The sequence below is a fragment of the Miscanthus floridulus genome, chromosome 14 (genome assembly GCF_019320115.1).
Source record: "Miscanthus floridulus cultivar M001 chromosome 14, ASM1932011v1, whole genome shotgun sequence".
Lineage (NCBI taxonomy): Eukaryota > Viridiplantae > Streptophyta > Magnoliopsida > Poales > Poaceae > Miscanthus > Miscanthus floridulus.
This window is the reverse complement of record NC_089593.1, coordinates 96,836,631-96,908,719: the sequence shown is the minus strand read 5'-3', so window position 1 is coordinate 96,908,719 and position 72,089 is coordinate 96,836,631. Positions and strand designations below refer to the sequence as shown.

At 48.2% G+C, this 72,089-nt stretch overlaps 2 protein-coding genes, 1 long non-coding RNA gene and 3 pseudogenes across 3 annotated transcripts; 4 read left to right on the top strand and 2 right to left on the bottom strand.

The window, feature by feature from the left end:
• Positions 1-21,141: 21,141 nt before the first annotated feature.
• LOC136505368 (uncharacterized) lies at positions 21,142-22,142 on the bottom strand. The gene is made up of 3 exons (XR_010771180.1): positions 21,757-22,142; positions 21,468-21,645; positions 21,142-21,275 (listed from the first exon to the last, which is right to left on the bottom strand). It is a non-coding gene; the product is annotated as an uncharacterized lncRNA (long non-coding RNA).
• A 5,310-nt stretch (positions 22,143-27,452) lies between these two features.
• On the top strand, positions 27,453-27,953 carry LOC136504073 (uncharacterized mitochondrial protein AtMg00810-like). Its single transcript, XM_066498949.1, has one exon. The coding sequence runs from the start codon at positions 27,453-27,455 to the stop codon at positions 27,951-27,953; it is 501 nt and encodes a 166-aa protein (XP_066355046.1).
• A 4,150-nt stretch (positions 27,954-32,103) lies between these two features.
• Positions 32,104-36,450, bottom strand: LOC136504072 (cis-zeatin O-glucosyltransferase 1-like; annotated as a pseudogene).
• Positions 36,451-42,681: 6,231 nt separating this feature from the next.
• LOC136504070 (uncharacterized) lies at positions 42,682-45,895 on the top strand. Its single transcript, XM_066498948.1, has 2 exons — positions 42,682-43,077; positions 45,794-45,895. The coding sequence occupies exons 1-2, from the start codon at positions 42,682-42,684 to the stop codon at positions 45,893-45,895; spliced, it is 498 nt and encodes a 165-aa protein (XP_066355045.1).
• A 1,678-nt stretch (positions 45,896-47,573) lies between these two features.
• Positions 47,574-50,218, top strand: LOC136505367 (uncharacterized; annotated as a pseudogene).
• Positions 50,219-56,548: 6,330 nt separating this feature from the next.
• LOC136504808 (suppressor protein SRP40-like) lies at positions 56,549-60,034 on the top strand (annotated as a pseudogene).
• Positions 60,035-72,089: the final 12,055 nt, after the last annotated feature.

Here is a 72,089-nt window from a genome sequence, read left to right as displayed (position 1 = left end):
GATGCATTTCTGCAGTATCCCTTCCTCGGCACTTTTCCTCATCAAGTTACCATCTACCAGCACGTAAAGCTTGCTTTGGCGAATTAGGCGTTCGGTTTCGGTCTTGTCGGCCGGTACTTCGGCGCTGGTGAGGTACTTGATGAATTGCTCCCTCCAGTCGACGACCGGCAAAGGTACCGCAAGTACCAACTGCTCGGTAGGGGGAATCTCTTCAACTTCCTTTTCCTGTTTAATGGATTGCACCAAGAGGTCTTGAACAAAGACCCCCGGCGGAACCACTGTGCGAGAAGAACATATCTTTGAGAGCTAGTCGGCCAGCTGATTGTGATCTCGCACCACATGGTGGTACTCAACACCGTTAAACTTCCCTTCAAGCTTCCTAATTTTGGCGCAATATGCATCCATCGTCTCATTGGAACATGACCAATCTTTGTTGAGCTGGTTAATAACCAACATAGAGTCCCCGTACACCATGAGACGTTTGACGTCGAGCTCGACTTCTATACGGAGACCGTGGAGACATGCTTCATATTCTGCGGTGTTGTTAGAGGCTGAAAAGTGTATCCAGAGAATATAGCATAGCTTATCCTTGGTCGACGTAATAAATAGAATTCCTGCACCAGCACCGTTAATGTTAAGGGCGCTATCGAAGTACATCACCCAGTGCTCGGGGCAAGTGGTGGCAATGGGTTCTTAGATCTTGGTCCACTCAGCGATGAAATCAGCAAGTGCTTGTGACTTAATGGTAGGTCTGCTTCTAAATTCGATGGAGTAAGTGCCGAGCTCAACAGCCCACTTAATGATGTAGCCATTGGCCTCTTTGTTCCAAAGAATGTCCCCTAGAGGGAACTCAGTGACCACAGCGATCTTGTAGTATTCGAAGTAGTGTCGGAGCTTGAGCGAGGTAATTAGAATGGCATATAACAGCTTTTGTACCTGAGGATAACGAGTTTTGGGCTCATTAAGTACCTCGCTGATGAAGTAGACCGGACGTTGCACCTTGTAGGCATGCTCGGCTTCCTCGTGTTCGATGACGATTGTAGTGCTGACAATGCGAGAAGTAGCGACGATGTAGATCAGCAGAGTTTCATTTGGTCGTGGCACCGTCGTGATTGGAGGCTTCGTTAGGAACAATTTAAGCTACTCGAAAGCTGTGTCTGCCTCCTCCGACCAAGAAAAACGCTCGGAGGCCTTGAGGAGTTTGAAGAAAGGTAGCCCTTTTTCGCCGAGGCACGATATGAAGCGGCTTAAAGCAGCCATGCAGCCTATAAGCTTCTGTATATCCTTGACGCATGTTGGCCATTTCATGTTGGTGATGGCGGAGACCTTATCAGGGTTAGGTTTGATGCCTCGAGCACTGACAATGTAGCCCAGCAGTATACCGGATGGAACTCCAAAGATGCACTTTGAAGGGTTCAACTTCCATCGGTACTTGTTTAGGTTGGCGAAAGTTTCCTCAAGGTCGGCGATAAGGTTATCGGCGGTCTTGGTCTTGACGACCACATCGTCGATGTAGGCTTTGACATTGCAGCCGATCTGTTGGTCGAGGCACATCTAGATGGCCCTTTGGTAGGTCGCCCCGACGTTCTTGAGTCCAAAGGACATAGTTGTGTAACAGTAACCACCGAAAGGTGTGATGAATGATGTCTTGATCTGATCTTCCTTCAAAGAAATCTGGTGATAGCCGGAGTAACAGTCAAGGAAGGAGAGCAGTTCACAGCCAGCGGTGGAGTCTACGACCTCGTCTATCCAAGGTAGGCCAAAGGGGTCTTTAGGGCAGTGTTTGTTAAGATCAGTATAATCAACACACATTCTCCATTCTTTATTCTTTTTTCGAACAAGAATAGGGTTTGCTAACCAATTTGGATGATACACTTCTTTTATGAATCTGGCAACTAAGAGTCATTTTATTTCTACCCTAATAGCCTCCTTCTTGTCTGGCTCGAATTGGTGGAGTTTCTGCTTGATTGGTCTGGCGGTCGGCGAGACATTCAAGGAGTGCTCGATCTTCTCCCGTGGTACCCCCGGCATGTCTGTAGGCTTCCAAGCAAACACATCTGCATTGGCACGTAGGAAGGAGATGAGCGCGCTTTCCTATTTGGGGTCAAGGTGAGCCCCAATCTTCACGGTCTTGGAGGGGTCGTCGAGGCTGAGGCCGACCTCCTTGACTTCCTTTGACTTGGCGGAGGAGCGAGGAGGCTCCAAGTCTAGGATCTCCATGTCTTTGGTAGGCACCGTCTTGGCTTCGGTGACCACGCTAGCCATCTAGATGGAGAGGTCGGTAGCTTCGGCAAGGGTGAGACTCTCTATCTCATAGGCGTAGGCGATGGAGAGGTTGGCTCATAGGGCCAAGACTCCAGCAGGCGAAGGCATCTTCAGCACCAGATAGGCGTAGTGCGGTATGGCCATGAACTTGGCTAGAGCTGGCCGACCAAGTATGGTGTGGTAGGCGGTGTCGAAGTCGGCGGCGTAGAAGTTGATATGCTCGACGCGATAGTTGCTTGCCGTGCCAAACTAGACTGGTAGGGTGATCTCTCCAAGTGGGTTGGATGCCCTACCAGGTACCACACCCCAAAAGGAGGAGTCCGAGGGTGTGAGATCTTTTATCCTAAGGCCTAACTCCTTTAGGGCCCCGGCGAAGAGTAGATTCAAAACGCTCCCACCGTCGACGAGCACTTTTCTAAAAAGCACCTTCTAGACGGTTGCGTCAAGGACAAGGGAGAAATGCCCTATGTATGGTATATCTACCCATTGGTTGGCCCTGCTGAAGGTGATTGGGACATCGGACCATGGGCGATAGCTGAGGTTGGCGGTGGTTTCCTCTAAAGTGACGGCGAGCACTCGTCGGGCGGTGAGCTTCCATTCTCTTCTGCTCTCGGTGGAGATGAGGCCTCCGAAGATGGTGGTGACCACCTTGTCATGGTCCTAGAAGGCGTTGTCATTGCCCCCAGGTGGTTGGTGACCTCCGTTACCACCGTTGGCGTCGTTGTCTAGTTTTTTGTTCCAGAACTCCTTGCCTAAACCGAGGCAGTCCTTCATTTTATGCTTGGCGTTCTTCTGGAGGGGGCACGTGCCATCGAGGATCTTCTTGTACTGCTCGTCGTAGTTGTGTTTGGCACGAGGTTCATTGACGACAGTGATGATGTAGTCTGGCCGGCGACGGCAATTTTGACCGGGCTTGGATCCTTCTGGCCGATCATGGCCACTGTCCCGATGGAAACTGCGGTCGTCGTAGCGGCGGTCGTTGTGGCGTTGGTCATTGGGGCGGTCGTCGTAGCGGCGAGGCAGGCGATGAGTGCCCATATCTTCGTCGAAGCGCACCTCGACTTCCTCGGCATCAGTGTATTGGTTGGCGATCGTGATCATCTCGCCGATGCCTGTAGGTGGCTTACGATTGAACTTGGAACGAAGCTCACGGTGATGAAGTCCTCGGATGAAGGCGGTGATAACCTCGGCTTCTGTGATGTTAGGAATAGAATTCTTCATCTCAGAAAAGCGTCTGATGTAGCTATGGAGGAGCTCGGATGGCTTCTGGGTGATGCGGTTGAGATCATGCTTGGTGCCCGGCCGTGTACACGTAGCCATATAGTTGTCGGTGAAGACTTTCTTCAGCTCTTCCCAGGACCCGATGGAGTCTGGGGCAAGGCTTGCGAACTAGCTCATGGTGGCTACAGTGAGCATGATGGGGAGATAGTTCGCCATGATGCTGGTGTCTCCTCTGGCGGCGTAGATAGCAGTGGCATAAGCCTATAGCCACTATGTTGGATTCATCCTTCCCTCATAGGGCTCGACCCTAGTGATTTTGAAACCGTGAGGCCATAGAAGTGTTTGGAGCGCCCTCATAAACGCTGGGGGCCCTTCAGGGTTGTGGTCGGCGTCGACTGCAGCGTTGTCGGCGTCGATCGGCTCAAGAGCTGAGTCTAGGTTTCTATATTCCTGCTTGTACTCCTGGCGGCGGCGTACTTCGTCTTCATAGCGACCGAAGCGACGCTGCTTGATACACTGTTGTGCGTCCCAGAGGTTGCTGAGGTGCACTCGAGCATCCTGTTCAACCTCCTGGTCGAGTTGCCAAAGGTGTTCGGCGTGGTGGCCCCCAGCTCCCCCTGGAGAGGCAATGACTGGTCAGCAAAATGGCTTTGACTGGGGTGGCGATTGGATCTTGGCACAGCTGATCGGCGAATCGTGCTCGTGGAGCACAAAGGTCTCTGATCCTCGCGGATCTTGTTGACTTGACAGTGTGCCGCTTTAAGCATGGCGGCGACCTTGGTGAGCTCAAGCATCTATGGGAGGCGGGCGAGCTCGTTGGCGGCTACTGCTAGATTGGCACTCGGGGTCTTGAAGACGTCGTGTCCATCGACGCGGAGGAACTCTTCATCGAGGTTGCGATGGAGTGGCCTTCCTTGCGAGTCGAACTGGTTGTTGCGAGCAGCCTCGGCCACCGCAATGGCGTGCTCATTTGCATGGTGCTATGCATGGTTGACGTTGCAGTTCTCATGAGCGACACGTTCCTCATCGGTCTCGCTGTTCCGAGGGGGGCTGTCGATGCTGACGTTGAAGATCGTGTCACCCCAAAAAGGCGGGAGAGGGGGTTGCTCGATGAAGGTTTCGGCGAGGGTCTCTGTAGAGCCCTAGGACTCGGAGTCTGGATTTTCCTCTAGGATGGTCTAGAGGGATGCTCCGGGACATCGGCTGGTGTGCAACATGTTGACCATCAGTGGAAGTTGGTCGGCGAATTGATCGGCGAGAGGACGGATATCCCCCACCTGGTCGGCGAATTTGCCCCTCAGGGCGTCTTGGTAGGTAGCAGAGGCATTGGTGAGCCTGAAGGGTAGGGCCGTATCCCCTGGAGTTTGTCGAGCAGCCTCCGATAGATCCAGATCAGAGGGTGGTCGGCGCTGAACGAGAGTGTCCAGAGCTGATTCGGCGATGGAGAGACAATCGGCGAGCTTCAGACCGACCTAGTCGATAGATTTGACCAGATCGTCATTGTTGATCTGCCTCCTCTGGTAGCAAGGAAGCGGGCAACGAGTTGTTGATGAAGGCAACCTTGGAAGTGGTTCCAAGATCGGATCTGCAGCTGCAGATGCGGGGGTGATTGGCGCAGAAACGATCTGCACCGGATCGAGGAGCTCTCCGACTCCGTCAGCGTTGATGACCCACAAGATGGATCCGATTGTGAAGATCTAGCCGGGCTGCAGAAGGGACGAAGAGCCTATGGAAAAAGTCATCTTGTTCGACAAGAAAACAGCACGCACACCCCTACCTGTTGCGCCAACTGTCGATAGAATATCATCGGCAGTCCTCCGAGGGGTATCCCACGAAGGTAGATTGATCAGTAGAGGAGCGCGAGACCGAGAACAAGAAGGCAATAGAGACACACGAGTTAGACAGGTTTAGGCCGTTAGTACGACGTAATACCCTACTCCTGTGGTCTGTTGGTTTGTATTAGCTATCGTATGATTTTTCGTGTCCTTGGAGGGGGTCCCTGCCCGCCTTATATAGTCCGAGGAGCAGGGTTACAAGTCGGTTAGATCTGAGAGATAACCGGAAAGTAATAACTGATTACAAGAATCTTGGGATCATACATATCCTAACAGATCTCGTAGTATCTTCAGGATATCCTCCAGATGTCTTGCGGAAGGCGCCGACCAGAGTCGCGCCTTGCAAGGCTTTGTCTTATGGGCTGGGCCACCCCTGGGGGTGCAGCCCACATGGTCTGCCGTGCGTATCCGGGGTCGTACCCCCTTGTCGACAGAATATGTTCTGCAGTCCACTAAGGGGTATCCCGCGATGGTAGATTTGTCGGTGGGGATGCGCGTAATCAGGAACCGGATGGTGACACAAGGCGCAGAGACAGCGATTTAGACAGGTTCGGGCCATCTAATCGACGTAATACCCTACGTCCTGCGTCTTTGGTGTATTGAATTGATCTGGACGACCAAGTAGCCTGATGTAGCCTATCCGCTAGGGGACCCCTGCCTCTCCTTATATAGTCTGGAGAGATAGGATTACAAGTAAAGTATCATATTTGGTACTATACAATGTTTTGTGGTGCACGCCAAACAGTGCCGTGCACGCCTTAATCTTGTGGGCTGGGCCACATCCGATGGTGCGGCCCATGTCTTGGGGGCCATACCCCCACACCCCCACAATCACATCTATAGAATTTACCCATGGTTGCACGGGCTAGCAACTAGCACGTTCAACAAACAGAAGGGAAGCATAAGTGTAACGTGTGAGCCAGGAGTTCACGTGCTTGGCATGCAATCTTTTTTGGGCTTTTACCGAGTATAAATATGGAGGTAGGCAAAAAAAGGAAGAAGAAGACGCATCAACCAATGCTCGAACCCAGCACCTGCTGGACAGAAACGAGAAGCTTATGTACAAGTATTATTGTTTTCCCCTTTTTTGAATGTACGACAATGGTGTCGACCAGGACAATTGGGCGCTGGATAGCCGACCAGGCCTTTCGGTCGCTCAATAGCCGACAGGTTACTCGGCTTGCAAATGCAATTCCCCGCTGACAGATGGGGCAAAAAAATTATAAACGTGGTTGTTCGCTCGCCGTGACATTAGGGCTTCCAATCCAATCCTCTAGGGCGGCCACCCATGGAGCGGCGGTGGCAATAGCGCAAGACCAAGAAGGCAGCGATGGCGTCGGGGGAGGAGCCGAGCTATGCCGTCATCCATGACGTCCCGGACGACCTGCTCAGGCTGATCCTCCTCCGCCTCGACTCCCCGATCTGGCTCCTCCGCGCGGCATTCGCCTGCAAGCGGTGGCGCCGCATCGTCACCGGCAGCACCAACGCCGGCCGTGCCTTCCTCCGTCTGGCCAGCTCGCTACACGAGTCTGTTATCTTCAGCCACTATCACAACTATGACAGCCGCTGGTTCTTGCCCACATCGCCACCGACGGTGACCATTGACGACAGCTGCTTCTCCTTTGACTTTCTCCCCAACGATGCCTTGAACTGGGACAACTCGGACTAGAATGTCGCCGATTGCCACGGCGGCCTCGTCCTCCTCCGCGACACGGAGACATCAGACCTTATCATCTGTGACCCATTTGCACGTCGATACCAGGGGATCTACAGTCCGCCGGTGTCCCAGACCAGTAGGCGGCTCACTGTGCTTACGACTGCTGCTTCCCCGACATCTTTCTGCTTGACAGCGCCGACGGCCGCATCTCGGCATCAAATTTCAGGGTGCTTTACTGGTCTGACGACGATGTCAACCAACGTTCCGGGGCCTATGTCTTTCCAACAACCGACAGTGGCGGGGATTGGACCTTGCTGAGGCAGTCAGAGCTCGACTACTCCTACCGCTACGACAAAGCAGGGCGTGTCGCCGGCTGCGTCGACGGATCTCCCTACCTGAGCGTGCACTAGTAGAGAACAGACATTTGATTCATGGGCCAAACCAGGCTCTAGTCCCGGGAAATATTGCGCCCAGGACTAGAGAGACCTTTAGTCCTGGTTGGTGGCTTCAACCGGGACTAAAGGTCCCTGCCCAACGGCTCCTGCGCCAGGCCGTTGTGGCAGGGGACCTTTAGTCCCGGTTGGAGCCACCAATCGGGACTAAAGGTCGACCTTTACTCCTGGTTGGTGGCTCCAACCGGGAGTAAAGCTCTTGTCTCGGCTAGTGGCGTGGCCCGGGACTAGAAAGTGACCTTTAGTCCCGGTTGGATCCACCAACCGGGACTAAAGGCCCCCCCTATAAATCCTGCTGGCCGTCTTCTTCCCTCCGAGCCCGCCCGAGAGCTTCAGTTCAAATTTAAGCAGTGTTCTTGCTCTTTCTCCATTCATTCTTCGATTTCTCCATCGATTTCTTCGATTCCTCCATCGATTCTTCGGTTCTAAAGGTTACCAACTTCATACTCCCATGTTTCACCATTGTCTTATCTCATTTTGTTCACTATATATATATGGTTCTTTATTGTGGTTTTTTTCATTTGTAAGCAATTTGAGCTCAAAATCACTTCAAGCTTGCATATTTACATGAAGAAAGGTTAAAGTAGCTATTAAAAACTAGTATTCACCGTTCATTTGTAGCATGCATAACACACTTCATTGTTTAGAGATATAGAGGATTTTAGAGTTTTTTTAATTTTATTTGTTTATAAAATGAGAAATTTATAGTGTATTAAAAAATGAGTATAGAGAGTAGATGGCAACTGCTTCTAGGTCCTCGGCCTCTCATGAGTTTTCAAAGCGACTTAGTCCGGGCCTCCCACTCATTGCATGCGGCAAGTGTTGTGATGAGACGAAGATTGTGATGGAGTACCGAGTGAAGAAGGAGGGCCCCAACAAGGGTCGCATTTTCTACAAGTGTCCGGATCCCAATGTGAGTTATTTTATCGTATTTAATGACTATGGTTAGTTTATACCTATTTTCATGTTGGTTGTGATTAAAGTTCTAATTTTCTATTTTAATTTCAGTGGGATGGCATTGGATGTTCAGGCTTCTATTGGGAGGAAGAGTATGTTGAACTCGTGCAAAAATATCTTGCACAATAGGCAGATATGGCGGCTAATGAGGCAGTTGTCTAGTCGAAGAAGCCCAAAGATGTTGAACAAACGGGGGATCTGTCTGTTTTAGTTGGGATTGGTCGCGAAATCCTTGTGCTGCTGAAGTGAATTTTAGCTTTAGTGTTTTTAGTGGTAGTTGGGATTGTCTACATTGTAGCGAGGCTTTCTTAAATTTATAGCTTTTGTGGTGGTATGCATGTTGTATAATTAACTAATTATGTTCTAGGTTTTAATACGGTATTTATGTCATGTAATGCAGACGAGTCGGCATTGGATGTACAATGCTGATCGTCGCTTCCAAGAGTTCGTGGACGGCGTGCATTCTTTGTTACGTGCGGCCGAGGCAAACAAACGCGATGGTTTCATATGCTGCCCATGTGCCGTATGTAAAAATACGATGGAATATGCTAACTCAAAGACTCTTCATTCACACTTGTTCAAGTCGAGTTTCATGCCAAACTATATTTGTTGGACGAAGCACGAAGAAACCAGAGTTGTAATGGAAGAAGGTGAAGAAGAACAATGGGGCGATGATGACATTTTTGCTGAATATGGTGCCTTCAATGATACTGCAATGGGGGAAGCTGAAGAAGAGGTGGGGCAAAGGAGAAGCCCGCTGAAGAAGAGGTGGGGGCAGAGGAGAAGCCCGCTGAAGAATAGGTAGGGGCAGAGGAGGAGCCCGCTGACGATCTTGGTCAGGCCATTCGTGACGCACAAAGAGAATGCGAAAGTGAAAAGGAGAAGATCAAGTTCGACCGCATGCTAGAGGATCACAAGAAATTGCTATACCCAACTTGTGATGCGGGGCAGAAAAAGTTAGGTACCACATTGGAATTGCTGCAATGGAAGGCAAAGAATGGTGTATCTGACAAGGGATTCGCGGAGTTACTAAAAATCCAAAAGAAGATGCTTCCGAAGGATAATGAATTGCCCAGCACTACGTACGAAGCAAAACAGGTAGTCTGCCCTTTAGGATTAGAAATCCAAAAGATACATGCATATCCTAATGACTGCATCCTCTACCGTGGCACGGAGTACGAGAAGTTGGATGCATGCCCTGTATGTCATGCGTCGCGGTATAAGATCAGGCGAGATGACCCTGGTGATGTTGAGGGCAAACATCCCAAGAAGAAAATCCCTGCCAAGGTTATGTGGTATGCTCCTATAATACCATGCTTGAAACGACTTTTTAGAAACAGAGACCATGCAAAGTTATTGCGATGGCACAAAGAAGACCATAAGGTAGACAATATGTTGAGACACCCAGCTGATGGGTCCCAGTGGAGAGCAATCGATAAAGAATTCCTCGAGTTTGCAAGTGATGCAAGAAACTTAAGGTTTGCTTTAAGCACGGATGGTATGAATCCTTTTGGGGAGCAAAGCAGTAGTCACAGCACTTGGCCTATTACTCTATGTATCTACAACCTTCCTCCCTGGTTATGCATGAAGCGTAAGTTTATTATGATGCCGGTGCTCATCCAAGGCCCAAAGCAACCTGACAATGACATCGATGTGTACCTGAGGCCACTAGTTGAAGAATTTCTACTTTTGTGGAACAAGCCAGGTGTACGTGTGTGGGATGAGCACAAGCAGGAGCACTTTGACCTGCGAGCATTGTTGTTCGTAACAATCAATGATTGGCCAGCTGTAAGTAATCTTTCAGGACAATCAAACAAGGGATATAATGCATGCACACACTGTTTCGGTGACATGAAAGGTATATTCTTGAAAAAGTGTCGCAAGGTCGTGTACCTTGGGCATCGACGATTTCTTCCTGCAAATCACCCCGTAAGAAAGAAAGGCAAGCATTTTAAAGGTAAGGCAGACCACCAGACCAAGCCTCGCAACCGAACTGGAGAGGACGTCCTCGATATGGTCAATGATGTGAAAGTAATATTTGGAAAGGGACCTGGTAGCCAACCTGTTTTGAAGGACGCCAACGGTCACGCACCCATGTGGAAGAAGAAGTCCATATTTTGGGAGCTACCCTATTGGCAAGTCCTAGAGGTCCACAGCGCGATCGACATGATGCACCTGACGAATAATCTTTGTGTGAACCTGCTAGGCTTCATGGGCGTGTATGGGAAGCCTAAGGACACAATTGAAGCACAATAGGACCTGCAGTGTTTGAAAGAACGAGACAACCTGCATCCATAGAAGATAGATGATGGACGCCAGTACTTAAGTCCTGCCAGCTACACTCTTAGCAAAGAAGAGAAGGACAGCTTGTTTGAATGCCTAGATAGCATTACGGTACTGTCTAGATTCTCCTCGAATATAAAGGGTATAATAAATGTGCCAGAGAAGAAATTTGGACACTTAAAGTCCCATGACTGCCACGTGCTCATGACTCAATTGCTTCCAGTTAAATTAAGAGGAATTCTACCGCCAAATGTACTCTAGCCACCGTGAAGCTATGTGCATTCCTCAATGCAATTTCTCAGAAGGCAATCGATCCAACGGATCTAGCAAAACTACAAAATGATGTGGTTCAATGTCTTATCAGCTTTGAGTTGGTGTTCCCTCCTTCCTTCTTTGGTATCATGACACACCTCCTAGTTCATCTGGTCAAGGAGAGTATTATTCTCAGTCCTGTGTTCCTACACAACATGTTCCCCTTTGAGAGGTTTATGGGAATCCTAAAGAAATATATTCACAACCATGCTCGGCCAGAAGGAAGCATCGCCAAGGGCTACAGAACAGAGGAGGTCATTGAGTTCTGTGTTGACTTCATTCCCAATATTAACCCGATTGGTGTTCCTGAATCGCGACACGAGGGGAGACTAAGTGGAAAGGGGACACTAGGGAAGAAAACATATATTGGTAAGGGTGATGATTATTTCAATAAAGCACACTATACAGTTCTACAGAACTCCTCCTTGGTAGATCTGTATATCGAGACACACAAGAACCTCCTCCGATCTGAGTTCACAGGGAAGTCTGAAGCATGGATTACGCGTCAACACATGGAAACTTTCAGCGACTGGTTGCGAAAAGAATGTCAGGGTGATGAGAGTATTGTTGAGGAGCTGTATTTGTTGGCTAGGCAGCCATCGTGGCATATCCTCACATACAAAGGGTACGAGATAAATGGGAATACATTTTACACAGTAGCACAAGATAAAAGGAGCACCAACCAGAACAGTGGTGTCCGCATAGATGCCACCGACCCTAGTGGGAACAAGCAAACATACTATGGCCGCATAGAGGAGATATGGGAACTAGACTATACATCTCATTTTAAGGTACCTTTGTTCAAGTGCCAGTGGGTAAAGACGACTGGAGGCGGCGTAGCAGTCGACAACCAGTATGGAATGACAACAGTGGACCTCAACAATATTGGGTATAAAGGCGAACCGTTTGTCCTTGCGAAGGATGTGACTCAGGTGTTCTATGTCAAGGACATGTCTACAAAACCGAAGAGAGGGAAAAACGACAACCACCCAATCAATGATGAGCCAAAGCGCCACATAGTTCTTTCAGGAAAAAGAAACATTGTCGAAATCGAAGACAAGTCAGACATGTCAGAAGATTATGAAAAGGATGACCGAATTTCACCCTTCACAGTGAACAGAGACCCTAGCATCCAGCTAAACGATGAGGGCACTCCATGGTTACGGCGCGATCATAACCAAGGGACATACGTCAAGAAGAAGTTCATTACTGTGCCCGCTTGATATATATATTGATGTTCAATAGTGTGTATTAGAGATATTATGTAATAATTGTGAATTTATGTTTGATGTTGAATTATGTCACGTTGAAATGATGTGAAAACAAATTTTTGTTTGATGTTGGGATTATGTCACATTGAAATGATGTGAAAATAAATTTATGTTTGATGGTGGGATTATGTCACGTTCAAATGATGTGAAAACAAATTTCCAGTCGAAACACAAGAGTTTTTCTGAATTTAATTAAACACTATATTTTTGCATTATCAAAATAGTAATTTAAACACTATATTGTGTTTTAAAACTTGTTAAAAAAATTAAAACTTTAGGTCACATAATTTTCCTGTGTGCAATAAAGCAAAATAGAATCTATATATTTTTTAAAATATTTTTGTCTTTTATTTAATTTTCTGTGCAATTAACTATCCTTTTATCATTTGTGTAAAAAGAAATATATTAAAATCCTAATGAATTGGCGGGCAGCGAAACTGCAGTTTGGCTGCCCGCCAAAAACCTTTAGTCCCGGGCGCCACCACCAGCCGGGACTAAAGGGACTAAAGGTTACCTTTAGTCCCGGGCGCCACCACCAGCTGAGACTAAAGGTGTGACCTTTAGTCCCGGGCGTTAACAGGGCCCGGGACTAAAGGGCCTTTAGTCCCGACTGGTGGTGGCGCCTAGGACTAAAGGTCCTCTCCCTTATATAGCCTCTGCGCCCACCCCGGCCCCTCTTCTTCCTCCTCCCCACTATCGAATCGAGCCCTAACAGACCCGTCGCCGCTCGTCCGATCCGCCTTCGACGCCGCACCTCACGAGCGCCCGCACGCACACCGCCGCCGCACCACCTCGATGTCGTACACCCCGACTAAGCGCGCTCGCCGACGCGCCGCCCCCGACCACCCCAGCCCGGCACCCCGACGCCCCACCGCCCCGACGCTCGGCCCCGACACCACACTACGGCCCGGCCCGACGCCACGCCGCCCCTGACGCCACGCCATGCCCCTGACGCCACCCCTGACGCACGCCGTCCCTGATGCCCGACGCCACACCGCCCCTGACGCCACGCCGCCCCTGGCGCCCGACGCCACTGACGCCGCGCGCGCGGCCCTGACGACTCCACCCCAACCCGGCCGGCCACGATGCTCGCGCCGCCACCGATGCCACCCGGCCCAGCCACCGACACCGCACTCGTCATCACCGCCTCCGGACGCCCATCACCGCCGACCCCTACGTACGTTGATCATCACCGCCGACCCCTACGTACGTCGATATGTGTTTGTATGTGATATATGCAGAGGAACGCCTCATTGTGTTGTATGCGGAGCAACGTCGTCGTTGTGTTGTATGCGGAGCAACGCCGCTTCGTTGTGTTGTATGCGGAGCAACGCCGCCTCGTTGTGTTGTATGCGGAGCAACGCCGCCTGTTGTGTTGTATGCGGAGCAACGTCGCCCCGTTGTTGTATACCCTAGCGAGAACGACGATTCGCCCTAGCGAGAACGACGATTCGCCCTAGCGAGAACGATGAATTCGCCCTAGCGAGAACGACGAATGCGAATTGTTGTTCTCGCTAGAGCGAATTGTCGTTCTCGCTAGGGCGAATTCGTCGTTCTCGCTAGGGCGAATTCGTCGTTTATATGACTTGTTTACATATATGACTTGTTTATATATATGACTTGTTTATATGACATGTTTACATATATGACTTGTTTACATATATGACTTGTTGACATATATGATTGTTTACATATATGAATTGTTTATATATATGACTTGTTTATATGACTTGTTTATATATGTGACTTAGATTTATTTTGTATATGACTTATTGTACATATATGACTTGTTTATATGAATTGTTTATATGACTTGTTTATATATGTGACTTAGATTTATTTTGTTTATGACTTATTGTACATATATGACTTGTTTACATATATGACTTGTTTATATATATGTGACTTAGATAAATTTGTATATGACTTATTGTATATATATGACTTGTTTATATATGTGACTTAAATTTTGTTAAATTTGTTAGATATGGCTACCCCAGGAGACAACATGGAGGAAGAAATGATGAATATTATTGCCAATACTGGTGAGCAGGATGTTGATGACGAAAGTCAATACCTAGCTCTTGAAAATGAGCAAGAAAATGTTTTGTAAGAAAATACAGGCGAGATATATATACTAAATATATATTATATGTGAATATTGTATATATTTCTGTGTACAAAAGATATTTATTTATTATTTTTTTATATGTAGCCCTCTGGATCGGCGACCACAACGGTGAAGAGCAAAAATGTTCGAGGACCGAAGAAACCACTGGAGGGCCGGTACATAATATCAGAATTCAACATCGAGACAGGCGAACCACTTGGTCCACATAAAAGGAAATTCGTGGAACACTGTGGGTACCTTGTAAGGGACAGAATTCCGATCAGTATCCGTGAATGGAAGAAAAAGATCAACGAGCCTGATGTTAGTTTTGTCTCTGATGTTGACAAGAATTTGCTCTGGAATGATATCCTTGCCCATTTCACGTTGCAAGCGGATGATTATGATGATATCAACGATGATGAATTGAAAGAGCTAGTTCGATCGTGGGCTATGAAGAAGATGACCACACAATTCCAGACTTGAAAGAAACACCTATACAACACATACATCAAGAAGAACGAAACGCCGAATTTCAATACTGCTACGGGCCTGATCTCGAAACAAAGGCCCTATTGGAATGATTTCGTAGAGTACAAGACATCAGCAGAGGGTGAGGCACGGGTGAGAAGGAACCAAGAGAATGCCCGAAAAAAGGTATACCACCATGACATGGGATCAGGTGGCTACGATACTGCCATTTCGAAGTGGCAAAAAATGGAAGTGAACATTATTGCCAAGGGGATCGAACCAGAATCAGCCAAGTGGCCCCCACACTCGAAGAATTGGTTTTTTGGTCATGGGGGAAGACTCGACCCACAGACCGGTCTGGCAGTGTATGGGCAAAAACTCGAAACAACAGCACGCTGATTGGCTTTTGCTATAGAAGCTAAAGAGATTGGTGTGTTCAAGCCCAATAGAGAGAAGGATGAGCTGGCGTATGCCATCGGGACTGCTGAACACACTGGCCGAACCAGAGGCTTAGGACGCAACACTCCATGGGTTCATGGTTTCCCTAATGACAGGGAAACCTACCAAAGCCGCCAGAGAAGCAAGGAGGAGCAAGCAGCGCGGGTGACAATGTTGGAGGAAATGGTGCTTGAAGCAAAGGAGCGAGAAAAAGCAATGGAAGCAAGAATGCAGGAAGAAATCAGAAAGCAAATGCAGATAGCAATGAGTGCCCAGAGGCAGGCATCAGAGCTAGAAATGAATGTTAATATTAGCCCCCTGGTCAGTTGAAAAGCAGCTGCGCTTCCACTGAGCTGCCAAAGCAAGATGATGCAGCGCTGTGCTTCCCCGTGGATGATGTCACTACTCCAATGACATCAATTGAGCTACATGTTCCAAGGGGGAATGACACAATCAAGGTCGTTATCGGTGTTTTTACTCCTCTAGACCCTACCATGACACCAAGAATCCATGGGGCACCAATACAACCTGGATATGCTAGGGTCGCAGTGGATAAAGTGAGCAAAGGTTATGAGGATCTAGCTCTTGACATTCCTGGAGGTGATGGAGATAAGACTCTAGGAGAAGCAGAGAAGGCATATATACTATGGCGCAAGCGCTACATCATTATCCTTGGGGCGTCTGCTCCACCACCAGCAGACATTAGGTGTGGACAAAAGTTAACAAAACAATTTTTTGATAATTTTCTATGGGCATGACTAATAATAAGCATTTACTTATATCTCATTATTTTTTGTACTCACAAAGCAGGGCCTCCGCCAACCAAAGTCCAGTTGTTGCTTCTCCCGACCATCATAGTGCTCAGGGCAATGATGACGCCTTCGAAGGCACTGCTGCATCCCCACCATCTCCAACTCCTCCGCCGCCTCCAAGGAAGTCCACAACTCCTCCGCCGAGGTCTCCAACGCCTCCGCCGCCTCCAAAGTCTGCACTGCCTCCAAGGCAGTCTCCAACGCCTCCCCCGCCTCCAAGGAAGCCAGCCCCTAAGAGGTCCGCCCCGCAAATGAAGCCGTTGCCCTACCCGCCGGCAAAGAAGCAGAAAGCAAATACTCATCCAGTTATTCCCCAAAAACTATCTTATGAGAAAAGTGAACAGGAATTAAAGGATGCAGTACAAAAAGAAGTGACAGATTTCTTTGAAGGTGCAAAACAGGCACGGCGAGTGAGGGAGAACCCGGAGCCATCATACTTCTTCCTACCTCCAGATCAGCTAAGAAAGAAGTTGGAACAAAAAAAACAGGATTCTCTTAAGAGCGCCGTGAAACAACCGATATCGGACTATGACCGCTCTCTCACCAAGTCATATGAGGCGGCGCAAAAAAAGAAGAGAGTAGGGAAAGGTGTTGCACAACTCGGACAACAATCGCAACAATCAATCCCCCCTTGTCGTTCCTAACGAATATGGTTCAAACTTAAACTTAGTGGAGGAGGTAGTCGGCTATGAGTCATTTCTTCGGTTTTATGAGGACACTGGTTTGAACCATGCCGAAGTGCTCGCTGAAGGACCATCTGCTCCGGAAGTGGATCCTTACAAGAAATTTGTACCAGGCCAGAGTCTATACAACCAGAGAAATTAGGTGAACTGGGTACGCAAATGTACCTGCTAAACGGGTGGTACATGTCGACGTCTGATGCGGGACAAATCTATCTTTCTGTCAGAATTAGAAACCACCATTACTTCTGTGGCAATGACATTATCTATGTCGAGCTTCCAGAATTACATCAACTATTCCACCTGGACTCTCTCGACAAAAGTCTCATTAGCTGCTATTGTCTATAAGTGTGATTATTTTCTACTATATTCACAATTTCTTTATTATATATTCACAATATATATATTCACAATTTTCATGTATGCAGATATGAGATGACAGAACTTAGAAAGAGAAAGGATAATGATATTGGGTTCGTTGATCCGTATGTCGTATACAAACACCCTAACCCCCCGAAGGATTATAAGCCTCAACCTGAGAGAAATCTCATGAATTTCTTAGTGAACCAACGCGACAAGAAGGAGATACTCTTCCCCTACAACTTCAAGTGAGTGTTATTATAAGTAATTAATGTCGATCATATATATGGGACATCAATATTTCCTTACTAGCTAGTTACCTCTCTCTCTCTCTCTCTCTCTCTCACACACACACACACACACACACACACACACACACATATATATATATATATATATATATATATATATATATATATATATATATATATATATATATATGCAGCAATCACTGGATATTGATGGTCATCGATATGGCCAATAGTAGATTGGAAATCTTAGACTAGTTGAGAAAACCGCAAACGGAGTATCAAGACATGATAGATATTATACAAGGGTAATTAATTTAGTTTCTCTATAACAATATATATATATATATATATATATATAATGGCGTCGATCTCTCAACAATTATTAAAGGTTAAATTATTTTTTTATTTTATTGGGAGCAGGGTTTGAAAAAGGTTCATTGAGGAACAAAAAATAAAACATTGCAAAGCGTCACTGGGTGTAATCGCACACAAAGTAAGTACTATAACAACATATTTATATTCAATTAACACCATATGATGATTTCAATTCACCCTAATTGATTTTTTTGTCGTAAAAGTGGGTTCTAAGGCAGGAGCAGGGTAACAACTACTGCGGATACTATGTTTGCGAGTTCATCATGGCGTACTCAAAGAGAACTCCTGAAGAGCAACTCAAAGTACGTATATAAATACTTTTTCCTTTATATTATTTCGATCGTATATTTATAATTTCTTTATTGCTCTCATTTGTATAAGTAATTACATGAGCAATACACATACATATATATATATATATTAATACTTTTTCCTTTAACTTTTATTGAAGACTGAATGGTTGAGGGAAAGAGTCATACGACTTGACCAACTTAAAGCAATTCGAGAGACTATAGCAGGATTTCTAAATGACCAGGTCATCAACCCCAACGGCGAGTTCTACAATGACGACCCGAACGAAACGTGGATGCCAAATCTGGAGGAGTGAATTGCTAAGGACATAAACAATTTATATATCAAACCTTTGTAATATATATATATATATATATATATATATATATATATATATATATATATATATATATATATATGTATGCACATATTATATGTACATAAAATAACGTGTGTATATATATGATCATCATATATATATGCATGTACGCGTATATTCGTTTGTTATTTATGTACAAAGTTTGAACAAAAACTTACACGTGCGAAGTACACATATATATTACTATTAGCAGCATATTCGAAAATGTATTTTAATATCAAAACTAATCATTAAATAAAAAAAGAAATAAAAAATAGAAACCAGAAAAAGGAAAAAAAAAGAGAGACATTTAGTCCCGGTTGGTAACACCAACCGGGACTCAATGTCCTGCCCCGTGGCGGTCCCTGGCCGGGCCTGGAGGCCCCCTTTACTCCTTGTTGGTGTTTTTAACCGAGACTAAAGGTCCCTTTAGTCCCGGGCGTCAAGCCGGGACTAAAGGAGGGTACCTTTAGTCCCGGATTGATGCTCCCGGTTGGAAAACCGGGACTAAAGGGGTTTCCCAACCGGGAGAAAAAAAAAAAGCCTTGCTGCACCAGTGGTGGCGACAGGCAGCGTGATAGCCCTCGACAGCGCTAGCTTGGAGTTCTCCAAGGTCGATCTGCCCATCCGCTTGAAGAAGAACTGAAGAAGTCACTTTCAATCAAGAAACAACACTCGACATTCGCCGTCGTCCATGGCAGCGCCGGCCCTGATTTCGCCTCGCCGAGAACGACAGCGTGCATCATCCACGTGTGCGGCGACGAGCTGGAGTTGTTCCGACGGGTCCGTGGCAGCATCGAGTGGATGCTGGAGCACAGCATCCCCTCCCTGCGGTTTGCGTCTGGCAGGCTACCTGGCTACTCCGACAATAGCTGGTGGATGGCGGTGGACGTTACCCTCGGCGACACCGGGTTCGCCGTCCTGAAAGTATGCTTCAGTAGTATAATGAGGTGGCGCTTTGCCATGGACGTGAACACGACGGAGCTGCAGGTGCTGCCAGATCGTGGTTGCCCATCGTCCTGAGCTCCATACGAGGGAGACTTTCAACTACACGTTGCCATGGCCTCAGTTCTTCCGTGCTTGTGCTTGTGCTTGTCCTAGCTAGGCCACGACGAGTGTCCCAGAAGAGTAGGGCCAAATTTACTTAGAACCAGCATCCATCTACTTATTTATCACATCCATCTACTTAGAACCAGCACAGCAGGGCCAAGTTGTTCCTATGAAGGAACAGGCGGGGCTTCAGATGTATGCAAATTTTATTTGCCTGAGTGAACTTAGCTTGCCTCCGAACCAGCATCCATATTCTTATTTATGAATTTATCATATTATATCGACAAATATATCTATAAATTCATTCAAATTTGTGTTTGATTGATTCCTCGATGTACGAGATGTACTTTTACTTTGAGATATAATATCTTCTATAACTAAATAGGAAATCCCCGCTACAAGATTTTCCTAGCTTCTCACGCTGGCATGTCATCATGGGCCCGACTAGTGTAATCTCCATCAGGAAAATCTTCGCGGCTAGACATTACTTCGCATCCACTGATTTAAAGCAGTTCCACGGAGGCTAGGCCTATCGGCCTCTAGATAGCCGACATGTCACTGGGAGTGCTGCCACGCCCCGTCGGCTTCCCAACGGCGGACTGAATGCTATATCTACACTTCTACATTTACAATTAATCATTACAAAAATATTATTTTAAAAAAAATCAACCATATGGACCGGTAGGCGTGTATATGGGGAGCAGCCCAGCCCATGTGAGCAACTAGCAGACCGGCACCGGAGTGAGAAATGATAATATTTTGAAGTCCTAGTATTTTGAAACTCAAATTTATAACTTTTCTACAGGATCACATCTATAGAATTTACCCATGGTTGCATGGGCTAGCAACTAGCACGTTCAACAAACAGAAGGGGAACATAAGTGTAACGTGCGAGCCAGGAGTTCACGTGCTTGGCATGCTATCTTTTTTGGGCTTTTACCGAGTATAAATCTGGAGGTAGGCAAAAAAAGAAGAAGAAGAAGACGCATCAACCAATGCTCGAACCCAGCACCTGCTGGACAGAAACGAGAAGCTTATGTACAAGTATTATTGTTTTCCCCCTTTTGAATGTGCGACAAAGGCGTCGACCAGGACAATTGGGTGCTGGGCCTATCGGCCTCTAGATAGCCGACGGGTTACTCGGCATGCAAATGCAATTCCACGTTGACAGATGGAGCCAAAAATTTATAAACGTGTTTGCTCGCTCGCCGTGACATTAGCGCTTCCAATCCAATCCACTAGGGCGCCCACCCATGGAGCGGCGGCGGCAACAGCGCAAGACCAAGAAGGCAGCGGTGGCGTCGGGGGAGGAGCCGAGCTATGCCGTCATCCATGACGTCCCGGACGACCTGCTCAGGCTGATCCTCCTCCGCCTCGACTCCCCGAATTTACTTAGAACCAGCATCCATCTACTTATTTATGACATCCATCTACTTAGAACCAGCACAGCGTGCTACCAGATGGAACAAATCCGTGAGTAGTGTCTCCGAAAGAAAAATTATGTTTAAAACACACCTTCCAAATACTCAAGACTTTGATTGTTGATCTAGAAGACTGATATTGTGTTAGTTTCATGTACTATGATGCATGATACGGACCTCTCTCGTACATTAATAATACATTATCTAGAAGCTAGACTAAATTACGTACAGATTTGTCAATATGTATTTATATATATATATAGATCCAGCCAAGTGTATATACTGGGAAAAGGGTTTGGCTGATCTTGCTAGATATTAAATTTTATTTATTACAACCTTAATTATTCAATTACATTGTACCTCTATATCAAAGCAGAAAAGTTCAGAAGATATGCCTTTGTCTGCGGTCTGCACAAGTTAAAAGAAAACGACGATAGCTCTATGTCAAAGCACTAATAATAATCACACATGGAAATATAACAATTCACGAACCATCAGTCAGAGAATACTAGATTTTCGGACTAGGAAAATTATAGAAGTAAAATAAATAGGAGATTGCTCAATTTCTTCCCATCTGGGATGTTCAGTGGACAGACTTACAAAACAGTTTGTCCTCATCTCTCCAATTACAGGTAGTGGCGCTGTTAATCAGCTACTCCATGATGACTCATGTTGGGGATCGGTCCTGGACATCAGAAAAGAGAGCTGATCGGGTTTCGGACATGGACATCAGAAGAGAGCTGCAAAACCAGAGTCCAGAGGCGATTGGGGATTGGACCTGGACATCAGAAGAGAGAGGTGATTAGGGATTGGACCAGGACATCAGAAGAGAGAGGTGATTAGGGATCCAACCTAGACATCAGAAGAGAGAGGTGATTAGGGATCCGACCTGGAAATCAGAAGCGATGGTGGTGGAGACGGATTGGTTGAGCCCTGCATCTGCTGTTGGCCAGCGCCACCGTCATCGCATCTCTTCCCCCTGGACCCTGTTATCTTATTTGTGGCAACTCCCAATCATGCTCGCAGCCGAGACGTTCCCCGGAGAGGGCGGCAGTCTCCTACTTGACTGGACCATGGACCCGCCTACACTCGCCGCCAAGATGGCCGGTGAGGGTGCCGAACTCACGTTGTTGCGGCCTCCGCCCTGCCGCACCACCTTATCCACTCAAGTGCTCAACGCCGGTCTCTATGTCTTTGGCTGCCTCTCCAAGCGCACGACGGAGATTAGATCTAGTAATAGATATGGTTTGACGTGGGAGAAAGAAAAGGGGAGGAGACGAGAAGTTTGGAAATTGGAACGATGGTTATGGCCAGCGGCCACCCCTGGCGTGGCCGCGTGGGAAGCGGGGAGGTGGGATGCGGGCTGACGTTGTATTGCTGCAACGCATGCATATTCGTAGCGGTGCTAGATATCTGTTTCAATATGGGGGTTTGTGTTGTAGTGCAAAACCATTTTTCCAGTCTTAACAGAGAAAGTTTGAGTTTTCTCTCTTAATGCATATTTGTTAGTTTGGAAGGTTAATTTTTTTATTTAACAAAATGCCATTTGCAGGTCCTTTGAACAGTAGGCACCAAACTCATACAGGTTGTGCAAAATAAAAAGGTGTATCCTGAATTTGAGAACTCAAGTTACTTTGGTGCTTGTCTGGTAATAAATCTGCACCCTCATCATTTCAAGGTTTTTTATATTGGCCAATTTATTTCTACTTAAAAGCAAACAGTGATTTTGCAACCTGTTCAAGAGCTTCTATTCTTTGGCAGAATATAATTTAAAGAGAGTGTGGTCTCATAGTAATCTTTTAATCTAGAATAAGGTTGTCTTTTCTTTTTGGGAATTTACCTCTTCAGTTTCATTTTGATATTTATGGAGAATGTGATCTCATGTGTGATGGTACAGGCACCTCAAAGGTGAAGATCTTAACTCACTGCAACCCGAAGACCCGATCATGATCGAGGAGGCACTTAATAATGGACTGACGAATCTGAATGAGAAACTGGCAACGAATCTGCTCAGTCAGTCGATCTCAATGTGGTTGATGTTGCAGGTATGGTCATCTGTGTAATAATTTCTGATATTGGTTGTTTTGTTGATGCAGATGGAGCACTGGGAAAGGCGTGTGACAAACGTATGAGCTTAATCTAACTAGTGATTATGTATCATGAATTTTATTTGAGCATGCGGTTCTTTTTAATTCTTTCCCTCATCCACTATTTTATTGGTTGATTGTAGAATAAGATGATGGAAGATGAGAACAAATTGCTGGCCTTCGACTTGTAAGTGTCTTTCAGGGTTGCATATCTCCAATTGTTCTTTTACGGAGAGGAGAAACAGCTTCTCATTTGGAGCACGAATGCACTATTGATGTGAAACGGTAATACATACTTCATGAAATGTAGATTACGGACTTGTCATTCTCTCTTTATTCAACTTCTGTTATAGAGGCTCAACATGGTTTTAACAAGGTGCGTTCACATTTTCTATTTTGCCTTTTATTTGTTACTAGCTAGGTAGTGTAAGACATAATTTGTTACCCCCCGTTTCTCCATTGTTGGAGAATGGTCGGCTCGGCTGACCACTTCCTGTTGGGAGTTGGAGACTGATCGGCTCTGCCGACCAGCTCCTGTAGCTAGTAAGGCACTAGGCCATAGTAGTAGTGGTTTACTTCAGCCATGTAGAGTAGAGATGGCTGAGCTAAGCTTTGTACCTTAGGAGTAGGTAGTTGGTGCACCCTTATACCTTAGGAGTAGGTAGTTGGTGTACTCTGTACCTTATGAGTAGGTAGTTGGTGTACTCTTGTACTCCGGTAGTAGGTAGTTGGTGTACTCACCAATAACTATGTACCTGGTAGAGGTACAAATAGAGTTGTATATATTCTACCCAAGCGCAATACAACAAATCAGTTCCGTTTGCTACATCCAGAAGCAGAGCTTTCGACCAGCGCTGGGCTTGTGCTGTGTATGTGTGAGCTGTTCTCAATATCTTCTTCTACCTCTAGCCATAGTGAGTGAGTGTGCTGGTAAGCTTACTGCTTACCAGTGCAGGGCAGCCGAGGGACTAACAAGTGGTATCGGATCCGTACAAGCGCCGTCGTCGAACTAACCGCTAGCGATGACGGATGGTTTGAAGATGGGCGATAGCAGCGGCGCTGCTGTGGCTGCCCAGCCACGACAAGGGGTCGTCATGCGCACGGTGCAGGAGGTTAGCGGCACTAGTTGGCCGACGCTGACTCGCACCAACTATGGCGAGTGGGCGGTGACCATGAAGGTCAAGCTCAGAGCCCGACGGCTCTACAATGCCATTGACAAGGGCACCGACAACGAAGAAGACGGCATATCAGCATTGGAAGCCATCCTCGCTGTTGTGCCCGTGGAGTACATGGAGCCATTGGGGGCGAAGAGCTCTACTAAGGAGGCGTGGAAGGCTATTACGGCGATGCACGTCGGTTCTGACCGCGCAAAGAAGGCGACGGCCTAGCTGCTGAAGCAGGAGTACGCCAACCTCAAGTTCAAAGATAGTGAGTCGGTGGAGGACTTCTCCCTCCACTTGCAAACGCTCATCAGCAAGCTGAGGAGCCACGGTGTCACCATCAACGAAGAAGAGGCGGTCTCCAAGTACCTCCACTCCATGCCGGCAAAGTACATCCAGATTGCTCTCTCCATAGAGACGATGTTGGACTTGTCCACCCTCACCATTGAGGATGTGATAGGCCGTCTATGGGCGGTGGACGAGCGCATGGAGCAGGCCACAGCAACGATGGACAGCGGCAAGCTGCTACTGATAGAGGGGGAGTGGGCTGCCCAGATGAAGGAGAAGAAGTCTGGGGAAGCCTCCTCTAGCCGTGGTGGCGATGGCAAGCACCACGGCAAGGCTTCTTTGGAGAAGAACAAGAAGAAGAAGGTCGACCCCAACGTCTGCCGGCGCTACAGGAAGACGGACCATTGGGCAAAGGAGTGTCCAAATCGCAAGCAGGAGAAGAAGGCTAAGGCTCATTTGGCGCAGGCTGATGATGATGATGAGGCCACTCTCCTGATGGCGACGTTCTGTGCACTGCATGACATTGAGGCCAAGGAGAAGGAAGAGGTGATGGCGGTGGAAGGGCCTAGGAAGGCTCTGAAAGCTGTCAACCTCGATGAACCGCGCGCCCAAGTCCACCTTGGACGTGTGGGCGACAAGCAGGAGCAGCGGTGGTACCTGGACTCCGGCACCAGCAACCACATGATGGGCTCCAAGGCAGCCTTCTCCGAGCTCGACGGCGACATGATCGGCACGGTGAAGTTCGGTGACGGCTCAAGGGTGGCGATCCAAGGGCGTGGCACCATCATCTTCAGGTGCTAGAATGGTGAGCACCACGCGTTGACGGATGTATATTACATCCTGCAGCTGCATTCAAGCATCATCAGCATTGGCCAGCTAGATGAGCATGGCAACGAGGTACTGATCAAGGACGGCATCCTTAGGATCAAGGACCGGGAGCAACGACTTCTTACCATGGTGAAGAGGTCTCAGAACCAGCTATACCTGCTCGACCTGAAGGTGGAGCAACCCATCTGCTTGGCTGCATGGCACACGGAGGAGCCATGGCTATGGCATGCCCGGTATGGACATCTCAGCTTCGACGCTCTTGGTCAGCTGGAGAAGATGGTTACTGGGCTGCCTCACATCGAGCATGCAGATGAGCTGTGTGACAGTTGCCTAGCCAGGAAGCAAAGAAGGCTGCCATTCCCGAAGACAGCGAAGTACCACGTGGCAGAGGCCCTTGAGCTGGTCCATGGTGACCTCTGCAGGACGATCACGTCGGCGATGGCCGATGGGCGCAAGTACTTCATCTTGCTGGTGGATGACTGCAGCCGGTACATGTGGCTACAGCTTCTGACCAGCAAGACCGAGGCAGTAGAAGTGGTCAAGAAGTTCAAGGCGCGCGTGGAGGCAGAGAGCGGCAAGAAGTTGCACGTGCTGCGGACTGATCGCGGCGGCGAATTCACTTCAGTGGAATTCACTACGTACTGCGTGGATCAAGGCATGGTGCGACACCACACCGCGCCATACTCGCCACAGCAGAATGGCATGATGGAGCGGTGGAACCAGACAGTGGTCAGCATGGCTCGATCCATGATGAAGGCTAAGAAGATGCCGGTAGAGTTCTGGGGAGAGGCGGTGACCACGGCGGTGTCTATCCTCAACCGCGCGCCCACCAAGGGCCTAAAGGGCAAGACGTTGTACGAGGCTTGGTATGGACGCAAGCTGAATGTGTCCTTCCTTAGGACATTTGGCTACGTTGGCCATGTGAAGAACACCAAGCCTCACCTCCGCAAGCTGGAAGACAGGAGCACACCGATGGTGCTCCTGGGCTATGAGGAGGGCAGCAAGGCCTATCGACTTTATGATCCCAAGAGAGGCAAGGTGGTGATCTTTAGGGGTGTGGTGTTCGATGAGATGGCGGCCTAGGACTGGGAGGGTCCGGGCACGGGGAAAGCTGGCAGCTTGAGCAGCACCTTCGTCGCCGAACACTTAGTCATCCATGGTGGTGGAGATGCTAGAGAAGAGACCACCCTAGGAGTGGTGCCGAGTGGTTCAGCAGCAATGCCGACCACTCCAGAGGGTGTGTCGAGCACTTCAGCAGCAGTGTTGAGTGCTTCGGCAGTGGAGCCAACCACTCTAGGAGTGGTGCCGACCGCTCCAGCAGTGGATCCGACCACTTCGGCAGTGGTGCCAAGCGGTCCAGCAGCGATGCCGACCACTCTGGTAGAACAGGGAGGCCGGGGACCACCGATTGAGTTCACATCCCCTCCAAGTGACATCAGCGAGTTCGTGGATGCCTTCCATGATGGCGAGGAGGTGCGGTTTCATAGACTGGACAACATCATCGGCAATGCAGGGGCCACAGGCCTGGCAAGTCAGCTGCTCAACGATCCAGAGTTGCTCCTTGTTAGTGCCGAGGAGACACCGACGTTTGTAGTGGCTGAACGTGACGCCAATTGGCGACGGGCGATGTTGGAAGAGATGAAGGCCATCGAGGACAATGGCACATGGGAGCTGGTAGATCCACCGGTGGGCTGCAGACTGATTGGCTTGAAGTGGGTCTATAAGGTGAAGCGGGATGAGTGCGGCGCCATTGTCAAGTACAAGGCTCGGCTCGTCGCTCGTGGCTTCGTGCAGCGTGAGGGCGTCGACTTCGAGGAAGTCTTTGCTCCGGTGGCACAAATGGAGTTCATTCGCTTGCTGTTGGTCATGGCAGCAGTGAAGGATTAGCATGTCCACCACCTCAATGTCAAGTCTGCATTCCTCAACGGTGAGCTCGCGGAGACGGTCTTCGTCAAGCAAGCTCCGGGCTTCGCCGTCAAGGGTGCTGAGCAAAAGGTGCTCAAGTTGTGCAAGGCGCTCTACGGGCTACGGTAGGCCCCTCGAGCGTGGAACACCAAGCTCGACGCCACCTTGGGCAAGCTTGGGTTTACTCACTGCGCTACAGAGCACGCACTCTACACGCGGCGACGGAGAGAAAGGAGGAGCTCGTCGTTGGTGTGTACGTGGATGACTTAATCGTCACCAGAGCGCGAGCAGAGGACATCGATGGTTTTAAGCGTGAGATGGCAGTTCATTTCAAGATGAGCAATCTCGGCGTGCTCTCCTACTACCTCGACATCAAGGTGAGGCAGGGGAAGCAGAGCATCTCCCTGGGTCAGTGCGCCTACGTGGAGAAGCTGCTGGAGCGTGGCGGCATGGCGGAGTGCAAGCCGTGCGCCACTCCGATGGAGGAGCGGCTGAAGCTGAGCAAGGACAGCACTGCTGTGAAGGTGGACACGACGCGCTACAGGAGCATCGTCGGCGGGCTGCGCTACCTCACTCATACCCGACCGGACATTGCGTTCATGGTTGGGTACGTCAGCCGTTTCATGGAGGACCCGCGCAAAGATCACTGGTCGGTAGGGAAAAGGTTGCTGCGCTACGTCAAGGGGACGCTCGATCAAGCTATCATCTCCCCCAAGAGTGGCGGCAAGGGTGGGTTGTGGCTCATGGTGTTCAGTGAGGCACCCCCAAGGCAAAGGAAGGTGAGTCAGAGCTCACTGCCTTCAGCGATGCGGACATGACAGGTGACATTGATGGGCGACGGAGCACCTCCAGCATGCTCGTCTTCTTTGGAGCGGCCACCATTGCTTGGCAGTCGCTGAAGCAAAATATCATGGTGTTGTCGATGTGTGAGGCGGAGTACGTCGCAGCGGCCACGGCGGCGTGCCAGGCTGTCTGGCTGCGCCGGCTGCTGGGCGAGCTGACCGGCGAGGAAGCTCACCCGCCAGCTCTAATGGTGGACAACTAGCCCGCCATCGCCCTCGCCAAGAACCCTGTCCTCCACGATCAGAGCAAGCACATTGACATCAAGTTCCACTTCCTCCGGGACTGCATCGATGGAGGGCAAATCGTCATCGAGTTCGTCGAGACCGGCAGACAGCTCGCTGACATCCTCACCAAGTCACTCGGGCGCATGTGCGGTTTATGGAGCTGAGGAAGATGATTGGCATGGATGAGGTTAAGGCATCTGGTTAGCAGCAGGATTAGGGGAAGAATTATAAGACATAATCTGCTAAACCCCCCCCCCCCCGTTTCTCCATTGTTGGAGAATGGTCGGTTGTTGGGAGTTGGAGACTGATCGGCTCTGCTGACCAACTCCTGTAGCTAGTAAGGCAGTAGGCCATAGTAGTAGTGGTTTACTTCAGCCATGTAGAGTGGAGATGACTGAGCTAAGCTTTGTACCTTAGGAGTAGTTAGTTGGTGTACCCTTGTACCTTAGGAGTAGGTAGTTGGTGTACTCTGTACCTTAGGAGTAGGTAGTTGGTGTACTCTTGTACTCCGGTAGTAGGTAGTTGGTGTACTCACCGACAACTATGTACCTGGTAGAGAGGTATAGCTAGAGTTGTATATATTCTATCCAAAGGTAATACAGCAAATCAGTTCAGTTTGCCACATCCAGAAGCAGAGCTTTTGGCCGGGCTTGTGCTGTGTGTGTGAGTTGTTCTCAATATCTTCTTCTACGTCTAGCCATAGTGAGTGAGTGTGCTGGTAAGCTTACTGTTTACCAGTGCAGGGAGCCGAGGGACTAACAGGTAGGAATACATATGTTTGAAAAAAATTGTCAACTTGCAGTGTTTGATAAGTACTGAAGTAACTGGGGTTATGAATTTCTTGTCTTCATTTTCCTGATATTGGGGCCACCAATTGTTCAGTTTTTTTTTGGTTCAAGCAATACGGAGCCTGCAAATGCTAACCAGTAACAAACAGCCCTAAAAGTTGAGTCCAGGCATCTACTTATAGAACAAAAAAAGAGACATGATTGTATTTTAATTTACCTTTTACCTCTCCTATGTGATGTTCTCTATTTGTGTGTTTAAATACCTTATTTCTTGTTATTTATTTCTCTTAAATTTGATTTCCCAGTGTTATGTAGGTGTATACATTTGTTGAGACTGTGCTGGATACCTTGGTACTACTTCCAAACTTTCTTGAGTTTTTTTCAAGATGAAAGTAGGCGATCCAGCTCTCCTGGGGAAATTGCTATTCTATTTCTTGCTTTTGGTAAACGTTTTCCTTTCCTTGGAAGCATCAAACTTACTTACCTCAAAGTTGTGCAAGTTATTTGACAGTTGGTCTTTGTTGCAATTCTCAATTTGGTATTTGCATTGAGCCTCCTCTGTTTCTGTTTTAAATTTTTATATTTATCGTATGCTGATTAAAATATGTTGCCAGGTTCAGATATGTCGTACACTGCTCAAGCTGTTGATATCCTAAGAAAGGCAAAAGTTATTGTTGCTCCAGCAATGGCAACTGCCGCTGGTGGGGGTAATGCACTGCTTGACTACTATTACAAATCCATTAATGCACTGCTTGACTGCTCTTACAAATCCATTCACATGTCCTGGAGTGATGAGATGATAGTAGAACAATTTTGTAGCTTCTTTTAGGGTAATAAAAAAAATTAGAGCACCATTTTTCATGTCTATCATCACTGCACTTTTCAACTGAGCACCTAGACTTGGCACGACTTTGATGACAAGTATTTGTTGGCCGAAGTCATTATATATCTGTATATACTATCTATAGAGCTTGAGACATGTTGAGCTTGAATTGAATCCAGAGTTTAATTTGATGCAGTTATCAGTGGAGGATTTTGAGAATAAGATTCAAGTAAACTCTCCTGCTCCTGACTGCTGCCATTGGCTTGAGTTGCTCAAGATTACAGGATCATGAAAGAGAGCCCTGAGTTTGTTTTCTTGTGCTTTGAAAAAACAGATGATGCTTTCACTTAAATTCAAGCTGACCCCTTCGTCTCTCCATGCTGCAGGTCTTTGGTCCATGGCGTGTACATTTGTGCTTTCCTTAATATTGCGCAAACTATGACTGACCAGGGATGTGTTTAGTTATGCCTTTGATTCTGTCAAGAAGCTTCAATTGGAGCTTCCTGCAACCGAGGGGAAAAAAATCTTCTGATGACTAGAAGTGCCTCATTGCTAGACCATGAGTATAGGCTAGAAATATATGTATAATAGACCTGAGGCCAGTACCAACATGGGTTCCAAAAACATTAGACCGGAAACTTAATCTATATGTCTCACTATTTACTTCATTTTCAAGAAATATATTGTTCTTTTATTTTTACCGTAGCGTTAGCATGGACACTATACTGATGCAAATGCGACAAGCATCACTAGGACCCAGCCTGTGGACACTGATCAACAACATACAACGCATATTCTCCTATCCAATCTCAACTTTATTGCACCTCGCGCCCAGCAGTTCCAATGCTTGTAGCTTGTATAAGTACACTGAGATCAATACAGCAAAGCTTGTTGACTCCATTGCTTACTCTTTCGGATCCAATCTCAACTTCATCGATATAATACTTCCTTAGTCTCAAATTATAAGTCATTCTAAGAATTTTGAATAGTCAAAGCATCTCAAGTTTGACCAAATTTATATAATAAGATAATAATATTTATGATATCAACTAAGTTTCATTAGATTTTTTATTAATTATATTTTCATAGTAAACTTATGTTCGATAATCATTATTCGTATCCGTAACCGAGACAATCCCTATTCATATATGTCCGATAGCTATCCGTGTCTAAATCCGAATCCGAATAGAAATATAAAAATAAATATAATAATCCGTTCGTATCCGATCCGTTTTTATCCCTATTTCTCCGAATAAATTCCATATATTATTTTATTATAATATAATACATTATTATATAGTTAGATAAATCCATACCTAATATCATATTTCTGGAAGTCGGTACACAGGTGTTTTATAAGCACCGAAGCTGTAGTAGATGAGATCCCTATCCTACATATAGGCTGGGCAGGAAAGCGACACATAGCAGCAAACCTAGTAGGATCATAGTTTTAAGAGCGAAATCCTTTAACTTGTCGGTCCGTGCCAGTCCGGTCCACGAACTTGCAAACGCGGAAAATAGGCCCCTGAACTTATCAAGTTGTTCACCGCAGGCCCATTTTCCATCCGGCGCGGCCTCGGACGACGTGGCAGCGCCGGCGTGGCGGACGAAGTCGCCGCACGGATGCCACAACGTGGCACAGTCGCCGCACGTCCAGGTCCCGCCTGGACGACCCGCCCTCGTCCACGGCGCCGCGGACGGCCTCCCCGAGCACGGCCGCCCGCCGCCGGATCTCGGCGCCTTCCTCCGAGGCCATAACCCTGTCGATGGCGTCGCGGATCGCGTCCGCGGGGGTCATGTCGTGGCGCCGCTCCCAGGGGCACACGAGCACGCTGGCGTGGAGGTCTCTGATTCAATGTAGACACAGAGCCGCTGTCCTGTGGCCGGGCGAGCGGGTGCCACAGCCGTTGCCGCAGGACAGGCATGCGGGTGCCGTCGCCATGGGCCGAACGGGTGCAGCCGCCTCTGCTTCGAGCCGAAGGGGTGCGACAGCCACCGTGGATCCGGCCGCCAGCGCCAAGTCGCGGACGCCGCCGCAACCTGCGCCGAACTCGGCCATGGATGTCGTCGCCACCGGTGTGTGCCGCGCGAGGCCTCGAGCGCCGGACCGAGGACGCTGTGCGGGGTTGCCAGCCGCGGGCGCAGGAGCCGCCGGCCGTGGCGCGCGAGGCGCAGGCGTAGGGTAGCCTCCGTCGCGGGCCTGGCTGTAGCCGGCCACCAACCGCCGGGCACGCACACGGGCCAGGTTGTGTGCAGGCACCGTGGACACTCCGGACGCGCGGGCACTGCCAATTTCGGCCTGGCCAGGGGCCATGGCTATGGCTTATGGCTGCGTTCGGGTGCATGCCTCGGGCCGACGAGCGCATGGCCGCATACAGGTGCGAACTGCCGCCACCCGCAGCCAATCAGACACCACGACGCCGCGGCGTCCATTGCCGTAGAGAGGTAAGAACACAACGAATTGAACAAATTCACATGTGCTTACAACTTTGGTTTGTCGAGAACTCCATATGCTCTTGCTTGCGTCTTTCTTCAACCAATAATGCAAGCGTCCATCTTTTTCTTCGTTCAGATTGCTGTTCTCCCAGGCTTACAGGCCGCACGGCCACAAATTCGTAGACTTGCAGAGGAACGACGAAGGAGATACGCCGGTCATGCAGTGAATCAGAGGCCGATTCCACCGGTCTTGTAGTGACTCAGAGGCCAGCTCGCGCACCTGCTCTAGGCGCAGCGACGACGTCGTGCCGAACGAGACGTACAGCACCGACGACGGCGGCTGCGCGTCGAGCCAGTCCAGGCACTCGTGCCGCCGCGAGCTCCCGCTGCCAGTCCCACTGCTCACGCCGGCGCTGGGGAGGAGCACCGGGCTGAGAGGCCCGACGGCGAACAGCCTGCGGCCGTCGGAAGACGGGATCCCCTGGAGCACGTCGAGGAAGTCGCCCTTGAGCGCGCGGCAGGTGTTGACGACCATGCCGGCGCCGGGCGCGCGCCGGCGCTCCTGCCCCATCCGCCTGGCGAGCGCGACGAACTCCAGGGTGGCGTAGGCGTCAGGCGGGTGGAACACGAGGCCGTGGCGACGCAGCAGGGCGTGCTCTCGGTCCGCCCACCCGATGTTGTAGGAGGCGGCGAGGCAGAGCACGCCAAGGGCCTCGACGCTGGGCAAGCGCGTGGCCTCGGCCACCGCGAACGCCGCCATGCTGTCATGGAGGACAACGACGCGGCGGTGGGTCGCGGCGAGCTCCGCCAGGAGCGCGGCCAGCGGGGCCCGCGCGCCAGCACTGTAGGCCTCGAAGAGCGGCTGCACGTGCACCGGGAAAGGGGAGCGCGGGTCCAGGGCGGGGGACTCGTGTGCGGGCACGTCCAGCGCGGCCTCCTGGAGGTGAGGCTCTGGCACTGCGCGAAGTCGTCGGGGAGCCCCCGCGCGGCGAGGAGCAGGGATAGGTGCAGTAGCTGGTTCACGTGCTTCGTCCGCCACGCTGGCGCTGCCACGTCGCCTGAAGGCCGCGCCGGATGGGAAATGGACCTGCGGTGAACAACTTGACAAGTTCAGGGGTTTATTTTCCACGTTTGCAAGTTCGTGGACCGGACTGGCACAGGCCGACAAGTTAAAGGGCCGCTAGTGTATTTCACTCTAGTTTTAAATAACGGGTTACGGTGTTTAGCGGTATACCTCTAAATCAGCTAATAGCACGGCTAAATCGGGCTATAGCGGGGCTATAGCAGCAGCTATAGCGGGAGATTTAAAACATTGAGTAGGATCTGAAATTCGTCGCGGTCGTGGCTGCATATTAGCCCGGTTTATGCCGCCGGTCTCGCAGTGACGTTAGGGTTTCCGATCCTCCACGGCACGCCGCGCCGCCCATGGAGCTGGAGCGGCGACGGCGCAAGGATCGGAAGGCGGTGGTGGCCGAGGATGCGAGGAGCATCCATGACCTCTCGGACGACCTACTCTGGTAGATCCTCCTCCGCCTCGACTCCCCGCTCTGGCTCATCCGCGCGTCGTGCGCCTACAATCGGTGGCGCCATGTCGTCACCGGTGAGGGTGACAACGCCGACCAAGGCCGCGCCTTCCTCCGCCTCAACAGCTCGCTGCACCCGCCCACCATCGTCGGCCAGTAACACAACCTTTCCTGTTGCGACCACCGGTTTGTGCCTTCCTCACCTCCGCGAGCGCCCATCGACGGCAGCCGCTTCGTCGACGACCACCTTCTCCAGAAGTCACGTTGGGGCTGGCAGGTCGTCGACTGCCACGGTGGCCTCATCCTTCTCCGCATAATGATTGGGAGCCGTTCTGCGCCAAGCCTCATCGTCTACGACCCATTGACACGCCAACACCACGCGATCTACACTTCGCCGCCGCTGCCAAAGGCTTACGCTTATGGCGACAGCGTTACAGGGCGGACGCTGCCACCGGCTGCTTGGGGCAGCTCGCTGGCCGCATCGACGGATGTCTCTATGTGGGCTTGCAGACGGGTAACGTCATAGCCCTCGACAACGCCAGCTTGTCGTTCTCCAAGGTCGAGCTGCCCATCCGCATCCGATACCGTCGACCATCGACATTCACTGTTGTACTCCAGGCAGGATGAGAGGCTGCGTGTCGCCTCCGACAAGTTGGCGATGTTGTGCTCCAGCACCCACTCGCCGCTGCCATGGACCCGGCGGAATAGCTCTAGCTCCTTACCACACACGTGGACGATGCTAGTCGTCGTCCTCGCCCACGAAGTCGGACCAAGCACAACTGGAACGAGGTTCTTTGCCGAGGGCCGGATACGCTCGGCAAAGAAGCCTTTGCCCTCGGCAAATGTTTTGCCGAGAGTTGCTCTCAGCAAAGGCCGGTCGGCACAGTACCTCACGGCAAAGGCTACTTTGCCGAGAGCCGCATCTCGGGCTCTCGGCAACGGATTTGCCGAGGGTTAGCCGGCCGTTGGCAAAAAATTTCGCCGTGACGGCGAGAGGTCACGGTAAAGTTGATCTTTGCCGAGAGCCTTAGCAAGCTCTCGGCAAAGAATTTCTGAATTTTTTTTTCAAAAAACTTTGCCGAGCGTCTGTCAGAAGAGCTCTCGGCAAAGAATATTGACAATTTTTTTAGACATTTTTTTGCCGAGAGCTATGGCTCAGCTCTTGGCAAAGGCTTCCTCTTTGCCGAGCGCTATGGTCATGCGCTCGGCAAAGCTGGGATTCTGTGTGTTCCAGAATTCCCAGCTTTGCCGAGGGCATGACCATAGCCCTCGGCAAAGCCACAGCTAGTTTTAATTTTTTTTTGTTTTTTACATTTCCAGTCAACAAATAAACATATATATGACATATATATGACATCCACATCACAATAAGCACATCCACATATCAATAACCACATCCACATCACATAATTCACATCCACATCACATAGAAGTCTCGAAGTTCGAAGTCACAAACAAATCTCGACACATAGACAACCACAAGTGTAAAGTTCGACAAGCAACATAAACAAGAGGCATAGGAGGCGCCAAACTGGGCACGGCGACGGTCCGGGCTGAGAAGGCGCCGCGTGCGATCCTGGGGAGTTGACGAGGAGAAGGTTAGGGTCGTTCGACGCCGCCGACTGACGCTACTCAAACAAAGAAGATGCAGAACGTGTTAGACAACATAAATAGATAACCAAGCACTACATGTACTTTTTACCACCACGACCACACCACCACCACCACCACCAACCACGCGACACCACCACCCACGACCACACCACCACCACCACCACCACGCCACCACCACACTACTACTACCACCACCAACAAGCACACCACCACGCCGCCACCACCACCACCACCACCATGCCACCACCACGCCACCACCACCACCACCACCACGCCACCACCACGCCACCACAACCACACCCAGTACTACCAACAACAACAACCACACCACCATGCCACCACCTCCACCAACCACGCAGCCACCACCACGACCACGCCACCACCACCACCAACCACGCCGCCACCACCACCCACCACCATCACCACTAGCACTAGGTTTCACTAGGTTTTACTAGGTTTCACTAGGTTTGACATTTAGAGAAACTAAAATATTTGTCATACTCACCGGAGTAGAATCAAGCTGAGGTGGAGGTGTAGCCTGCAGCTGACCGAGCAGGAACTGTGGGACCGTTCCACCTTGGGTCATCGCAAGACCCCGCACGTAGGAGAGCACCTCTGCCAGTTGCCGCTGATCCTGCTCCTGCTTGGCCTCTAAAGCTGCCAGCCTCTGCCGCTCGAGCTCCCGCTCGACCTTCAAAGCTGCCAGCCTCTGCCGCTGCTGCTCCCGCTCGGCCTCCATCGCTTGTAGCTGTGCCTGCAACATTTGACGCCAATGTTTCAAGATTGCGGAGCTAAGGTATGTAAAAGTCAAAGAACTAGGAATGGAAGAGAACACTTACCTGGAGTGTCGACACCACGGTTGGGTGCTGGCGTATGGCCGGCATTGAGCTCGTGCTCGTTGCTCGGATCTGGTGTAGCGGAGGAACAGAGGTCGTGTCGAGGACACCGTCGCCAAACCAGAACCGCCCGTGCTTCTTGCCTTGCCCCACCCTCATCATGAGCTCTGGATCAAGCCGCTCCTTGGTGGTCGGGTCGTAGTCTGGCCCGTGGGCTGACCTTGCCATCTCTGTGTACGCAGAGATGCGAGGGGCAATGCTGGCGTTGGTGAATGACTCGACAGGGACTTCCGGGGTCCAGTCGGTGGCGGCCGTCGCCTTGCCCAAGTGGGACAAGGCATATGCCTTGAGGTGACCACAAGGGCGGCCACCATGTGACGCCGACTGTGAGAAAGACAATAACATTGTTAGAGTTGTTGCAGAATTGAGTGTTAGGTTAGAGAAATGGTTTCGCCTTACCCAAGCTTCTGAGAATTCAGAGAGGTTGCGGCTGCCTTGATGGTGTGGTACTCCTTGCATCAGCAAACGGCGCTCGCGTGCTTCATCATGCTCCTTCTTCCAGTCCTGGCTGAGCCACATGTCCACAATCCTCTCCCAGGCATCCGGATGCCGATTGCACCAGTTTGGAATCGCCTACAGGCCATCAAGCAAACGATATATCAGAAGATCAAATTAAGGAAACTTAATCTTAGAAGAAATCAATAGTAATGTTCCGTATTTACTTCAAGGTACTCCTCCTTGGTCAGCACCACCTGTCTTGCCTTGTCCTTTTTGATGCTACGCCCTTTGACCTTCGCGTAGTGCCAAATGTGCGCCTGATGACGCGCGTCGTGAATCATGTCCGTGACGCGCTTCTTACAAGAAGCGACCGCCACCTGGTATGCCCTGTGCTCCTTGCCCTCCTCAATTCTAAAGAAATCCTGCATAAAGGCGTGAGGTGTCAATTACTTATTAGAAGAATGCCCAATGAATACGATGTATCTGTGGCTAAAAGAATACAATGTGTACCTGAAAGACTTACCGACAGGTCCCTGACAACCTGCTCCGCCTTGTTCCGGTATCTGTGGCCACTATGATCCATGGCATCGGCAGCCAATTCGTAGTGGTCGAACTGAGTGGCCAGCTTGAACATGTCCGGGCTCACCTCCACCAGGCCAGGGTAGTGCTCCCTGCACATACCTCCTAGGATGCCATTCACTTTGCGTGCCTTGGCTCCAGTCTCCACAAGTTTCTAGTTCCTGCACAAGTGATTACAAAAAGTATTAGTTTGTATTTTGATTTTCAACATTTCAAATGAAGAAGTTTCGACCACATCTTAAGTTACTTACCTATCCCCATAGGGTGTGATCAGCGGGCGGGCCGCTTCAGGTATTGGTCGACGCGGGAGCTTCGCGGGACCACACAAGTACACCGTCGACACACCAGAGGAAGTGGATCCCCTGCAGTCGCCTCGTCCCCTGCAGTCGCCTCATCCCCTGAGGTGGAGGAGGACCCCCTGCATCCGCATGCTCCATCACGGCGGCAAGCTCCTCCACGGCCGCAGGCTCCTCCACGGCCGGAGGGGTAGTCGGCTGCGTCCTGCTCGGACGCCAACGGCTCCTCCGCCTCGGCACTGGCTCCGGAGGCTGAACCGACGCCTCCGGCTCCTCCTAGCTGGCGTAAAGAGACTGGACGGACCTCCTGGGTGGCATCTCCTGCATTAAAAAAGAACAAAACAATTAGCATATATAAACGATACATAATTAGAAAGAGATGCAAAATGAAGATAATTACATGCAAAATGAATATAATTACAAAAACAGATAATATTACATGTATTAGAAACGATCTCCACGATCGGGATTGGCTGGATTGTACATATTGTCATCGCTATCAACCATGTCCAAATCTTCATCCGTCTCCTCATCATCACTATCAACACCTAAGTGTAATCGGTCAAGGAACACTATGTCCTTTGGATTTTCCACCTCATCTCTAGAGTCCTCGTCCACAACCCTTTCGATGTCTGTCTCCATTTCGACTAGCCCGGTTAAGTCTATCTCAAAGCTCCCTTGTAGCCCCTCTTCGTGTTGATAGAACTCTCCATCATGTGTTTCTGGGTTCAAGTTGTAATCTTCATCGTTTGGGAGAGGTAGTCTACCGTGCGGCGATATTGTGTGAACAACATACCAACCCTTAAGGTTTTCCTCGGTTTGGCAAGCATATGGACTATAATAGACTTGCTTGGCTTGTGTGGCCACAATCCATACATCATCACCTTCATAGACGGAATCCTATCGAGTCTCGACTAGCCCAAGATGAGGGTACTGTCTCGATACCTCAAGATCAAACCACCGACATTTGAATATGACAGGACTAAAAGGTTCAGCTCCACGAAACTGGAGTTCGTATATTTCTTCAAGTATCCCATAATAGTCCTTGCCATCAGTTCCGGGCATCATAACTCCGGTATTTGTGGTCCTTCGATGCGGCCGACTCTACTCGTAGCTTGTTGTGTGAAAGAGATACCCATTGATGTCATAAACGTTACATGACATGACCCTAAAGTTGAAGCCATCGGCAACCTGTCGCAATTCGGCACTTATAGACGCACCCCTGTAGCACTGCAAAGTCTGGCTAGAGCGTTATGTTATTCACACAAACGACCAACTTGAAATCAAGAAACAAGGGGGAAGTTGGACGGTACCTTCTTTTGGAACCAAGAAATGAAATCCCGCTCCTTAAGAATGGTATCAACTTCATGAGGGTGAGGTCGCCTTGATTGACGCCAGAATAGATTAACAAATTCCCTGTGTAGACAAGAAACATGACGGGGTTGGATGCAGAATAGTGACGGTGTAAGTAACAAGTTCGTTGAGAACTTACTCGATATACGGCGCCACTTCATCTAGGTTGGCCAACAAATATAGCATGATACTGCGCCACTCTTCATTGCCCAAGGTCTTTGGGCTCAATGCACTCGCTCTTCCGAGTGACCCTTTCAAAAGGCTGAGGGTAGATTTATTTTCGTCCTCATTGTAACGAGCCGGTCGATTATGCACGCTAGGAAGGTTGCCCTTATAGTATGTTGTTGTGAAGTTTGACACCTCCTCGTTAATGAACGCCTCTGCCATGGAAGCCTCAATTCTAGCTTTATTTCCACATTTCTTGCGAATAGTCTTTAGACATCTCTCGATTGGATAGCACCAGCGATTCTGCACGGGCCCCCCATTCATGCCTCGTACGGGAGGTGCACAATCAAATGCTGCATCGACAGGAAGAAGCCAGGTGGAAATATCTTCTCCAACTTACAGATCAACTCAGGGGCTCTTTTTTCCAAGTCAGCCACCACGTTTCGAGATAATTCCTTGGCACAAAGCTGGCGGAAGAAATAGCTCAACTCTGCCAGCACGACCCAGACATGCTCAGGGACGAAGCCTCGAACCATCGACGAAAGAAGGCGCTCAATCCATATGTGGAAGTCGTGACTCTTCATCCCTAAGACTCGGCCAGTAGATGGGTTGGCCCCCCTCTTAAGATTCGCTGCAAACCCATCAAGAAACATTAAGTCCTTGATCCATTGGACTACAACTGTCCTGTGCTTCTTTTCCAAGACGTAATCGCCCCTAGGCCTTCTCCATGTCTTGCCGGCTCTTGGTGGTCGCATCTCTAGGTGTGGTCTATCGCATAGCCTTGCTAGGTCTGCTCTAGCCTTAGGATTGTCCTTTGACTTGTCAGTGTCCATGAGTGTTGCCCAGAGAGCTTCGGCGACATTCTTCTCAGTGTGCATTACATCAATATTATGTGGCAGGGCCAGGTGCTTAAAATAGGGAAGCCTCTCCAAGCCTGACTTATGAGTCCACATATGTTGAACACCATACCCCACGAAACCAACTCCGTCTTCCTTGGCGACAAGACCATCTATCTGAGCAAGAACCTCGGTGCCAGTCATCTTCTGCGGTTCAGGGTCTGTCACTACGACACCTTTCGTAAAGTTCTAATGTCTCGTCTGAATGCATGGTCAAAAGGGAGGAATTGTCGATGTTTGTCGAATGAGGAAAACTTGCCACCACTCTTCAACCTAATGAACTGCAGAGCTGCCTTGCATACCGGGTATGGAAACTTCCCGTGGACACACCAGGCGCTGAATAGACCATAAGCCAGAAAGTCATGCATCAAGTAGTGGTACCAAACATGCATTGTGAAGTTCCTCTTTGTAGCATGATCGTATGTCAGTACCCCATGATCCCATGCACTGATCAACTCATCAATCAAAGGCTCCATGAACACACCCATATGTTTCCTCGGGTGACCAGGAATTATCAGCGACAAGAATATGTTCTGACATTGAAGAAGGACGCCGAGGGGGAGATTGAGGGGGATAGCGAAGATTGGCCAACAAGTGTATGGGGCCGCCATCATTCCAAAAGGATTGAACCCATCTGTTGCAAACGCAACACGCACATTACGAGCCTCTAGAGCTTTGTCAGCATAAATGCCATCAAATGTTTGCCATGCTTCACCATCTGATGGATGTACCATCTTGTCAGGATTGTATCGGATGCCATTTTTGTGCCATGTCATCTGTTTCACGGACTCCTCGCTCATGAATAGCCGTTGGAGTCTCGGTATGAACGGAAGGTACCGTAGGACTTTCATGGGGATTCCAAGCTGCTTCTTCTGCCCATCACTAGATTCTACCTCCACATACCTAGAGGACTTACACTTTGGACAGTACTTTGCTTCCGCGTGTTCTTTCCTAAAGAGGACGCACCTGTTCTCACAAGTGTGTATCTACTCATATGGCATCTTAAGAGCTTTAAGGAGCTTCACTGACTCGTACATGTTCTTCGGCAGCGCGTGATCTGCCGGAAGCAGGGTCCCAAAAACTGCCAGCATACTATCGAAGCAGTCTCGACTCATGTTATGCATGGACTTTAACCCCATTAAGCGTCCAATGGCATCGAGTTGAGAAACATTTGTCTTGTCATGAAGGGGCCTCTTAGCCGACTCCATCATGCGATAGAATGCCCTTGCGGTTTCCTCTGGCTCCTGCTCCTCGGTTTCGTCCGTACATCGTTCACCGAAGTGTGCTTGGTGGAAGTCATCCATCATGTCTGGTACCCCGCCATCACTATCAAACTCCTCCAAGCGTGGCCTCAATGCCTCATCTCTAATACGATGGCCTTCACCATGGCACACCCACCGGGTATAGTCTGGCGTAAACCCAAACTTGCAAAGATGTTCCTCAATGACCTTCCTGGTTTTCCTATTCCTGTTTGCACATTCGCTGCAGGGACACCACACCTCTGTCGCTGCTTGAGCACCCACACCAAATGCTTTGTCCAAGAAAACCTCAGTCTTCTGTATCTATTCACGAGTGACCTGATTCTGACTACGGCGGCCCGTGTACATCCAATCACGGTTATCCATCATCTACCATATATATAACAGAGTAATATAACCATCAATAGCACATGCACCGCTTGCCTACTATCTAATAGGTAGGGATAGGTCCTAATCCCACCCGCGGATGCGTAGATGAGGTTAGTTTCCATGCTCCGCTCTAATTCGAGATAGAATTTCGGCAGCACATCCCCGTTGTTCTCCCGATACACGTCCTGGAAGGGAGAGTGTGTATCCGGAGAACAACAGGGAGGTGCTGCCGAAACCCCATCTCGGACCGGACCGGACCATACAAACTAAACCATCTACGCATCCGCGGGCTGTCCAAATAACGTAGACAATCCGAAATAGATACGGTCGCAGATATGCAGAGATCTGCATACCTACGACCGTATCTCTTTCGGATAGGAGACGCCTAACTGGTTTATGCGATCTAGCTAGGGTTACGGACAAAGGGCTTATACCTAGGGTGGCGGTGGAGTGGAGAGGTGACGCGGTGCAGGCAGACCCGAAGGAAGACGCTCGGGGTACTCCGGGTCCCCTCTGTCGGGCTCTTCTCTGCAAAACAAGAAACACAATTTATAAGTTCAAAATTTCAGCAGAACCTCCCCTGTATGGGGAGGCTTCCAAAACCTGCAAGAAAAAAGACGCCACGATGGCCGACATACACAATTTCGGCACGATGGCCGACACAGCGACATATGGCACGATGGCCAACACATCCACAAAAGGCACGAAGGCCCACTAATCCAGAAATGGCACGAAGGCCAGCAACAGGCGGGAGGGGGGCTTTACCTTGGGTGGCAGTGTAGTCGGGCGACGCAGAGTCGGGATCACCCTCGTCTTCGGCTAGACGCGGGGAAAACAGCGACGATCGCTCGGCGTGACGCGACGACACGGGGGCGTGACGGTCGTCGGCCTCTCCTTCTCCCCTCCTCTCTTCTCCCTTCCTCTTCTCCCCTGCTCTCCTCCTCTCCCTCTCCTTCTCCTCCTCTTCTCCCCTCCTCCTCCCTTCTCCCCTGCTCCTCTTCTTCTCCCCTTCTCCTTCTCCTCTCTTCTCCCTTCCTCCTCCAAATGCTCTCTGCACGGCCGGCAGGGGCGCACAGGGCCGGCCGGGGGCGCGCGGGGCCGGCCGGGGACGCGCTGGCCGCGTGGGTGGGCCACCGGCGGGCGTGGCCGGGGGGCGGCGGCGGTGCTCGACCACCGGGCGAGGCGGGGGACGACGCGGCCCCGACGACGACGGTGCTCGGCGGGCGGGGCTGCTGCTCCGGCGGTGCGGGGACGGGGCGGGGCCCGCCTCCGGCGGCGCAGGGATGGGGCGGGGGCGGGAGCGGGCTACGGCGGCGCGGTGACGGGGCGGGGGCGGGGGAGAGGCTACGGCGGCGCGGGGGACTGGCGGCGGCGGCGGGATGCGGCGGCGAGAGGATGGGGATGCGGGGCGTGCGGGCGAGAGGAAGGGCTGAGTGGGCCGTTAGGGTTTTCCGCCCTGGTCTATGTGGACTGGGCCTTTGCCGAGGGCCCAGATCCGGGCTCTCGGCAAAGTTTTTTTTATTTTTTTTTAAAAACTCTTTGCCTAGAGCCCTTTGAGGCTCTCGGCAAATACAATTTTTTTTGTTTTTTTCCCAATTTTTTTCTTGTGGCTAACAATAATATTTAAAAGACATATTTAAAATTTGGAGCTTTTTTGATTTTATTAGCTATATTTAATAAGTTTATTTCATTTACTTGAATTATTCCCGGTAATTCAAATTTGAACTGCAGCTGCATCGAATATTGGAATTGAGTGATTCAAAAAATCATATTCATGGTATTGCATGTGGTGTGAGACCGTATCCAGTGACAGATGCCAAATTTGGCGCATCGTTTTCACGGAACACGGCGAGGAACTTGTGTGTAAAGTATTTTTAAATTATATAAAATGAAAACGAAGTCCGAAATTCACGAAACTTGTCGAGGTGTCATTTCATCGCATGTATAGGCTGTGATAAAAAATTGAGTGGGTTTTGAGCAAGTTGTGACGTCCGATGCCTAAAACCCAGACATCTCCGCATGTGATCAACTGTGAAGGCCGTTTGCCTGCCGTCACAGGTTTACCGACGGCCATGTTTTGCCGAGAGCCGGACCTCGGCAAAGATAAACTTTTACCAACGGTCTTTCTTTGCCGACGGCCGGACCCTCGGCAAAGGGCCCGGTTGCCGAGAGGAATTCTTTGCCGACGGCCTGGCCCTTGGCAAATATGGTTTTGCCGACGGCCTACCGTTGCCGAGGGCCGACTCTCGGCAAACCTTTCTTTGCCGAGAGCCCGACATTTGGCTCTCGGCAAAGACGCTGGCTCTTGGCAACGGTCCTATTTCCGGTAGTGAAGGCCGCCAGCGCCACGGTGGACACAACAGTGAACGTCGATGGACAAGTTCATGCTGTGGGAATGGAGGACCATGGTGGACGCTGTCGCCGAAGACGGAGCTGGGTTGGCCATCTTGTCAGCACGTTCATGCACTGGTGGCGACTGGAGATGGTTCTTCTCCATCAACGTAAATACCATGGAGATGCGGGTACTGCCGGAGGATCACCCCTACCGGAGTACCGCCGGGATTTTCAACTACACACTGCCATGGCCTCGCTTCTTGCGGGCCTGCCCTTATTGAGAAATCAGAAAGGTCGAGGACAGTCCTTTTCCTTCGTATCATTGATTTTGTACTTTATGTTGTGCTCATGTCAACGGCCATCACGCTGGCGGCCAAGGTCATGACAGTGGTATCGCCAAGTCTGCACTTGTTCCTGTCTAAAACCCCATAGTTTTTCGTTCAATTTTCATTGTGGTAGCGTTGGCGGGGGAGTGGTCGAAGATTCGAGTTGTAGGATACTTGTTCCCATGTAAAATTCCTTGGTTTCGCCTCACTCCTAGGTGTTGGGACGTTCAGTGAAGCACACAATAGGGGAGGTAGGAGCAATCCGAGCCTGTTGCTTCGGTATTTGTGCTTCTGTGATTCATCACTTTGGCACAACGGTGCCTCCAAAAACCTTCGCTCAAACACAATTCATCTTTGAGAACATGGCTAAAAGCAATGGTGATGACAAGTTTAAGTGGGATCAAGTTATGGAGGATTCCGACCTCGTGTTCTCTCGGGTCAATGATATAGGGGTGATTCAACAAGAGCTCAAGGCATAGCTGGACTTGAATACAAAGGCGGTATAAATCACTATACAACAGAGCAACACAACTCATGGCCAGTCGGATCAAGGTTGCAGGACAAGTGGTGGCAGCCCTCACCACTTTAGCAGTTTGATGATGTGTAAGTCCTGCACATCAAATTCAGAGTCCATTGTGTATGAAGAAAAGCCACCCTTCAACAACTTTTTTTTTGCTACAAACCAATATAATGGTCTCTAATACAATACGCTGAGATTATCCTAAACTTATGAAATAATAAAATGGGGCATAATATCATACTAATCAATGTGTGAAGGATATAAGTACCATTTTGGTGAAGCAAATGTTTGAAGTCCTAAATATGTGAAGCCCAAAGTTTGGAGACCCAAAAAACCAATGGTCTCTAATACAATGCACTGAGATTAGCCTAAACTTATATGGATCTTAAGATTGACAGAGCCATTATAGAACATAGGCGCATGGCTATCATCTGCCACATTGCCTAACATTGAAAGAATATCCCCTTCTTATCTTATTAATATATGCTGGAACCAAAGGTTCTAGATCTTTCAAAAAAAACATTGAAAGAATGCTGCCATTAATTTTCTCAATCAAACCAAGGAAAATACAAGAACCCATGCTGACTCTATAGCTCTTGTTTTTTTGCATATTATAAACTCTATAAAAGGTTGCTAGTCTTTTTCTAAATTCATGTCAACAAGAACGATCATTTTCTATTTTCTCTTAATTCTACACCCATCCTTTTATTTATTGTGACCATATATATACCAGCTTTAATGGCAATACTTATATTGCATCATTTGAGGATAAATTCCGTATTATGAAACAAATTATTAGTTTACTACTCCTACTATGTTTTAGATAAACCAAAATCCTCGTGTGCTAAACATTTTTTCTCGTTTCGTACGGCTCAGTTACAGAACACAAACAATATCCACATTGTATGACACGTGGTGGGCTGCTTTTCTGTGTGGGCCGGTATGGCCCATTGCAAAACTGCATTCCTTGACTCAGTTGGGATCATACAAGGAAGGACAGGTTGGGGGACCAAAGTCCGTCGCGTCAGCATATTTGTCCCCGTTGGACGCCGCCGCGCGCGGATCGCAGCGGCGCTAGGGCTTCCGATCCGATGCTCCACGGCGTCCATGGAGCTGCGGTGCAAGAACCGAGATCCGGTGGCGTCGGAGGAGCCGAGGTGTGTCGTCCATGACGTCACGGACGATCTGCTCAGGCTGATCCTCCTCCGCCTCGACTCCCCGCTCTGGCTCATCCGCGCGGTGTGCGCCTGCAAGCGGTGGCGCCGACGGCGGCCGCGCCTTCCTCCGCCTCGCCAGATCGCACCACCCTCCCGTCGTCGTCGGCCACTACCACAGCTATTACGGTGGCGGTTACCGGTTCGTACCCTCGTCGACTCCCCCCCCCCCCCCCCCCCCCCCCCCGAGAAATTTCATTATTTAACCCTGAATTCGTAAGCCTCTCAGAATTTGACATCGAATTCGCAAGCCTTTCAATATTTAACCCTGTGCATGCGAATTGTTTTAATCCGAGGGATTCCTAGGATTTTTATTAATTTTCTATTTTCTAATATCTTTTGGCACTTTACAGGACATGGAAAATGACCTAACTACCCCTGCCTCCTTATTCCTATCCTGAAGCTGTACTCGTACGTAACTTTGGGAGAGGCTTCGTTCTTTCTCCGTCGCTCCTCGCGAGACGGAGAAGCGCCGCTCGCAGACGCCGCCGCCCAATGCCGATGGCCGCCCGCCGCCGGAGAACGCCCGCGACCGTCTGTCCGGCTTGATCTCCCCCGCTTCACAGGCCCCTCCGCCCTCCCGGCCCCGTCCGTGCGCCGCCCTTCCCTGGCCCGACGGCCTAGGGTTAGGGGCAGCCGAGCTCCCCGCCGGCAGTCTCCCTGCTAGCCCGACGCCAGCAGGTCGTCCTCCCCCTCCGTCTCCATGGCTCCTCCAGAGTAAGCGCCCGATCCTAAATCCCCCTTCTCAGTTTCTCAATTTTACAGTACTGTTGATCTTGGTGAGGGGCACAAAATTGATTTTGTGTCTCATTTATTTTTTTGTTGGTACACATGGTAGAGTCGATCGGGATGGTCCATTTAGGTTGTGTGTTCAGTTTTCTGAGTTCACTGCTAAGCTCGATGATGGTTGCTCTGTGGATGTGCCATGGAAATCTGATGAATGGGTTGTGGATTGCCGATCTTATAATTTGGAGATGCTAAAAAATGACTTGAAAGCTAGGGTCAATTGGGGAAGCAGCCAGCAGCCTGTAGTACATGAGTTTGACATGAGTGGTGGAGAAAGGAAGTTGCTGAATGACACAGATCTATTCCGTGCATTTTCTGAAAGGATGGGTGATAGTAAGCTGTTCTTGTTTGTTGATGTTGAGGACAAACCTACAGAAGTTGTAACAGAGGTAGCAGCAAGCAATGTGGGGCGTGATAATATCATTGGACCAATAGATTCAAGTAAGGAGGCATTTGTTTCTCATGCAATCGACTGGGACAGTATGGAGATTATTCCTCTTGGACAAGATCAAATTGGTGCCGCACTTCCTGTGATGGATGAAGATGCGATGTATGAGTTTGTTGGCCTCAGGGCAGAGGATGAGAGGGCTGAGCAATCTAGGATGGCGGCCACAATTAATCTTGATGATATGGACCTACAAGATACCGACATGTTGGTTCATGATCGTGTACCCGGTGAGGATTCTGCTTTATATGACAGAGAAGACCCTCCAATGGAAGCTGGAACCATATATGCTAGTATGATGAATTCAGGGCTGCAGTAAAGCAGCATGCTATAAATGGGAAATTTCAACTTGGAACTGAGAAATCTTGCAAAGATTTGTTCAGAGGGTACTGCAAAGCTGAGGGTTGTCCATGGTCTATTGTAGCAAGGTTGATGCCTGATAAAATCCAAGTCAGGGTACTAACACTTATATGCAGTATGCTAACTTAATTTATTATGCATTATTAGTCCTCATGCATGTGTGTTGCATTACTAACATATTTGTTTCTATTTCACAGATTACATTGAATAAGGAACAGCATTTTTGTCCATCTACTGCGAGACTGAAGACCAAGATGGCATCATACCATTGGGTAGCAGAGAAGGCAATCCCTATACTAATGAAGCATCCAACCATGGGTGCAAAAAAATTGCAAGAAGAGCTGGAGGACAAATATGATATCACAATTGGGTATGGTACTGTGCTTATGGGTTTTGTTATAGCTGGAGAAAAAATTCATGGGACATGGGAAGAAAGTTTTGGTTATTTGTTCAACTTCAAGGCAGAGATTGAGCTCAGGATGCCAGGAAGTATTGTGGAGATAGATGTCGTGAATAAGGAGGAAGGTGTATTTTTCCACAGATTCTTTTGTTGTTTGAAACCAAGCATTGATGGTTTCCTAAATGGTTGTCGGCCATTTTTAAGTATTGACTCCACAACTCTCAATGGTAGATGGAGTGGCCACTTACCATCAGCTACAGCACTTGATGGGCACAACCGGATGTTTCCAGTTGCATTTGGGTTTTTTGATGGTGAGAGTACTGATAATTGGACTTGGTTTATGCAGCAGCTGCAAAAGGCAATTGGGAATCCACCGCACCTAGCTATAAGTTCAGATGCTTGCAAGGGTCTAGAGAATGCAGTGAAGAATGTATACCCTTGGGCAGAGCATAGAGAATGTTTTGTCCATCTCATGAAGAATTTCAGTAAGAGGTTTCAAGGACCTGCATTTGGGAGAATGTATCCTGCAGCAAGGACTTTCCAACCAGAATACCATGAGTACTTGATGAACAAGATGTATGCTGTAAATAAAAATGTTGAGCCATGGTTGAAAGCCAATCACAAGTTGAAGTGGATGAGGAGCAAATTTTCAGAGGCAATAAAGTGTGATCATATCACTAATAATGTGGCTGAGGTTTGGAACAATTGGGTGAAGGACATCAAGGACCTTCCCATAGCTGAACTTGCTGACACTCTTAGGTCAAAGTTCATGGAGCTTTATGCAAGAAGGAGGAGAATTGGTGAGAAATTTGAAGGACATGTAATGCTGCCAATAGTTGTTCGCCAACTATATGCAATGAGTCGGCAGTTGGGTCACTTGAAAATAAAAGAAGGTGGACGGGATAAAGCAGAGGTGACAGAGGTCACAGATTCCCATAAGATCATAAGACATGTGGTTAATATTCAGAATCACACATGTACCTGTAGGGAGTGGCAAGTCTCAGGGAAACCTTGTGCACATGCTTTGCTTCTAATCACCACACATAGAAATCCTAAGATGGAAGATTACCTTGATCCATACTACTCCGTGTACCATTTTAGACTAGCATATGGTGGTGTGATCAAACCACTACCTGATAAGTCCCAATGGGTACGTGTGAATCCTGGATTCAAAGTGTTGCCACCACTCACAAAGAGGGATCCTGGAAGACAAAAGAAACTGAGAACCCCTAGCTGCCTTGAGAACAAGGGAAATAAGCCCAGAGGCAAAGGCATGTGGCAGGTGTAGTGTAAACAATGCTTAGGTCATGGCCATAGATCAACATCCCCTAAGTGCCCTCTCAATGGAACAAAGAAGAGGTAAATGTGTATGCCTTTTTCGAACTAACCTGTACTTGCTTCATATTTTGAACTAACCATTTTACATTTACAGGAAGAGTGGGGCCAAGAAAGGAAAGGCAGGTAGGCCTCTTGGTTGTAGCAAAGGTGATGCATCTCCTAGTTCATCCAAAAGGCAGAAGGTTCAAGTGCAAGAAAATTCAGGGAATAATAGTCCTGGACTTGTGGAAGTACCAGAAGGCACAAGTCAAATTAGCACTAGTCCCGGGGCTGTTACAAGAAGGTGAATTTCTATGCACTCAACATTGAGTTAGAACTTGGAATACTATTCCATTTTTTACTCTAAACATTTGTCTCATTTTTAGCCAAATGCAAATAACATTGGCTGGATTTGGAGGGACAAATCAGATTAGTACAAGCCCTAGAACAGTGACAAAAAGGTTAAATGATTCACTTTATTAAACATGTATGTGGTTATTTTAGTTCATGTACTGAACCACTCAATTTTCCTATTGTATTCAGTCAAGCTGGAGAAGGAGCAAGTAATGCTATAACCACTCCAAGGAGGAGGCTAGGTCTGAAGAAAAAACTCACTCCAAAGAAGGCAAAGAAGATCGATGTTTGAATGGCTTTTGTAATGCCCAGCCATCAGGATGATTCTTTTGTAATGCGCAGCCATCAGGATGTTTCTTTTGTCTATTTGAACTTGTGATCTTAAATTGGCTGGATGAGTTTCCTTTGTCTTTGTGAACCTGTAATCTTAAATTGGCTGGATGATTGTAGTGAACATGTACTCTTTAAATTGCTTGTATGGTTGTATTGACTTGAACCTATTTACTAAAATGTATGGATGGCTATTGTCAGTGAACCTGTACTCTTAAATTATATTAATGTTATTTTTTCTATCTTGAAATTTGATTATAATTTGTACTTTGTTTACATTGATTTTTATCAAATATATGTTACATGTGTGTAGCTGTTTTTTCTTTGACAACACATGTGTGTAGCTGTTGGGGGGTCTGTACTGACAGAGGAGTTGGGAAGGGCCTGTATGGACAGAGCACAAGCACGCACAGGCCAAGAGCCGGATCTTCTCCCAGACTTCTTTTGTGTAGAGAGAGGCATAAAGGTCTTTTCCCGTGTCCCAAACAGTACCCAAGATTTATTGAAATTAAGAAAGGAGAGGAGAAGAGAAGAATCCCTCTTACTGAAACAATTCGCGTGCGCAGGGTTAAATATTGAAAGGCTTGCGAATTTAATGTCAAATTCTAAGAGGCTTGCGAATTCAGGGTTAAATAATGAAATCCCCCCCCCCCCCCCCCCCCCCCCCCCCCCCCCCCCGGGAATTCGTACAGGGCCAACGCACCATCAAACTATGGCATGTCGCCGACTGCCACGGTGGCCTTGTCCTCCTGCGCGAGGGATTCGGCCGCGTGTCAGACCTCGTCGTCTGCGACCCGTTGTCACGCCGATACCGGGATATCCACCATCCGCCGAACCAGACATCGTGCCAAACACAGTGCCTACCAATAGGCAGGTACATGCCAAGAGTCTTTCTGCTCGACGGCGGCGGCGACGACGGCAACATCTCCATATCAAATTTCAGGGTGTTGTACTACTGCTCCACATGCTCCAATTTTACCGAAGTCTATGTCTTCTCCGCAGCTGACGGCGGAAACTGGCTCTTGGTGAGGCAGTCGACGGCAGACCACGGCGACCTCTTCGGTAGTTACACGGGGGACGTCATTGGCCGGATCGACAGATCTCTCTACAACATGGCCTCGCCGGCCGGCAGCGTCAGAGTCCTTGACAATGCCAGGCTGGTGTTCTCCGAGGTCGATCTGCCAATCCGTGTGAGGAAGTCAGGTTTAGACTATGACTACTCGACATTCGCCGTCGTCCATGGCGCCAGCCCTGAACCCACTGCCTCGCCGGCTATGGCGTCCATCGTCCACGTGCGTGGCGAGGACCTAGAGTCGTTCCGCCGCATCCCCAGCAGCGGCCAGTGGGTGCTCGAGCACAGCATCCCCCGGTTGTCAGAGGCCACACGCGGGCTGCCAGGCTACCCGGACCCGGAGCACTCTCGGTGGCAGGCGGGACGTTATCGCCGGCGACACTAGATTGGCCGTGTTGAAAGTATCCTTAGCACGTGCCAATAGGAGCTGGAGTTGGCTCATCTCCCTCCACGTGGACACGATGCAGCTGCAGGTGGTGCCTGATGTGGCCGCCTATCTCTCTCCTAATACGAAGCCGATAATCTACACGCTGCCATGGCCTCAGTTCTTGACTGCCCTACCTAGCTAGCTTGCCAATTTACAGGCTTAAGTACAACATTGATTTACTTATCTACGAATGGCACCGCGCAATATATTTTTGCTATGTTTCTATATGCAGGAATCCACAGTTTTAGTCTAAACAATAGCTGTATCATTTGAATAATTTGACTGCATAGGTGAACTTGTTTGGTCTCACTTATACAGAATCTAATGCCAACCAAGTGTTGTGTTGCATTCTGTTTATTAAGTTATGATGATGCCGACTTATTTGTGTAATGGATTGGTAATTTTAACATGATGGCGTGCATATGCCCCCCTGTTGTACACGTGCGAATGCAGACCCAGTTCATAACAATCTCATAAAGTTTATTTAGTGGCAAAAGAGGGACAAATGTGATCAAATTGTCTCATGCTTCCTTCTCCGTCCTCAAGCATTGTAATCTTAGATTTGGTCTAATAGGTCAGTTTTTTTTTAAATGGCACTGCTTGCGCCCCGACGGACGCCGGCGTCCGGAGGTCGCGTCTGCAACGCCCCCATTTCGCACGTCCACGCGGGGCCCACGCTGGCCGGACATCACCCGTCCATGCCTACGTGTTCCGCGCCGCCCGGACGTTGCCCGCGTGGGGACCGCTCGTGCCCCCTCCAGCTTCCCACGTGCATTCCATGTGCAACACCCGATCTACTTTTGAAACATCCAGATGTAACACTTGCAACATACAAAAGAAGATAGATGAAATACTTGAAACATGCGTCTAAAACACTTGCAAAAACACCTAAAAACACTTGAAACCCATTGCAAACATAGACAACATCCAGATAAAACACTTGCAACATATGTGTGAAATATATGCAACATCCAGATAAACATACTTGCAACATCATCTAAAAAAACAGATAAAACATTGGGGATAGACGCTTGCAACATACGTATACAACCATTGCAACAAATGCAACATCCCAATATACTTTTGCAACATCTGTATGAAACACTACAACATACCTCTGAAACATAAACACTTGAAACATATATATTCTTGCAACATGCATTTTCAGCGCAACATGTCCTTGCTGCTTGGGAGAATGGAGGTTGTTTAGCGTGTGGAGTTCACCGGAGGCGGCGGCGGCGGCTCCACAACACGGTGGGGAGGCAGCTGCCGCATGACTGGGAGAGGGTAGCCGCGCGCCGCGCCTGGCAGGGCCAGCAGCCGAGCGCCGCAACTATGAGTGCAACCGCGCGTCGTGCCTGGCAGGGCATGCAGCCGAGCGCTATGCCTCGAAGGCGGCAGGCTGCACCACTCCGCGCCTTGGCGGTGGATGACGCTGCGGGTGGCCATGCCCCTCGAGCGGATAGGAGCGATTGGACGAGAGGATTTAAAAAAAAAACTCCCGAGTGGATAGGATGGGGAAGTTGGGCTAGCGTCGTGGCCCACCAACGAAGCGTCTGGGCGGACGCCCGCTTCCCAGCGTTACCGAAAAAGTTTTGTTGTTTTCTGATCCAGTTTATTATAAGGGGCACACGTACCAAGATTGGCCAACCTTTTTAATATTATATAATATACAAACCTGATACAATTAGATTGTTAAATAAAAAATATCATCCAATAACAATAAATCTATAATCATATAAACATATAATATAAATAAATAAATGGTCAAAGTATAATTTGGAAGATTGTGTCATGCCTTATAAACTAGACCGGACATGTGGTTTATAGAAAATAGTGCAAACATTTTGCACAGGTTTAATTTAACGATATTTAGTATTATGGTAGTATTTTTTATAATTTTGATCAAACTTGAGAACAATGTGCCCGGTATTAATTAATTATGATCAAAGGCACCACATACAAAATAATGACTATGCAAATTTATTTTGTCGTTGTTTTTATTATAACTAGCAAATATTCTTGTGCATTGCAATTCGACTTGGCATGTACAACTGGATGACTTGCAGATCGAAAATTCAACGATCATGTTATGTGTTCCAACATCTTGAAACTAGAGTTTATACTGTGCCTCGACACACGCTGATCTAACACATTGAACATAAGAGGCTCAAAGATTAATGATTATGTCATGTGTCGCAATTGATCTTGAGATTATATTCCTATCATATCGGGTCACGCTGCTCTAACTCATACAGGCATAGAAAAGAATAAGAAAAATAATCACGAAAACAGTTTGTACCTTAATATTAGAAAAATAGCTAGTACACATGTGCGTTGTATAAACTGATGAATTCAATTAGTTTAGGACAATTTTGATTCATTCACATGTTTCGCTTTATTTATTTGTTTGTTTCTCCCTTTTCTTTTCTTTTGTTTGCATTTTTTACTTCGTTCACACCTCAACTTGTGGAATACATATGGACTCCGTGCTACTTGAGTTCGAATTAAGTTTGAAGTGATAAATCTAGTGGATCCAATCGCTATCCCATTTTAAATTTGAATCTTGATTCAATTTAGAGGGTGTGGGGCTGAACATGCTGCCAGTTTATGTATTTATTTTTGAGCACTTGCACATGCTGCCAGTTTTTTTTTTTTTTTTTTTTTGGCAGACGGCATACATGCCCGCGTGCCAGCTGGGCCGGACCTGCCGGCCCGCTGCTATCCCGTGCAGTGCAGGTTCGCATTGGAGGTTTGGAGCTCCTAGTTTCCACCGTTTGTGTTCGAATCTGAAGCTTGCAGCTAGCGTTTGATAATGGACTCATAGGCAGCAGGCGCTCTCTCTCGCCCGTTCTTTCCCCTCTCTACAGTGCTCAGAGGCGAGCAGCGCGTGATTTCTCTATCCCGGTCTGTTACTCACCAGATCTCTCGCCTCTGTCAGCGTCTCCGGCGTCGGGAGGTGAGGGATTTGGTTGAGGGCAGGTACGGTTGTCTATTACTACTAATTATATGTTATAGCTTGAGTAGTTTAGGGTTATCTTCGGCAGCATCCATGCGACACCATCCGAGGTCTTCGGTCCTCCATGGCGGTGCTGATGATGGCAGCGATGGCTCCCTCATCGCTGCAGCCCGGAGGTTAATAAGGTGCGAGCTCGTCGGATCTGGAGTTTTGGTGGGTGCTCTAGATCTCGTCGGGTTATCCTTTTGTCCGTCCCTTGTTTCTGTCGGTGCCGGCACTGTTGATGGACCCTCCGGCGGAAATCTTGGGAGGTATGTCTACTAACTTGTGGAACTGGGTTGGTTTTTAGCTCCCACTTCTTCTGGTGGTTTGCTTCCCCTTCTGGGTGTATCGTCTTCCGACGAGCCGGGTTGTTGGTAGATGAGGCGCCAGATTCCTTGTTCTCCGGCGATGTGGTGGTCGTTGGCCATCTGGCTTAGCCTAGACGTTCAACGATTTACAAAGCATGTCGGTGTTTCTGATGTGCTACACTTGGTGGCACTGAAAACCTCTCATGTTCCTTCGTCGGGAAGGTGGTCGGCTTCAAGGCTCCTGCTCAGACCTTCGGCGACGAGGACGACCGGGAGAATCTTGCAACGACTTGGACGTATTTTTCCTTTATTTCAAGGTTGTCTTTGTAAGATTTGGGATGTAAACTATCATAAATATATGTGAAATATAAACCCGGTTTCTCAAAAAAAAAAGTAAACGTGATAAAAAGGTGATTTTTTTTTGCGTAAAATAAAAGTGATTAACAAAAGTAATACAGATGGGATAAGTCGAAAAAGAAAAATAGGGAAGAAATGTTAGATCTTTGAATATGATATTATAGGTATTATAATAACATCTAAATAAGGAAAAGAAAATCAGTTAAAAGAACAGCGCCATTGCCTTATTGATGTCCGCACCAAATGACAGTGGAGCCTACTGTCCTTCCTAGAGTCCCATGTCGGTTAAATTTTCTTTAGTTTGACTAACTTTATAGAAAAGAGTGACTAACTTTATAGAGGAGAGTAATTTTCTTAAGTTTGACTAACTTTTTATAGAAAAGATCTATAATGTAAAATGTGCACATTATAAAAATATATTCTATGGTATATCTAATGATACTTTTGACTTAAGATAACTCTAAAAGTCTATTTATTCAGGGACAGAGGGAGTACATGCATGTTGGTAGTGCATCTATGCAAAGTGGAAATTTTAGAGGATAATTGATATTTGTGGGGATAATTTGCATAGTGGGATAAAGATGTGATCAAAGATAAGTCATGGATGAATGACTATAGTGTGAAGTTATGATCCGACGCTCTAAGGTACCGTTTGGTTGGTAAAAACAACTTACCACGCTATAGAATAGTCATGTCAGAGGTTTTTTAAGCAATCTGATTCAGTACCACAGCTATGTTATGCCGCACTTTCATAGTATCATGTCCTAGAAATCATTCTCTTACCAGATTCTACCATAAATTTGGCTTTGATTTTGCTCGTCACACATTTGTCGCATCCATAATTTGCCTAAATGTTCGTCATGATAAACTTCAGCACCAACCAAATATATACACCCTAAAATTGTCACGTAACGTGGCCTCCTGATAAGAGATCTTTATATAGCAACATAATGACTTTAGTGGCCGCAATTTTTATATTGTTACTACCTTAAGTATATATTATAAAAATATATTCAATGATATATCTAGCATTTTATTTTATTTTGGAGCAGAACGAATATAACTGAGATAGGATAAAGAAAATTCAGTTAAAAGAATAGCGCCTTTACCTTACTGCTGCCCGCCGAATGACAGTGGACCCCACTGTCAGAGCATACCTTCGAGCCCCTTCCAGAACCTTCCCCGCCGGCCCAACCCAAGTGCCCAACACTCCTCCGGCGCGAGCGGACCATCCACTTCGCACTGACCAAGCGGACCCGCCCAGACCGGGCCCACACGTCATAGAGACTCATCCGACCAGACCCCCGTGCTCCCCAGCAGCACGCGCCGTCACCGCACCACTCCACCGTTCCGTCTTCCAAGCCTCCAACTCCCAAGTATAAACCCCGCGGCCCCAAACCCTAGCCGCCCGATGCTCTTCGTCCCGCGCCAAGTCGCACTCGCCGCCTCCTCCTCACAGCCCCGCGCCGCCGCCGCCGCATCCACCATGGCCAAGGAGGAGCCCAAGAAGGAGAAGAAGAGCAAGAGAAAGGCGGCAGCGGCAGCGGCAGCGGCAGCGGCTGCCAATGGAGCCGCCGCCGCCGCCGCCCCCGGCGCGAGGGCCGCGGTGGTCGCCTCCGTCGCCGCCTTCCTCGAGTCCGCCGGGCTCCCGCGCACCCTCGCCGCCCTCCAGTCCGAGGCCGGCCTCGAGGTAACTGCGGTCGTCACCCTCTCCCCTGTACTGTGCGTTTGTGGTGTTACGTTTTTGGTGCGCTGTCGCTGAGGCGCCGGATTGGGGAATTTCTGGTCCCAGGCCGGAGCCTGGGGGTCGTCGCAGGTGAACTTGAGGAGCTGGTTGCCAAATTCCTGGAGTCGAGGTACTAAATCGAATTAGCATTTACCTTTGTCACATTGCTTCAATTGGTGAATGGTGTGTGCTGTTAGTGCAATATGATCGTTTCCTGAAGCAAATTTGGTTGTGGAACAGCAATTCAACTCTGGCGGCTGACGTCCTGGGAAGCAATGAGCAAGGTAGGATCTTTGTTTGTTCAAATTGGTGTTGTTTGCCTTTGATTGACACCTTTGTTTACTTTGGATTCATGCTGACCTGAATTTTCTAGTGCAGATAAGGAAAATGGTGATATAGCAGGAGAAGTTAGCAAGAAAAAGAAGAGAAGTGGCGCAGAAGCTGATGAGCCCGAGAGCAAGGCGAGTGAGCCTTCAGCTGAGGAAAAGCTGAGTGAAAATACGGGCGATGAGGCCAAGGAGAAGAAACAAAAGAAGAAGAAGGACAAGACTGACCCTTCAGCTGCGAATGCTGCTAGCGGTGAAGCAACTGAAACAGTGAAGAACGATGACCGGAAGCTTGATGTGGACGGTGAGGCCAAAGAGAAGAAACAGAAGAAGAAGGACAAGGGTGACCCTTCAGCTGCGGATGCTGTTAGCGGTGAGGCAACTGAAACAGTGAAGAACGATGATCAGAAGCTTGATGTGGACGGTGAGGCCAAAGATAAGAAACAGAAGAAGAAGAAGAAGGACAAGGGTGACACTTCAGCTGCAGATGCTGGTAGCGGTGAAGCAACTGAAATAGTGAAAAACGATGATCAGAAGCTTGATGGCAAGAAGAAGAAAAACAAGAAGCAGGGGAAAGATGATGATGTCGAAGCTAGGCTGGAAAAGGCAGAATTAGCAATAATTAACAAGTTTGAGGCAGCAGAAAAGGTCAATGGAGATGGCAATGAATCAAGAGAGGAAGAACCAAAAAGTCAGAATGATGGTGCTGATGACAGCAGTGGTGCTGTGGAAAAGAAAAAGAAGAAGAAGAAAGATAAATCAGTTGTCGAGACTTCAGAGAAGACTGATACAAGAAGTGCACCTGCTGAGGCTGTTGGTGCCAAGGGAAACAATGGCGTTGTAGAAACAGCGAAGGATGATAATGAGAAAAAGGCAAAAAGGAAGCGGAAGAAGTCTAACCCTGAAGAAAATGTTGAGGTTGAAGGTAAAGAGGCTGCAGGGGAAGATCCAGTCCCAAAACAAGATGATGTGAACAAGAGTGGAATGGATGTTGATGAAGATCATCAAGGAAAGTCGTCAAATGAAAATGCAGTTGCTGGCAAAAAACGGAAACTAGAAGAAGTTGAAGGAAGCATTGCCCCTGTGACTCCGAAAGAAGATAGCACAGCTAACCAAAGTCTAAGCAATGGCTTTGCTGAGGATAAAACAAACGAAGATAGCAACATAAAACCAAGTAAAAGGCAGAAAAAATCATCTGAAGTATGCAGCTTTCTTTCTCTTTAACGATTGGTCCATATGGCTTTTTTGTTCGCACTTCGTTTCCTGTAGTTTAGTCACCTTAGGAGGTGTTATACATAATTCTTAGATCTTGTTTATACATGATGCTTCATTTGCTACCAGCTTCCTTAGCAACTTGCTTATGCATTATGGTTCAGAAATACCCCCATAATAACTGATTACCGGTCTGTTGTGATGTCCACTAGTGTGAATTAACCTTTGAGGATGTTTAGAAATTCATTACTTTGCTATACCTAATACATTAGATCCACTGACATTCTAATTTGCATGTCATTACTTTGTATAATAGAGATTATGCAGGTAATCCGACCAGTGATGCTGTTGCTGATCTTTATGCTTGGTAGTGCTCATGATAATGATCTTATTAGGTCCATTGGCTCTTGGATGGACTTCCTCTGTCCCAAATTTAATTATAAGACGTTTTGGCGTTTCTAGATTCGTAGCTTTTATTATGTATCTAGACATAACATTTATCTAGGTGCGAAGCAAAAGCTATTAATCTAGGAAAGCCAAAACGTCTTATAATTTGGAACGGAGGGAGTAGATTTTTCGTGATTAATCTTGTAACAAAAGCAGCAGCAGCAGCCTTTTCTGTTCTGAGCAGTTGAAATAGGCATCATTTGTCTGACCGATGTCATCAAAATTGTGATAAATTTCCTATTTGTTCATCTACTGCAGCCTAAGAGTGTGACTCCTTTTCAACGGATTAAGGTGGATAGTGTCACATTTGCAGATGAAAGGCTTCAGGATAACTCATACTGGGCTAAGGTGCTTTACTGCTTTGTTGATCATGGATGCATATGGTGAAAGATTTTAGCATTTATCAAGCTTAACCTTTTTATGGCCTATCTGTGTTACCTCTCTTTCAGGGCGGTGCAGACACTGGTTACGGCGCAAAGGCACAGGAGATCCTTGGCCAAGTCAAGGGAAGGTCGGTACTTCTTACTGTTATCAGAAGATTTCTTTCATGAAGAACAATAAGACACTGAGGACGTCTAATAAGCAATTATACCAACAGAGTGGTAAATAATGTCAGCAGTTTATGATCGTGCACAAGCCTAAGACCAGGTCACAACACTTCCATGCTGCAGGGGGTTTAGGCACGAGAAGACCAAGAAGAAGCGTGGTACCTACAGGGGCGGGCAAATCGACCTGCAAACCCACTCGATCAAGTTCGAGAAGTCAGATGACGAGTGATTGCTGAACCTGAGCTTCCTAAAGATGGAAGCCTACAACATTAGCAGTTCACCAATTTATATAGCCATTATTACCTGATCAGTCCTGGTACGAAGAAGTGAGGCGACAGAAGGAAGGTGCTACGTGGTACAGCGGGATGAAGATTGTCGCAATGTGCCAATTTTGTTAGCAATGAAGGACCTGCAAAATCATTGAAATTTTGTTTGCTGGGCTCGCTGATGTACCGATTTTGCTACTGCTTATGCGACGTAAAGTTGCGACTATATGCCTATTATGAGTTTGCCCGTGCAATCGATTTTGTAATCCTTTTGAAATGACTGCCTTCGAGCTGGTAATCTGGCTACATGAGCTGCTGTTAGTACAGGGTGTGTATTGCTGCTGGAAGTGCAGCAGCTGGGACTTTGAGCAGAGGCCAGAAGGTGCCGTCGTGTTCATGTGCATGCTTGCCTGATCGCTGCAGCTGTTGTTTTGTACAGTAACCTGCCTAAAAAAAAAGGCTTCCGAACAGGCCCGCAGCTCTTAGTTGGGCCCTGGGCCGCAGCTGATCTGTATCAGCAATTTCCACAGGTAGACCGCATTAGTCCATTCGAGGACACTACCGGCCCATTCCACCACACAAAGGGTGAAACCGTGGAAGGCTATCATCAGGCCAGTCCCAACCATGAACTAGCTGGTAGTTTCCATATTTGTCACGTCAACTAGAAACTGGTTAAAAAAACCATAGTCCACAGTGCAGAAATTTCTCTCTGCATCCTCACCAGCGACATGCTCAGATGCGAAATCGTTTTCTCGCTTCCTTGGTTGCCGTGCCTCACTGGAATGGAAACCAGTAATGACACCTACGATTTGGCCTATTCGCTGGTTGGTTTCTGAGCTGGTTTAGGCTGGCTGGTGCTGGTTTATTGTGAGAGAAAAACACTGTTGGCTGGCTGGTTTGGGCTGGCTGAAACCAACGAGCGAACGAGAAGAGAGAAAAAGCTAGCTCTTATTAAGAGGTAGACTTATACACACATTTTAAGATCATGTGAATATCATGTGGATCTAATCATACTATGAACCATTGCTAAGAGCTAACACTAATAAAGAGTTTGACTTTAAGCTAATAACTGACTTGTAACCATGGCCTAAGTCAAGACATGAAGCACAAACTTGCGGTACATACATGAAGTACTAAATGTAGACGAAATCAAAAACTAATTGCACAGTTTGGTTGTACCTTGCGAGACGAACGTTTTGAGTCTAATTAGTCAACAGTTGGACAATTATTACCAAATACAAACGAAATACTACAATGTCGCTACAGGAATTTTGCCACTCCAAAGTTTGGGAACTAAACGTGACCTTGCTGCTGCACGCACTCTCGCCATGCCTGCCTGCCTGGTGCAGTGGCGCTGCTGGTTCACTCGTGAGTGATGAAACAAACAAACGCCTTCCATGGACGATGGACTGTACGCACACGAAGATTGCTGTTACTTTTCACTTTTTCCAGACTCAGCGATACGTTCCGATGGGGGCAGATAGAGCTTCGCTCTTGCTTTATCTGTTGCCCGTTGGAGGGAAACGAAGGCAGGCAGGCAGGCACGGTTGCAGCGAGAAAACGGAGCATGCTCGTGCCTTTGTGCCCAGCTTGACTGAGCGATCGATCGAGTGCTGTGCGACGTGGGAAGCTCGTGATGATTGCCGAGCTAGCGTGACGGGCCAACCAAGGCCTGGCCGGCGTCACATTTTCAGGCCTGCCTAGTAGTGTCATGGTCCGTGAGCGTCGTCGAGTTCCTGACGATCAGAGGGGCTAGCTTTGTGCTTTGGTCCGGCCTCCCAACAACAAGCATGTGCCATGCATGCTTTCCCTCTCATCTGATGCTACAGTGACGGATACAAACATACTAGTACACCGTCCGTGTGTGTACTAGGCTTGTTGTTGTTGGTCCTCAACAAAGTCACTGCAATCATTCCAGGTTCCAACTCTGTACCGCTTCGTGCGGTAGCTGCTACCACTACCACACCACCACTGCATGTCCTGAACTTTGTTGCGTCTTCCTCAGCTACTGCTGGCCACTCAAACCTGGCCAAAAAAGAAAAAGAAAAAGAAAAGAAAAGAAAAGAAAAAGACTGTTTGCATTCCAACGTTCAAAAGGGTCAAATCTGTATCGGCCTTGATCCTGTTGCAGTGCTTCTGCGTGCTGCCACCAATGACCAACCCACATCATGTTTGCTGCTCTCTGCTGCAATGCAATCCTGCAGGCAGCAGCTACCACTGCATGCGGCTAGATTGAGTGGGGTTTCCAATAAGGGCGTGTTTAGTTCCGAAAATTTTTGGCTTTTGGCTACTGTAGCACTTTCGTTGTTATTTGGCAAAAATTGTCCAATTATGGACTATTTAGGCTTAAAAGATTCGTCTCGCAATTTCTCGATGAACTGTGCAATTGGTTTTTTTTTTCGTCTACATTTAATACTCCATGCATGTGCCGCAAGATTCGATGTGACAGGGAATCTTGAAAATTTTTGGTTTTTGGGTTGGAACTAAACGGGGCCTAACATGTGTGGTACAGTCCTACAGCGAGAGGTGCTGGTAGGAGTACTTCACTTTTGCAGGTCTTCCTGATGACCTCTTGCATTGCATGGATGGATTGCAACTTCTTGGCCTGTTTAGTTCCACCAAAACTCCCAACTTTGACACTATGCAAAAAGAAGATTCCCCGTCACATCAAATTTGCGGTACATGTATGGAGTACTAAATGTTGACGAAATCAAAAACTAATTGCACAGTTTGGTTGTACTTTGCGAGACGAACGTTTTGAGCCTAATTAGTCAACGATCGGACAATTATTACCAAATAAAAACAAAACGCTACAGTGTAGCTACAGTGCTGAAAATTTTGCCGGCGCCGATTCAGGAGACGAACTAAACGCGGCCTTGCAAGCAAGCCAAAGATAGAACAACAGTGGCGTCGCTGATGCAGTGATGCTGCGCCAAAAGTCATGATCACATCTACTAGCACCGTTCCATTTTGTTATTATTCCTAGCATAGAAAGCACAAGCGCGCCTCTTGTACATGTATTAGGACATGGCAGCTTTGGAATGATCATACTACTATGGAGGTGTTTGGTTCCTGCCTCCTAAAATTTAGTCTCTATCATATCGACTAGAGTAAACATGTCTAACACTATTTGAAGTATTAAACAGAGACTAATTATACAGATTGAGACTAATCTGTGAGACGAATCTATTAAGCCTAATTAGTCTATGATTTGATAATATAATGCTACAGTACATGTGTTAATGATGGATTAATTAGGCTTAATAGATTCGTCTTACGAATTAGTCACGACTTCTATAATTAGTTTTATTATTAATATTCGAACAGCCAACGTAACAATAGATATGATATCCGATGTGACACTTACTGGACTTTAGTCCTTGATCTAAACACTCTCTACGTAGCATCCTTAAAAGCATCGCAATAGCATCCTAAGATCTAGGACATGTAGCTGCTGCTGCTAGTGGCACACTAGGAGTAGATGATTGTACATAGGAGAAGAAGCACTATCACACTCTAGTGGGCAGTGGCACCCTATCTGTCATTTGAAATGTGCAGTTGGCGCCAACAATTAGCTAGCTAGCACCCAGGAGGACACAAAAGTGGAATTCCCTTGGCAAATCAGCAACCCCAAGAGGGAATCACAGCATGCTTATTAACAGATCACGGCCTTGTTTAGATTGGGTTAGGAATCAGTATTTGATACTGTAGCACTTTCGTTTGTATTTGACAATTATTGTCCAATCATGGCCTAACTAGGCTCAAAAGATTCGTCTCGTAATTTACAATTAAACTGTATAATTGGTTATTTTTTTTTATCTACGTTTAATACTCCATGTATGTGTCCAAAGATTTGATGTGATGGAGAGAGAGTGAAAAAACTTGCAATCTAAACAAGGCCCACATCAACATTTTGCATGAGGGTGTGACGACATGGAGCATTGGACAGTGTGGCCTAGTAGCTCCAAAACCTAAAACACACACGCACACATGCTCACACAATTGCAATGCTGAATTAACTAGAAGCATGAAGACAAGAGGTGATGCTTGCTCGTATACAATCGTGGATTATAAGTTGAAACACTATTTTTCTCTTATACCAAACCAGCCAGCAGTAAATAATCCATGATCGTTTACGGCCTGCCGAACAGACGGAGGGACAGAAATGGGTTTTGTGGACTGATGATGCTGGCTCTGGTAGAAAATATAAAAACTTTGGCAAACCCTAGGCGAAGAAAAGCGTGAGCTTGCGTTGTGTCCTCTAAACTGGAGCAGGGTGAGTTAGGGCAAGAAGCTAAAGCAAGGGCGTCGTTGGGTTCTGGGCTTTGGAGCCTTCTCTCCCTCCCCTTTCCTGGTGGCCTTTTGTTGGGCGTGCGAGCGACCGTGCTTGGGGTCCGGTGCCAGCGCCATGGATGGATAGGGTCATAGGAAAGGATGCGGCGGAGGGAAATTTAAGTTTGAAAAAATGTTTAGAAAATTCAGGCGTTGTTTGTTCGTGCGATTTGGGACGGATTTGGCAGTCCCGCCTGCTACCTCTGTCAAACTCAAAAGGTCAAAGGTTTTGCTTGGATAATATGACTAATATTCTCCCTCCGTCCCAAAAGATACAATTACAGGATTTCTGCAAGTCAAATTAACTGGACTTTGATTAGGTTTATAGTTAATAATACTAACATTTATTTCTTCAACTAGATTTACTATAAAAATATTTTTTATAATTAATTTAATGATACTTAATTATTTTATATCATAGATGTTATTATTTTTATATTATTTTGATTAAACTTTTAGTTGTTTGACTCCTCGAAAAGCAAGAATTGTATCCTTTTATGAACGGAGGAACGGCGTGTTTGATTGAGTCATGGGTTGTGGAAAAGCTGTTGTACGTAAAAAAAAAATCTGCCATAAGCTAAGGGCTATGAAAAAGATGAAAGTCATTTAGTTGAAAGAACTGTGAAACCGATAGACACTGTTGTCAGCGGCCTCACATGTCATCTATGGCCCCGTTCGCTTCGCTGAAAAAACAAGCCGAAATATTGTTCTGGCTGATTTGTTGTGAGAGAAAAACACTGTCCCGGCTAAAAAAACAAGCTAAAAACGGGTTATAAGAGAAGCGAACAGGGCCCCCACATATGAATCTCCCAATACATATTCATCCTTTTTCTACACATGTTATCTTCTTCCTCATGTCGTTAGCAATCCACACGGGGAGGGGCCGTGAGCCCATGAGCTCGTTCGTTGGGGCCTCGTCGTCGGTGGCCTAAGGCAGTGTCGGCTGGTGTCGGTTGGGAGCAGATCTGATGGGGGCGGGTGTCAAGAAGGAGCTTGACGAGGAGGTTAGAAAATCACTGAATAGGTCTAGCTGGTGGTTCTCTAAGTAGGGGGCGAAAGCGGATCTCCGGACAGAGGGGCTGGCGGCAGAGCTCTGAGCAGGGCAGTGTCGGCGGAGCTTCAATGAGTGGGCGCTGGCAGAACTACAAGTAGGGGGTGGAGATGGAGCTTCGAGCAAGAGGCGGACCTTCGATGGGGGGGGGGGGGGGGGGGGGTGGCGGACCTTAGACCATCGGTGTGACGATGACTGACGAGCCACGCTACTTAAAAGCCCTATGTTTGGTTTTGGTAAGTGAGTGACAACTAGTGGACTAATACTTTCAATTAGTTGTGGTTAAGCTAGGGTCCACATGGTGTGATGATCAATGCTAGGATATGGTGGTGATCGATATCAAGCCAAGGCTCAAACTTGAAGAAGAAGAAGAAAATGAAATAAGCCCAAAGGCAAAGGCAAAGGTATATGTTAGGGGTTATCATTTTGTCGACCGATATGCAATAGAGCGTATGGTCGGGTTTAATATAGATATTCGTACTATTAAGGGAGACTCTAAAGCAAAGACGGTTATATAGTGCCACTAGATTTAAACTAACTTTGCACATGCATTGGAACTAGTGATTGCAGTGAGAAAACAAGTGCAAAATGCTTTAAAAATGATTTTGAAGAACCACTCAGTGCGAAGATGTTTATATCGTAACATGTCGAGAGTTAGAAAAATTGGAAATCGCTTTCATTGGGACAGTGTGTTTTTACCCTCTCCAGAAATTGTGAGGAGACCCAAAGAGACCTGTACATGTCGATCGGAATCCACGGCGATTCTCAGTAGCTGGCTAGCTGGAGCAGTAAAAAAGAGTGTGTGCACTGTGCACTTCCGTGGCGTACAGCAGGCAGGCGGGCAGGGGCTTGACCGCACGTAACATCATCCTTCCATCTGATCCGGCGATGGGAGTGGCATACTGTGTACTGTAGGATGGATACGGCGGGCGGGGCGATTGGACACCGTGCTCTCAACTCTGGAGCTTGCGGGTGCCACCGTGCCAGTGGACGAGCGGTGGCGGTCCTTGAAATCCGAGGATGGAGCGCGGTGGCAGGCCGTCAAGAAGCGCAGAATAGCTCACCACCAGTCCTCCTGCACTCCTCGGGGACGACGATGCATTGCGATTTGGCGGCCATTTGGATTTTGGACCCTAATCCTTGCAATTCTGGATAAGGGGCGAGAAGAACACGCAGCGCAAATAAATGGATTTATGTATTCTCTCGCGAAATCTGAACGCATTACGGCATTAGCCCTTCAGCCTGGGCGATTTCGATTTCGACCCAAATTTGTTGCAGCTTTGGTTTGGTCGAGTAAATAAAACAGGATTGCTATCTGTTGTCCGTGTGTTTGTTTCGTTGGCAGCACACGAATTTTTGCCGCGTTCATCTGGCGATGGAGGGCTGGGAGCGCTGGTGTTGGTTGAGAGTGAGGTGGCCTTTTGCTGGTTGGCTGATGCGTGGGTTCCACTGCTACTGTTTGTATTTTGGAAGTCGCGCCGGGTATCCGATGGGTCGCGTGGCTCCTCCATTTCTCTCGCTCACATCCCCATTTCTCTCGTTCACATCGCCGAGTAGCCGAGGGGTCGCGTCCCATTTCTCTCGCTCACATCGCGGCGACGGCAACCCTCTCCCTCCCGGCACGGTGACCAGGCGGTGTATCGGCGGCAGCGGCGCCTCGTCCTATTGATCTGCTCGGTGACCTGTCGACTAGCTGCTTCCCGGTGCGCTGGAGGCGATTTGATCGGCGGAAGCGGCAGTTGCTCCGGCTCGTTCTTCTTCGTCTCGGATTCGTTGTTGAGGTTCGTAGTCGATCCCGTTTCTGTGTTGGTAAGATTTGGATTCCGTTTCGATTTGGTTTGGGTTTCGGTTGCGGCAGCGGATGTGGTTGAGGATTAGGTTGCAGTCGAATCCTCTCCGCATCGCACGGTGGCGGTGGCAGGCGGCGGGTGGGTTGGAGGTTGTCCGCAGCAGGGAACGGGTGGGGCGGAGTTGTGGGTGGGGGCGCTTTCCTTGCGCTTCGCTTCCCACAGTGCTGTGTTGCCTCGCTCAGGTGGTGTCTGTCGATGAGCGGATGCGGGCTCTGTGTGGGTGAGTGTCGATACGGGACCCACAGGATACCCCGCAAGGGAGAGAGAAGATCTAGTTCAACTAGGATTCTTTCCATGTAATCTTAGTAGTAGAACTATTAAGTAATCCTACTAGGAAATTTCATTGTAAACCGACTAGGACTCTGGCCTCCTGACTATATAAAGGAGGGCAGGGCTCCTGAGAGAGAAGGACGACAATTGTACAACACAACATATCACAATCAATCCAACGCAAAGGCGAACGCCGACTGGACGTAAGGTTATTACTCGATCTACGATCGAGGGCCTGAACCAGGATAAATCGACTGTCTCTTGCGTTAATCATCGAGTTCAGCATACGCCGAAGCCCGAACATACTGCCCCGGGTACCCCCGTGGCAGGCTATCGGTGGTGAAACATCGACAGCTGGCGCGCCAGGTAGGGAACTTTGGTGACTTTGCATCCGAGAGCTCAATAGACCTCGATAACATGATCTTCCCGACGGGATCAACTTTCATCTTCGGCTCATGGATCTGCGAGGCGGACAACTACGGCAGGCTTCAAAGCCATCTCCTCAAAGATCCGGATCATCATGAAGAATTTCCTATTTCGGCAACTACGACGGATCAGCTCACCAGAAGATTCGCGCAGCTCACAATATCCGATTCAAATAAGATTTCACGGCTACGCGCATCCGACTCGGATTCAAGCTCCGTGTCCGAGATGAAGTCTTATTCGAGTGCTTTCAAGAAACCGAGTTCTTTTTTTGCAGGATTCCAGAGCACAACCCAAAACAACTCGGATTACCCTCAGAATTCCTTCAAAGAGTCGAGTTCTTTTCATCTTGGGCTCGACAACACGACAAAATCCTATCAGGGACAGTTCGAAAGGTCTTTCAATCCAATGCTTGGGATACCACTGACAGGAGCTCAGGAGGGTCTTGTGCTAACGATAACATCGCAAGACTGTATCATCCACTGGCCAGGTTCCGTTCCTGAAGATAGCGGAACCCAACTAGTCGGCACAACAACAACAGCTATTCTACCTTACCAAGAAGGAGACTCGATCTGCGACATCGAGGCATCTACTGAAGTCATCAGCAACTCTGACGGTATGAAAACTAACACCAATAACAGAACGGCTCACGCACGGGAAGTGCTCATGGTTCGACGTCCTCGGTCACCATTAAACCCCCTAGAAGCACCCGATGTCAGGTCGTCAGATGAGTCAGAATCCAACATATCACCCTTTGCCCAGGGCTACGATGGAGAAACCGAGAGTCAGAGACAGGCAAGAGAAAGGAAAAACAAGTTGAAGCAAGGGCGCCAACACCGCGCTAGGCAGCGCAGAGAAGCCTGGATCAGATACGAGTCAGATTTGGCTGAATACGATAAAAGAAAATCACAACAAGAAGCCGAAGAAAGACGCACGGTGAATACACCTTACGATAAGATTCGAGAAGCATTAGAAGAACTTAGGGCAACTTCACATCGTGGAGAGAAGTACGAACAGCTCCAGGACTTGCTCCGGTCGACGATCCCAAGAACGCATGAAGAGAGAGCCCGATCGAGACTACCCGCCAGATCAACAACCCGCAGGCAAGAAGATCAAAATCAAAGGAAATCCGCTTTCGAAAGACTTGGGCCAAGTGGAAGCCATAACGGAGAAAGTAGGAAGGAACATAATCAAGGCCACCAATTTGAACAACCAAGGAAGACCAGGAGTAGGGTGCCTACCCAGACAACCTCGCAGACTTATTCCCATCAAAACAACACTTGGCCAGAAGAAGGGGCCGAATCCGAATTCAAAGAAGCCGGAACGCACGACAGATTCCCCTGTTTCGCGAACAGGTTGGCATCAGTACGATTACCTCACAAATTCAAACCGTCTAACCACTCCAAGTATGATGGCAAAACTGAACCAAGGCAATGGCTCAGAATATATTCACAATCAATTGAACTAGCCGGAGGAGACGACAATATCAAAACCTTGTTCTTTCCCATGGCACTAGAAACCATGCCCCTCCAATGGTTCGACAAGTTAAATCCAGGATCTATCAAAAATTGGGAGGACTTGCAAAGAGCTTTTTGTGAAAATTTTGCAGGAATCATTACACACCCAATCACTCATGCAGAACTGAAAGGACTCAAGCAAAAGGGAGGTGAAAGTCTCAGAAATTACTATCGACGATTCGGCGAACTACGGGCTCAAGTGCATGACATCACCGAACGAGAAGTAATTGAAGCTTTCTCTCATGGAATCATGGCTAGGTGGCAATTTCAAGATTTCTGCAAAGAAAATCCGAGAAACAATGAAGAATTCAGGCGAACAGTGGAAAAAATAATTACTGCAGAAGAAAAAACACGAGAGAGGTATCCGGATAGAAGCAACCAGGACAACCCGGACAAGCAAAATCACCGAAATAGCAGACATCAAGAAAGGAAACGTAGACCAGACAATACCGTGGCGATGGCCGACAAATCAAAGAAATTTTCTAAACCCAGAAGATATGATGACATTGAAAATATACGTTGCCCATTACACCCTAATGGGAGGCACACCATCAGAAATTGTTACACTTTCAATGATCGATACACAAGAAAAGATAGTAAGGAGAACACCAAAGAGGACAATCAGAAAAAAGACAAAGACAACCACGAGGACAAAGAATTCTAAAAACCCAGGGGAACGGTAGCAGTGATCTTCTCAGGTGCTCCAGATTACAGAAGCAAACATCAAGAAAAACTAGCACTACGGACTATCATGACAGCAGAACCAGCTACACCAAGATGTCTCAATTGGTCACAGTATCCTATCCAATTTACCAGAGAAGAACAATGGACTAGCGTGGGAAACGTAGGCCATTATCCACTGGTTCTAGATCCAACTGTTGCTGGTATGACTGTCACCAAAGTATTAATCAATGGGGGAGCCGGACTCAACATCCTCTTTTCGGAAACACTAAGGAAGATGGGACTACAACTCGCCGGGATGATCACACCAACAAGCACACCTTTTTACGGAATAGTACCCGGCAAAGCAGCCATGTCGCTCGGACAAATTACTCTACCAGTCACTTTTGGAACACCCTCAAACTACCATACGGAATTCATCAAATTTGAGGTGGCGGACTTTAAGTCATCATACCACACGATTCTTGGACGACCAGCACTAGCGAAATTCATGGCGATACCGCATTTCCCGTATTTGCTGCTCAAGATGCCAGGACCTAACGGAGTACTTTCCCTTCGAAGTGACTTGAAACGCGCCTTTGACTGCGATGTTCAAGCAATCCAGATTGCAGCCAGAGCACAAGATGACCAAAGTAGAAAAGAAATAGCCACAATTGCTACAGAGATAAGCCAAGAAGAATTAGAAATACCAGCTAAAAAGCCCAGCATCATCACGCCACCAAAAGAAGCCGACGTCAAGCAGATCGACCTGGGTACTGGCGATACCTCCAAGACAGCAACTATCAGTGCTCACCTCTCAGCAAAATAGGAACGCGCGCTCACCAACTTTCTTCGGGACAACAAAGATATCTTCGCTTGGAAGCCGGCCGACATGCTAGGTGTCCCAAGAGAGTTGGCTGAGCACAGAATTGATGTTAATGAAAACTCCAAGCCTATAAAGCAACGGCTACGACGATTCTCACCCGACAAAAAGGCAGCGATTAAAAAGGAAATCACAAAACTAATGGCAGCCGGATTCATCAAAGAAATCCTTCATCCGGACTGGCTAGCAAACCCGGTCCTTGTGTAGAAGAAGAACACAGACGAGTGGCGTATGTGCGTCGACTACATGGATCTCAACAAACATTGCCCAAAAGATCCGTTCGGGCTACCACGCATTGACCAGATAGTCGACTCAACAGCGGGGTCTGCACTATTATCCTTTCTCGATTGCTATTCAGGGTATCACCAGATCGCATTAAAAGAACAAGACCAGAGCAAGACATCTTTTATTACTCCGTTCGGTGCTTACTGTTACAAGACCATGTCATTTGGACTAAAGAACGCCGGTGCCACATACCAAAGAGCTATCCAAACTTGCCTTGGGGATCAAATCGGTGAAAATGTGGAGGCATACGTGGATGATGTAGTGGTGAAAACAAAGAACCCAGACACTATGATTGAAGATTTAGAGCAAACATTCGAAACTTGAAGAGATGGAGATGGAAGTTGAACCCAAATAAATGTGTATTCGGAGTTCCTTCAGGACAACTACTCGGATTTTTGGTCAGTTAGCGCGGGATTGAAGCCAGCACCAAGCAAATTCGAGCTATAACAGAAATGGGTCCACCTAGAAGTATCAAAGATGTACAGAAACTAACAGGATGCATGGCGGCCCTCAACCGTTTCATATCAAGACTCGGTGAAAAGGGGTTACCTTTCTTTAAACTACTAAAGAAGACAGACAAGTTTGAATGGACAAAGGAGGCCGACGAAGCCTTCAAGAAACTTAAGGCATACCTCACATCCTCACCAATTCTCACACCCCCAAGGAAAGACGAAGACATAGTGTTATACATTGCGGCGACTACTACTGTGGTCAGCATGGCAGTAGTCGTAGAAAGAGAAGAAGAAGAACGCGTGTATAAAGTACAACGACCTATATACTACATCAGCGAAGTATTATCTGAATCAAAAATACGGTACCCGCATGTACAAAAACTACTCTACGCTCTACTTATCACCTCACGCAAGCTTCGCCACTATTTCGAAAACCACAAGATTACCGTGGTGACAGACTTCTCGCTCGGAGACATCTTACACAACAGAGATGCGACGGGACGCATATCAAAGTGGGCAGTTGAACTCGGGGCTCTTAACATCGATTTCACCCCGAGGAAAGCAATCAAATCTCAAGCCCTTGCCGATTTTGTGGCCGAGTGGACAGAGATTCAGCAGCCTTTATCAGATACAATCCTTGACCACTGGAAGAT

Coding starts and splice junctions, on each gene's coding strand:
- LOC136504073 (XM_066498949.1), top strand. CDS start 27,453: ATGGCAGTTCATTTCAAGATGAGCAATCTCGGCGTGCTCTCCTACTAC.
- LOC136504070 (XM_066498948.1), top strand. CDS start 42,682: ATGCTCTCTGCACGGCCGGCAGGGGCGCACAGGGCCGGCCGGGGGCGC. Junction 43,078..45,793: donor GAGGAAGGGCTGAGTGGGCC/GTTAGGGTTTTC, acceptor TCCTTGACTCAG/TTGGGATCATACAAGGAAGG.